At 43.3% G+C, this 71629-nt stretch overlaps 1 protein-coding gene across 1 annotated transcript; it reads left to right on the forward strand.

The window, feature by feature from the left end:
- The first annotated feature begins 1523 nt into the window (after window positions 1-1523).
- RFX7 (regulatory factor X7) lies at window positions 1524-59331 on the forward strand. Its single transcript, XM_068410600.1, has 9 exons — window positions 1524-1669; window positions 25192-25225; window positions 33450-33532; window positions 34368-34490; window positions 40647-40763; window positions 43459-43543; window positions 44230-44437; window positions 47066-47361; window positions 52115-59331. Exons 1-9 carry the CDS (start codon window positions 1524-1526, stop codon window positions 55427-55429), a joined length of 4407 nt encoding a protein of 1468 aa, XP_068266701.1. The 3' UTR covers window positions 55430-59331.
- The last annotated feature ends 12298 nt before the right edge of the window (window positions 59332-71629 follow it).

Below are 71629 nucleotides of genomic sequence, written 5' to 3' on the forward strand. Positions count from 1 at the left end.
TTAGGGGTTTAAAATTGATTACTTTTCTGTTTACTTCTGATTACAGTTTTTTCTTGTATTTTTCTCTTTTTTTTTTGGATGCCCTTCAGAAATTTCCAATTAAAGTTTAAAAAAAAGCTTTTAATAAGAGGCAAGAAGAAGAGAGCTTAGTTTTTGTGGTTCTGATGAGAGGTTTTATAAGGAGAAGAAAATCACCATCGTTGTCATAGCCATAAATGTTCTGATTTTTGAGCGGTGGAAACGTAAGTGAAGATTTATTTTTGAAAATTCTCACTTTGGTTGGTGACACAGTAATTTACAAATACTCATCTCCTAAATTTAGCAATGCCACGTCTCCATGTATGTATTTACATTATTAGTCGTCTTTAGGCCCACATTGTCTGTGATCAGCGTAGGCTAGGAAATCACTCCTTTATCTTTGCGTACCACCATCAGAAAGGGTACCTGTGCATCCATCCCCCTGCTGTGTGCCGCCCCGGCGGGCTGAGCATGAAAATTGTGAATTCATGTCAAAACACTACAAGAACTGGAGTGACTGGGAAAAGAGAGGCGACACGGGGCAGCTTGAGCCATCTTTGCTGTTCACAGAAAGCTTGGGGTAAAGGCCTGTGGGACTAATGGCACCACAGCCCCATTTATGTCCAGGGACATGAGAAGGTTGAGGGCTAGGGATGGCCTGGCCTGCTGCTGCCCCGTGTCGATGGCTGGCTTCCTCAGGGCCGTGTGAGCAGTGGGGAATCTGTGTTTTTTTAAGAAACGAGGATTTCAGGAGTGCTGCCCGGGTTGGGAGGCAGGGGAAGCTGCAGGGAGCACCCCAGAGGAGCCGGGCGGCTGTGGTGCAGCCAGCTGATGTAATGCTGCCGCAGGAGCGGGGTTCACGTGTCTCCAGTGCGCAGCTATGCGCTCGGTGCACCCGATATAAATCATGCACATCTACGTGTATTTTATATATATCGCTATCTATAAAAAACGTACACACACACGTATGTGTTATTTTCGCCGCCGGCGTGCAGCGAGGGCCGCCACCGCGGAGCCGGGCCGCTGCGGGAGAAGCCCCCCGCCCCACGGCGGGGGCCCGCAGGCCCCGGCCCGGGGCTGTCGCAGGGGCCGCCCGCCCCCGCCCCGCCCCGCCCCGCCGCCGGCGGCTGCGCCCCCGGCCCCCTCCCCAGCGACGGCGGCGCGGGGCGGCCCGTCTGCTTGGGCAGCGCCGAGCCTGCGCACTCGGCGCCCGGGCGGGCACGGCGGCCGCGGGGCGAGGAGCGGCGGCGGCGCGGGGCGGGCCGGGCCAGGTGCTGCGAGGCGGGGGAGCGCGGAGCGACCCTGCGCGGGGGCGGCGGCGGAGGCCGGGCCGCCATGCGCTGTGCCGCGGGCCGGGCTCGCCATCCTGCGGCGTAGCGGCGGGACGCGGCTCGGCTCTCCGCCCGTGATGTCCCCCGGGCAGCAGGGGAAGGCAACTCACTCGAGGGCTGCGGCAGAGGCCTAGTGCGGCCAGCGCCGCTCCGCGTCCCCGCCGCCGCGCCCCCATGGCCGAGGAGCAGCAGCCGGAGGGGCAGCCGCCGCGGCGGCTCGCCGGCACCCCCGCGCCCGGCGGGACCCTGCCGGCCCTGGTGCCGGGGCTGCAGGGCGGCGAGGCCAGCGCGCTGCAGCACAAGATCCGCAGCTCCATCTGGTAAGGGCCGGGCCCCGCTGCCGCGCCGCCCTGGTCGGCTGCGCCCCAGGCCAGCGCTGGGGTACGCGGGGGGAGCGCGGGGAGGCGCGGCCCCTTTGTGCCGGGAAGCGCGGAGCTGCGCGCGGAACCGCTTGCGCCCCCCACCCCTCCGCGGGGGCTGCGCCCCCAGACACGCACCGCGGCGGCCGTGCGGAGAACACGCGTGGTCGTGGGCAGGTGTGCCGGTCAGGCGGCCCGGAGGCTCGTGGCTGTGGCCGTGCCTGGTGCTTGTTATTTTCCAGGCGTGAGGCAGCCTCCCGCTGCCGGGGTGGGTTGGTGGTGCTGCCTGCTTGCGCTCAGCCATAATGGTAATTGCGGAGCGGCTCTGTTCGGGCGGATGGGTGCGATCTCACCTGCTGAAGGCATTTTAATTGCTCGGCTTTTTTTTTTTTTTTTTTTTTTTTTTTTTTTTTTTTAACGTTCACATGAGACCCCCAGCACAGAGTGTTGATGCAGCAGGGAATGCAGAGCGTTGCAGTAAGGGTGCATTTTTCCAGCCTCTCTGTAAACCTCTGTTCTGAGTTTCCAGTCTGGCAACTGAAATGCAGTTTTGGCTGAAACTTGTGATGATGGTTTGCAAGTTCCTGCACAGGAATCTTTTTTTTTTTTTTTTTTTCCTCTAAAAATTAAAACTAAATTCATAGTAAACCAACATTTTACTTAGGAATATATGTTTTGTGTGCGTTTGGGGGAAGGAGTTAAATTGAGTTTAGCTTGCACTGCAAATAAAATATTCTTTTTTTTCCAATATCTGCAAGAGTGTGTCACCTGCAGCATTTATATTTTGTGCATGTTTTTAAAAGCTGCTTTTGGCTGAGGTGGCTGATAAAGTGTTGTGAAAGTTGGGAGTTGTAAATATAGGTTACTCATACGTAATGTTTTCCTTTATATATACACACTATATATATATTTATATACATGTACTCATCCTAATAAAAACATACTGATCTAGCTTGCATATTACGTCATACTATAGTTAGATTTTATGGCTTGAATTGATGTAGCTGGAAAAGAAAGAGAATCTAAATACAATTTTACCTTCAGATTCTTTTATTGTATGGCATATTGAAATTGCATTTATTGTTTGGTGGTTTGTTGTTTTTCTTTTTAATTTAAACAGTAAATAATAATTCATTGTCCTTAATCCACACTTGCTACCTTTTGTTTTGGTTTTCTCTGCAATGTGACCTAGAGAAGGAATACGAACTGCAGAATTTCCTGTCTGTTTAGATCGTGGAATCTTCACACCCTCCTAATTTATTGTGGTATTTAGTGATGGCTTTTTTATATTTTCATCTCTTTCCATGAACATGCTGGTTGGAAATGAGCCTTAGAGAGCATGTTTACATTGCATTCAGATTAGGTATCATGTCCAAGTTGAAGACAAAATGGCTACTAAGTAAAACCTCTCCTTTTATCATGGGTTTTCTTTTCAAGGAAAAAGAGCGCATATGTTAGCTTTTTAAATGAAAGCTGCTTATTAGATTCAGGTAAACTTCATGAATAGCCTGAGCCCACGTTTGGTACAAAGGAATGCAGCATTTTGCCTGGTGTAAGTGGCTTGCCTGGTGCCAAGTGCCTGTGACCAGCAGAGGTTTTGCCAGCACCTTGCAGCCCTGTCTCCTGGTACTTTCACAGACACTCCTCAGCTCCGTGTGAGTGTTCCTCCTGGCTGTTTCCTGCACTGGGCTGGGACTTCCCTGCTGCTTTCAGGCAGTATCCATTCCCTGCGGGTTATACAGTTGAAAAGCAGTATTTGAAGATAAGGTGTTTTTTTATAAGAAAACCTTTTCTTTGATATCTTCATATATTTTGTCTGGGACTACTAGAAATTCTGTGTTTCTGTATTGCGATCAAGCAGTCTTCATCTGAGGCTGGAGTTTAATGTTAATTTGCATCTTCATGTAGGTGCGGTGGTTGTTTTTGAGCAGCAAGGATAAGGAGAATTGCCAGGGAAGTCGTGCACGCTGCTCTTGGCGTAAACAGTAGAAAGTCTCCTTCTGTAGTTGCAGTCTTGGATCTGCTGTTCTGTTCAGCAAGTGGTGTGTGCTGGTGATGGATAAACAGTGGGAGAGATAGTGGAAGGCTGCTTGTGAAAATGGCAGTGCTGTGTTGTTAACAGAACGAGGTGTAACGTGCAGAAGAGAGCTTCCTCTTTTCTGCCTTCTCTCCTCTTCCTCCCCTCTTCCCCTGCCCTGCCAATTGTGTGTGCTGGCATGTTGGCGTGTTCCATTTCTCCTTTGCTTCCCAAAGGGTTTAGTACATCTAGATCAGTACTCTTCTGTATTGTTGCCCCCCTGCCTCTTTTCTCCTACACGTTTGTGCATAGTGGATGGATTTTTTTAGTTGGTTGTGTTTTTTGTGGTGTGTTTTTTTTTTAAAAAAAAGGGTTTCAGTCTTCAAATTATATTGTCAGTGAAAATAGTAGTATAGCAAATTATAGCAGCTACTGAAGTACTGGACCTGAGGATCACAAAACAAGTCTGTGCTTGTTTTTCCACTGTACAGGCAAATATAAATATAGTGTGTGATGTAGGCCTCGAGCGGGACAATGAGTTATTCATTATCTCAACTCATACTTAATTTATTCTGTTTATAAAATTAAAATGTAGTTTGACAAAAGTAGCGCAAGTAATTGTGAACATGTGGAATCCCTTAAAATGAAACAATAGGTTAAGTCCTGCTGGTTAAAATTGCAGGCACAGTCAACGTATGTACTGAAGACTTAAAAATGTGCTTGCTAGCAGTCCAGTCTGGCTTGGGTTTTTTTTTTTCATATAAAGTGACCATTAGTTTGGACTGAGGACGGGACGATAAACTTGGCTGTGCTTAAAAACAAATCAAGAAGTATTTATTTGCATTACAATGTCACATACAGGTATTTAACTGCTGTTTGGTTACGATAATTAAAGTTCATCACTGTCTAACTGTATTTTTTTCATGTCTGCGCCACTTGAACACATCCAGCAAAGTGGTGTCCGTTTTTGTTTCGTGCTGCGTATGTGAGTTGCTGAGACAGTTGGATGTGTTCTTACAGTGTCGATGAAACAGGCAGAAATAATATTAGATGTCTTTTCCCATTGACGGATTAGAAGTCTAGACGGGGAGAACACGTCTTTGGGAGCCTAGCCTGGCTGATTAGTGTCAGGTTGGGCGGGTTTGTAAATTGCCCTGGTCTTCGCTGGACACTGGGCCTTAATCTGCCTGTTTTTATTTCCCTTTAGATTCATTAAAGCTTTCATATTTATTAAGTGTTTTGTCCAGACGTTAGAGCCCGAGGCAGGAAAACCTCCCTAGTCAGCTGTCTGAGCGTATAGACTAATGGGGTTTCAATTATTTTCTTCGGGTGAGGGTACTATATTACCAAATGTGTGTTATTTGTATATGGTGTTTCTGTAACCAAACATACGGTAGTGAAGACAGAGTCTACTCGATATTGCATTGAGTTGCTAAAGAATATCCTATAGCTGAAGACAGCCAGCGATGTACGTATGTAAAAGCAGCATGGCACAAGGATTGAGATGCAGAGATGACCAAGGGAAGAAGGTGCCAGCTGAGGGTCTGCTTTTGCTGGCATGAAAGAAAAAGACCAACAGTTTTAGGCAACTTAATCCCTCCGCTCACTGTATTAATCTAAAATCCAGCCTGTAGCTGAGAACATTGAAGGAACGGACAGGTTTGTTTTCTTGTTCACTGTTGCGAATAACTGGTGATGATTCTTCAGTGAGTACTTGTTTACTGTTGTAAATAGTAATCTGGTGCTTGCATCTGTGCATGGGTTGGCCCCAGCTTCTTTCACCTTGCCTGCATCTCGGCTCTTTTTGTCCTAAAGGCATCTGTTGGGATTTGAATATAATAATTCTGCTTGAGAGATTAATTTTTCTCCTCCCCCTCCCCAATATCTCGTGTGTAAACCGAGCTGAGGCCAAGGCAGCAGGGAGTAGCAAACACAAAGCATTGCTTTTGCAGCCATTTCAGTTGGACGTGGGTGTGGATTTCAAATCCATAATTTTTGTCCTCAAATCGCTCTTCTAGCTAGAAGTTGTATTGGAAAACCACATGAGCTAGGCCGGGCAGTGCCAAAATTTTATGTCCTAAGGCCCAGTTTGTCTCATGTTGAAAGGGGAGTAGGAGGTGAATTGTGCCGTTGTTAGTTTTGGGCTCTTAGTATCGTGCTAGAAAACCAGATTAGTTGATTGTAACACCAATATTTTCTAATCTTTGGAAGGCTCCGTTCTTTCTTACAACTTACATCATTCCTGCTCCCTCCTGCAATTGCATCCATCACTCCTCATTAGGCGTTGTCAGCAAGTGTGGCTTGTCACTTAGCTGTTGGCAGAGCAAATGTTCTGCAATTTGGGAAATGCCATTGAGATTTTTCGTAATAGGAATTGCTACTTATTTGTATGGTTAGGTCAGCAGAAAAAGTGATTGACAGTCTTGATATTTTTGGTAAAATGCCTGGCAATGAAGAGGGAAGCTCAAGGGGTATGTGTTTCAGGCTCTTTGCAAATGTACGTGCAGACTTCTTTTTGGTAGTTTTCTTCTGCAGTTGAAATTCCCGTAACACCCTTTATGTATTTTTTTAAAACATGGATTTCTTGAGTCACATTGGATTAATTTGTGGACCAGTCCATCTGCATTTACTTTTTAAATTTTCTGTAGCTTGGGAGAGGCAGGCAGGGAATAAGAGAGGGGGGAAAAAGCTCCAACTCTATATTTTGTTAAATGGTCTGTCAAAATTGAGTGGAGAACGTAAAATTTCCGGTAACCTATTACAGACTCTGTGGTTATTCTCTGCCCCCAGCCCAAAATGCACCAGCCACCATTCCCTCCTTCCTCCTGGTTAATTCATTGTTGGAGGTGGGAAACAAAACTTAAAATTCTTCGATAAACAATTTCTAACTATTATGAGGAAGAGCTAATAATTATCATTGACAGGCGTACAGGCTGCACTCATTTCGCTAAATTGATGTAACATCAGAAGTGTGTTTACCTCCTTTGAAAAAGTACTTTGAGCACCTCAGCTAAGAGATGCTGTGTAAAACTGCAAAAATTTCTTGTCACTAAGCTGATTTTCCCTGGCTTTATGGTTTCATGATTTACAGGTGATGGTGAGACTTGCCTGTCCTGAATGTATTTCCTGATATGGTGTATAAGCAGTCAAATACATAGGAAAAAATTGAACTGTGGGCTGTATTTTAGAGTAGTTCGTGATGATTTCAGGGAAGGTTATCCTTCCTTGGGCAAAGCATGTCATTCTCCTTCACACTCTGCTTCCCCAAATGGATAGGAACAGAAAGTGGAATTTGTTTCATTTGGCTCCATCTGTTTCTGTACAAGTTGGTCAAGGTAGTTCCTTCGTAGTCGTTGTGGAGAAAAATGCACTGCTGAGGTGAGGGCCATCTCCTAGGGAAGACGTTTCCATAAAACAATCCATCTGATCGCTTTATGTGCCTGTTTCTCTTTGACTGTAAACAAACTTTAAACTGTGTGCCAGAGTGTAACCGTCTGTGGTGCAGAATTCTTGAACTGGGTGAAATAAATCCTGCACTGTTTGTCACTTTTTCAACTCGACTTCTTTTTCCTGGAGGATGGCTGCTCCATCCCCTCTGTGGGTTGTTCTGGGGATCTTCCATTCCCTTTAACAAGGTCACTTTATCTATACTACATATTCCTGTACAAAGGAAACCCTTTTCAGGGGAAGGCCCCCTGGAAGAATTCCTTCCCACCAAAGTGGCTTAAAAAGCCACTGTTCTCTGGTGAAATGCATCCCCTTGCACTTGGGAAAGCCTCCCTCCATGCCGCTGGGAATGGACAGGTCAGCAGCACGCAGCAGTCAGTGCCAGATTGGCGTGGGAGGAGAAGCGACTTTCCAAAATGGGGCATGGCCACCACGGTGGTAGAGTTTCTAGGTCAGCAGGTGTGGAAGCCAATTTGGTCTGCAGGCATTTTTACAAGTTCAGAAAATAAACCTGAATAAAATGAATGCTGACCTTTATGTAACCTTTTGAGAATGGAGTTGAGGTTTTATTGAATATCCTGGCTCCGAGTTGGACGGAATAGCTTTGCAGAAAAAAGATCTTTGTAAATCTGCTTTTAGGAAGAGTGGATTTTTCACTCTTGCTCATGGGTTTTTTTTGTCTTTGTTTCTTGAAACAATAGGACCTAATAAAGTATATGAGGGGAAAAACAATATTCAAGTAATAAAAGATTTGGCTAAGTTTTGCTGCTGTTCATTTAAAATGCATAGGGGTGCATTCGGTTGTTGACTGCACAGCATCAAGCATATGCAATTCCTTGTTTCATAAACATTTTACTTTCTACCTCAGGAGTTCCCTTCGTTGAAGCAAGTCAGATGGTGTGACATTGTGGTTCAGAGCGGCATTTCTCATGAGTTTTGATAAGCACAGAATTGCAGGATTGCCGTCCCAGGCCTCTGTAGCTGGGTTGCTTGCCATTTGGGGCAGTTCTGTTTGATTTTCATGTGTCTGTATGCCATTGGGGAGTAGGAATCCAAATCTATACCTGAAAAACGCTTAGAAACTCCTCTTAAAATTTTCTGGGTGCCGTATAAATTAATCAGAAAAAATACTGTAACTGGGGAAAATGACAGTACTGCTGTCACGGTTTAAAGCTGGGCTAGCTATTAACCAGGTGGCAGATGCTCTCTATTAACCCTCTCCCCCCCGCCAAGGGAAAGGGAAAGGGAAAAGGGAGAGAGACTTATGGGTTGGAAAGTTAAAACAGTTTTAATAAACTATAGTAATGAAAAAGAATATAATAACAATAATAATAGAAATAATCAAATATATACAAATATATACAAAGCCAAGATTGAGAGCTTGGAAATCCTCCTCGGGCAGAGTTGCTCCCCCAGCATGGGCAGAGGGGAAAACGCAGTAGCTCCACCCAGCACGGGCAGAGGGGAAAATGCAAAAGCTTCACTGCCATCACACCTGCAGGCTTTTAACTGGAGATTTGGCAAAGCTGGTACCAATCAGTGGGAGACAGGAGGGCCCCTCCCTCCTGGGCCCCACCTCCAGGAGGCAGTGGGTTAGTGATAAACAGGAAAGTGAGAATGACATGTATGGGATGGAATACCTTGCTGGTCAATCCTGGGTCACCTGCCCCGTCCACTACTCCCTGCAGGTACAACCCCCTTCGGCTCTTTACTCGTAAGCAGTGACCTTGGGTTCTCTAAGACTATTTGGCCTGGTTTGAGCCAAACCAGGACAACTGCTCAGGTTTGGGTGATAAGATTTATACTGCAGCACTGATTAATCTTTTAATTAATAGGGGTTTGGGGTGGTTTTGTTAGGCTTTTTTGTGTTTGTGTGTAGTTTTGAGAACAGGGTTGAATGTAATGTTTTTATACAGATCCCGGAACGTATGTATGTTGCCTTCTCTTGTTACTCCACTCTGCCGCTTGCCAAACAGAAGTATTTGGAGAAGGGCCAGAGCTGCAAAATTCAGATCAGGATCCAAATTTGGATTTTTGATTCCAGCCTTCCTAATATCTAATATTACAAAGCCTCATATATAAATAAGGAACTCCTTATTTTTAAACTGCGAAAATGAGGAGAATGGAGGTAGCTTTCTAGCTTGCCTCTGGCACGGTCCAGGTAGAATGCTGGACTGTATGTCTGAAAAGTTAATCAGCAGGTGATTCAAAAGGTAAGTTGAATAGATGAAAATGCAGTGCTCTGTCACCCAGAAAGAGCCCAACCAGAAGGCCAGCACAAATCAGTACTTTAAAGCCGGTTAGAAGAATCCCCTAAATATATCTAAAAATTCTGAAAGTGCTGGGGTGTTTTGTTGTGTTCTCTCAGATATTTGGGAATTTTTCAGGTTTCTTTTGTTCTAAATGGAGTTAGCCAGTGTCTCAATTGTAATGCTTTCTTGATTTAATGGAAAAAGGATTATCTGTCATCAAGTAGGATGCTCGTTATCGGCTGCTGTGCCATCAACAGGCTTTCAGTAAGCTGCCAAGTGTTTTCTGTCGTTGAATGTTTAATCATTAAGACAGTGGAAAAAGCATTCAGAACTTCCCGAATATTTTCCCTGTTCCTTTTTTTTAATTGCTTGTGGTTGCTGCAGCGACATTGTACCAGTGAAAGGCTGGGGAGGCCGGGTGTTGCTGCAGGCGGGACCGGGGATGGGGATGGTCTCTGTGGGTGGGACCTGCATCCTGGGGGTCCTGGCGGAGGGGCCTCCCGCGGGCCGCAGACCTGCCGGGCTCTCCTCTTGGACCTGCTCGGCACCGTACCCAGTGAGCGGTCTAGCCTCTATCTGTTGCTCAGGCTATGAGAGCTGTTATCTTTTTCTAACTGTAACCGATAAACACACCGCATGGTGCAGTGCATGGCGGTTGTGGAGGTAGGGGATGTGTCTACGGACGTGGGTTTCTCGGGGCGTACCTGTGCTCCTCCAGAGTGACGGGTCCTGCTTTGCTTTTCCCTGGAGCTGGCCTGGGGATGGTATTCCTTACTGGTTGTCAGGTACTTCAAGTTTGGGAAGAAAATCTTGTTCCTGGGAAGAACTCGCTTGTTAAATGAGGCGTATTCTTATCTCCCCCTTGAGAGGAAATTTGTGGTTAAATGTCACGGTCCGTGATTTATGGCTGTCCTTTTTGATGGATGGTCTCTCAGGCATGGAGGCAATCCGTATTTCTTAGTCAAAGATTCCTAACTGCCATTATAAGGTTGTTGGGACTCCTGCCAGTGAAAAAGTTAGATTGTACTGGACGGCAGGAATTACAGTTCATTACTTTGGTTGCCTATAAAGTAGTGAATTAAATTATTTTTAAAGCTGTCAGCAATATAGACTGTTGGAACTTTTTCTTAGTACAAGGTTACCTGGAAGTGTCTGCCTCAAGCATCCCTCGGACAAACAAGAATTAGCTTGTGAACAAGGTGTGCTGGATAGTAGGATGGGCAATTTGTTCTGCTGCATTTTCCTCACCACCTTCTTGCCCTTGTTTAGAAATCATTTGAAAATACCTGGAGTAGTCTTTGTGACTTCAGTGAAAATGCTCCTGTGTGCTTTCTCCCTTCCTCTTCAGAAGCATTGCCGTATTATAATACAGACTTAAAAGACAGTTACTCAGTACCTCAAGTGGTAACTGTTTGAAGGCCTGTAAATTGAAAATTTTAAATATTTATTTTTTTTTTGTGGATGGAATTTTAAGTCCTTTTTTTAGTCTGCTTAGAAAAATAGTGACAAATGCTTCTTCCAGAACCACATGCTAGTTTTATTGCTAATTCAGTAGAGAAAAGTACTTGAGAGGCTTGAATGCTTATTAAACTGGGGGAAGAACTGGGCAAGGTGGTTCTGGTTGCTGTGTGAGTGCGGTGTCCGGAGGCAATCCGAAACTGGGACTCAAGGCTTCTGCTTTGGGGCTGGACATCCTCTGGCAGGACCGGTGTATTGTTGGTGCTGGTGGTGTGCAGGCAGTAGTTTCTCTGGAAGAGCACGCAGGCAGCAGATGCCCGTCGGTGTCCCTGCTGCACCCTGGGGAGGGAGGCTGCCTTGCAGGACGGGTCCCCTGCTGAAGCGAGCTGTGCTTGTTGGTGCTTACATCGTCCGCATGCGACTACCATCTCCCACACTATGTTCAGATCCAGGTGCTCTGTGCTTCTCTCAGTGTTTGTCAATGACAGGTAAATGATCACTCCGCGTGATCCTTGTGCTGATTACATGCAAGTTGGTAACTGCGGATAAGGCACCTGTGAGGCTGGCCAGCCGGCGCTCAGCCCTTGCATGAAAGCTGCAGCTCTTTCTGCTGTCATGGGACTGTCTGAAGCAAAGGCCAAAAATCGTTTTGAAATAACCTTGCACGAGTCAGAGACTGTGCCACAGGAACCTTTTATCCAAGCTCTGACCAAGTATGGCGTTTCTTTCATTAGGGGTACATAAAAAGTTTGCCTATTTTCTTTACAGTTTGAATTTTTTTTTTTAATGCCTGTTAGCATTATAAATGATGAGCTGCATGAGGGCCTACAGTTGCTATTAGTGGTCATGTAACCTAAATGAATTAGTTGATATTTAAAAGACAGTCAAATTACTCACTGGCAGTAATTGCAAGCTGCACACCTGGAACCACAGTGTGCTGAAGAGCTAAGCCAGCTTTTGGCTCCAGGATCCTGCCCTGCAGAATTACCTTCATTATGCTTGATTCCAGTGGTATAGTTCAATGATTAACTCATAAAAAGTTGAGAAATAAATTGGTAGCTGAGAGAAAAGTGTATTTGCCTCTTCCATTAAACAAGTGAATGAAGTGGGATTGACAGATCTAGTTTTAAAAATATGAAAAGGGATATTTTGAACAAGAAACCATCGGTTGTATTTAACAACTAGAGATAGTTTACTGAGTCAAATGAAAAAATCCCAAGTAACCAACAAATGTGCTGAAGACATAAGAAAAAGCACTTTTTTTTTCTTCTTACAGCTACTTGGAAATACTGGTTTGTGTGTGTAATTACATCAAACAAAAGTTCGTCTGAAAGCAGTTTATGGTGAAATTTCAGTTAGAAATTAATCTTGTAAATTACCATTTTCTCATGCAAAAAATGCTAAAATGCTGACCCTGGATTTGGTAACATATATAACATATATAATTAAATCCCTGATCCATGAAGATATTCAGAAAACTGTCTCTTATTGATTACTTCCAAGTAGAGGCTAGGTGTCTGATTACCCTGTAGATATATGCCTGAATGTACACTATGAGTAGTCAGTTTTTGTGGTTAATAACGGCCAAAAAAATAGTAATATTCTTGATCTCTCAGGCTCAGAATAAAAGTGAAAACAAGACAATTTTTTTGTTTTGTTTAGTACCAATAAGCTTAAGCAGTCCCCATTTAGCTTTTATTGCGCATATCCCCATGGACTGCATCTTTTTCTTGCTAGAAGCTTACTTCTCTTGGAGGGATTAAGAACGTGAGGTTCATGTACCATAATGGTTTGTACATTCAAGTAGGTGAAACTTTTAGCTGAATTGAAAAACAAAATTTAGGTTATGTGGACAGTGGTTCAGTGTGTGGTAGCCCTCTCTCTGTGAATACTTTGACATACGTGTACGTACTGGGATGTTGTCAATCAATAGCTCCAGATGTTCAGGGTGAAAGTATTTATAATGGGTGTTTGCAGTGCAGAACCTAATAATCGTTAGTTGTCACTTCACAGTGATTCTTGTCACTTCAGAAAAGTTCTTAGTTACCACTGAATACTTTAAATACCAGTAGCTTTGTGGCAAATTAGGCCCAATGTAGGATTGGGAGATACCTGGAGTACGTTGTATTCTTCTGGAAGACATGGTCCTTCCTAAATTCGTCAAACTCTGAAAGGTGAGCTGCAGTTTTGGCTTGATTATTTCAGCTGCTCAGTAAGGGAGTGGCAAAGCAGCATATAGTTCACCTTGAAAATTGAAACCAAACTGTGTTAATAATCACGAAAAGACATTTTCATTCCCTTAATGCAGACATCTGCTCTCCCACTGGCATGTTTACGCATGATGTGGTTCACAGGAATGAAAAGCCAGACCGATCAGTTCTGTAGTGCTCTTAGACACCGTCTTCTGGGAGAACCCATCAGACAAGTAAGTAAATGTGGGTAACATTAGTATGAGACTTTTATACAAGCACAGTTCAGTAAATTGTTAGATGCTGAAAGATGTTAGCTAGTTACGTGCTGCAGCCTACAGGTGAATTTCAACAGTGCGCTTGTCTCAGTGAATATTGCTGTAGTAGCTTTTTGTCTACATCCATCTTGAATATAATTCTCTGGTGCTGTGAATTTTGGAAAGTCAAAAGTTTAATGCAGCTTTTCTGCATTGATTAAATTTAAACCAGATTTAATCTGATTTAATCAAGGACAGCCTTTTCTGTTTCTGACTAGTTTACTAAGTAAGTTGTGGTGTAACTTTGCAGTTCCCTGGGATGTTTGAAATGGATGTGTTATGAATAATGAATCCATGCAGGTGTTCTGCAAATTATCTTAATAGGGTGCTAAATGCAGTGACCTGTCTGGCTGTGGCTTCAGTACTTTGTACGAGGAAAGGTCACATTCCCTCTGCTATGTTTTTAAAAGAAAAGCATGACAATATGAAAACTTTAAAAATAGATATCAAAATGCTTATGGACAGTGCTGCGCCTGCAAAGCAGGTATGTTACTTGAGAAGAAAATGGCTAAATTCTCAGCTTTTTGGGTCCCATCACCCCCAGCTGCCTGCAGAAGTAGGATGAGGTGGCAGAGCCAGGCATAGCACAGACAATTGTTGCATACATTGTCCTCTGTTTCAAGGAGGTGGAGTACTGAACCCTAAAGTTGTAGGGTATTAAGTACTGGTCAGATGCCTGCTGTTCATAATTTCCATTCATAAATTAGGTTTTAGAGGAATGAAATAATCTGATAGACTTGCATGTTCATTCATCAGGGCTGCAAAGTCAGCCTAGCAGTGAAGGAGGCAGTGGGTGGATTGAAGGTGACTGAGTGAATGATGTTCCTCTGCCCTACGCTTGTAGTTTATGCAATGCTGGCAGTGGAGTTGTCTGTTCTGGCTGCTGTGAAGCTGTGCAGGCCTGATGGATGCCTCAGCCCGAGAGCTGGTAAATGTAGTCTTGGATTGGCGAAACTGGTCCTGCAGTGCAGGCTCATGTAAGATGCCCATTTGACACAGTTGAGCTACCACCTAGGAGTGAGTGCAGTTGTGTTCAAACCCAGCTTTGTAGGTGCAAACTGAAATAGATGCATGCAGGTATGAACTTACACGGCTTTAACTTAATTAAATTTTGTGCAGCTTTAATTTTAAGCAAGTGCAGCTTACAGGTTTAGACAAGCTCTTAAGTCTGCAAGTAAACTAAAGTTCACCTGGGTTGCAGGCTAGGGCAACTCAAACTTTCCAAACTAAATCCTCAAGAATTGGAGTAGCACATGTTTGTAACTTTTCTGAAGATCCTAGTTTAGGGATTAAAACCATTTTAAAAGATGTCATTAGGATTTTTTTTTTTTACCCCCGGAGACAGAGGGTGGAAAACTGATGGGTTATACTGCTTTAGTGTTCAGTGAACTGACCTTTGAGGTAGGCAAGAGACTTCTGGCTACTTGCAGCTTTTTATTTGCAGAGACCAGACAGTTTCTGTGCCTGAAGTGAGTCGAAGCTGGTAAGCAGAGGTGAGTGAGAAAGGCCCCAGGGTGCAGGTGCAAGGCTGAAGGATGGAGGCCTGAAAGAACCTGTGGCAGCTGAACAAGAAGGAGGAATTTTTTGAGATGGGAGGTTGTATGGCTGTCACCATCAGGCAGCAGTGCCATGTTCATTCTGCGTACATTCAGCTTTTAAATTGTCACCTCTACAAGAAAATCAAGTATGGGAGTAGGGTTATGGGATGTGCCAGTGAGCAGCGCAGCACAAGTCAGGGAGAGAAGTTGCCTTTCCTGTGGCAGTGAAGTCATGCCCATCCGGTGTGAAAGAAGTGGCCCTTTTAGTCAGGAGGTGCTTGGAGAGTGCTTGTAGATACTCGGGGCATTACTCAGCACAGGGAAACCTAAGAGGCTGCAAGGATTGCATTCTCTGGGAGTTACCAAGGTCAGCACTTGGGTACAGGTTCCTCAAGTGGAAAAAAGGGTGCAGAGGAGCTGTGCGGTGGAGAGCCGTGAGAGGAAAGGGGGTGAGAAGGAGGAAGAATGCAGACATCCAGAGATTAGGAGAGAAGCGGAGGTAATAAGATTTTGCAAGCAGCATCAGGAGGAGGGCTAGATAAAAGCTGGATTTGTTTGCAGGAAGACAGACTGATGCCTCTGTGTGAGCTGTTCAATGTGGAGGGGAGAGATGGATGTCTGTGGCACGGAGGAGGGACAAAGCGTGTGTCAGGGAAGCCCTGTGGGTTAAGCTGAACCTCCCAGTGCAGTGTCTGTGAAGGGCTAACCAGCCCCACTGCAGCCCTCGAAATGCACCTCTGCTTCCTAGCGTGTGTCAGGCGCCCAGGTATCACTGAGATGGTAGAATGGTGTGAAGGCTGGGGCTGCTTTCCAGGCTGACAACAGGACACCTGCAGCTGTTGACCGTGCAGTTTGGAGAGGGGATGGCTGCACGGGGTGTCTGCGTACTGGCTTGTCTTGGTGAGACTCAAGCTGTGTGGGGGCTCAGCACTGGGCTTGGCAGTGCAGGAGGGTCTGCTCTGCTCTGCAGGCTGGCGCTTGCTCAGGGTAAAACCACAAAAGAGCTTGGGTAGGACTGGGTTATGGCACTGCGAACCAAATGATACCTCCCTGCATACCAAACGAATAGGGTAATGAAGATGTACAACCAGTAGCAAACCTGTTTGTTAACAGAATGTAACTAGGATAGCTGTGGGTCATGGAAATGTCGAAGGAAATAATGAGAAATGAAGAAGAAACATGCCTTTTATCAGCAGGCTTACATCTGCCATCCGGGCACCCGCACCAGTGTTGGGAAATGCGTATGGTAGGAAAGCGTTGCTGTAGGGCTGCTGATACTGGAAGCTTTTATATTGGATTCATCTGAGCTTTGTGTAACTATGTGCAATAAACATAGCCCTATTCAGATTTGTATGTTTATGGGTGTGTATTAAACATAAGCAGAGTGTAGAACTATTCCTGTATTCTCGTGAGTATGAGTATTGTTTCACTTTGCCATCAGCCGTCTGCAGCCACCGTTTCTCAAGGGAAGGGCAGCGGAGGACCAGGTCTGTGCCCTGTGGCACGCTGCAATGCACAGCAAGGCCCTGCCTTCCTCCTCCTCATCTTGTTGGCTCTGCAGGCATGGAAGTGAAATGATTCTGTTCACATGTGTTTTGTAGGTGTGCTTTTCTTTTGTGTTTTTTTTTTTGTTTGTTTGAGTTTTTTTTTAGGTGCTGCAGAGGAGTGTCACCCCTTTAGTTTCACTAGGCATCCTTTCTTAGAGCCATGTGGGACAAAGACTTGAGAAAAATCTCATCATGCTTTATAGCATCTCCAGTTCAGCCCCCGTAGAACTACTAGCCTTAAGTAATAATGTTGTTCTTAGGCTTCTGCTGACCAAGGCTGAAAATACGACAGCAGATCTTCTAGCTATCTATAGACTGAGTTCAGAAGCAACCAAGGATTGATTTTTTTTTTTTTTTCATAATTAGTTCTAAGACCAGAAGTTTCCATTGTGAAATACACAAAGCCATTGTGATTTGCCGTTTAGCCACAAACCTGCCTATCTGGTGAATGTATCCATTCTTTCTGCTTTTAGTGGGACGTACTTTAGATGAAGTTCCTACTTGAGGAGTCTTCCTTCATGTTGCTTTCTTGAGATCACCCTGTGCTTTTTGTGTTTAGCCTTTTGAGGCAATTGATCCTTGCAGGCTGATCTTAGAACAATGCCCTGCAGTGCCCTGTGTAGACTGTTAGTAGTAAATGTAGGATGCAGCTCCTCTGAAGTCACGTTATCTTCCCATGTAATGTACAGAGGGCATTGCATCCTTGGAATAGAGAGTCCTGCCTGACTATAACAATACTCACTGATTTTAATTGAGGGCAATGCTGAAAGAAGCAGGGTGAGAGCTGTGTAAAAGCATTTTCTTCGTCTCTTCTAAGAGTTCATTAAAGTAACTTGTGGCGAAGTACTATATTTAAATAAATGTAAAAAACCCTCAGGAACTTAAATGACTGTCTTGTTGCTGGAATAGAGCACCTGGCAGTGTGTGGTTGTTGCAGGTTCTTCCCAGTTATTTTAAGAATTGTGGAACAAGCCTTTAGCATTGAATACAGCTAAATTTCTTGAGAGAGCTAAAAGAGATGTTTATAGACTTAAATTTCAGACTTAGGTATTCTGATGTCTGCTGGCTAATTATTTCTTGGCAGCCCATTACAATGGGCTGCATTTGAGACTTGAGCATTTCATTAGCAGCCTTATCTTCCCTCTTTGTTCAGCTGTTTGTATAGTTGGCATTATTTAACACTCATAAAATCATCAGAGTGTCAGAAATGGTGAAGGGATTACATTTTTATCCTATGTGAAATATTTTCATTGCATTTATTTTAGTAACAAGTGTTGAAGTCATGCATTTGACCAATTTTAACCTGCACTAACTTAAAATGTTGTGGCATGCTGAACTACTGCTTTTTTTCCACACTGTGGTGCAGCATTGCTCCTTCTTGTGTCTGATGGAAAACCAGTCTGGCTTATTCTTTTCAGCGAGTGGAAGGAGGTAGGTTAGGTTACAGGGGAGATGAGATGGTTGCAGCTCGCCCTTGTTGCACTGTTTTGTCGGCTTGCTGTGCTTGTTGCTTTCTTATTTTGCTGAGAAGAGTGGTTTGACTTGAATTGAGGAGGAGTCTGCCTTCAAGCTGGAAGAGCCAATATTTACAAATCGGTGAATGCTTGCTTTGTTTGCTTTTTGAGGCCTGAGAGTTGGACACTTTTCTACATTTCCAGTGGACACAACTCTGTGGCTATTTTTATGCTTTAGGGAAATGACGATACTTCATGTGCTTCCAAGATGCAATTACAGTCCCCGTGGCTTTTATCTGGAGTAAGAATATATCTGCATTTGAATACTGGAAGATTTAATTTGACTTGTATTAAATATTTTGCTTCCGTTTGCTCGTGTTTGTACTGGGTTCCAGTGCCTTGTCTCCAAGGCATGACACTGAATTATCCCCAGGGGAGAGGGAGGTGCAGGCAGGGAGAGAGACCCTAGGTGGCATCAGCAGCCACCTGATTGTTGGCTCCTGAGTGCCAGAGGGTGAGAGGTGCAGATGGGAGGGGAGTCCTGCGCCCTGGGGTGCCAGCGTTGCCTTGGGACGTGCCCAGCTTGGATGTGCTTTCCTTTCTCAGTAACCTGCGCTAGCGAAAGCTCTTACTCTGTTAGCTGAGCAGTATGAATAGTCAAACATTCAAACATGCTTCAACCTTTTGCAGCTCTGCTTTCTAAATATTTAATTGAAATGCTTTTACAGCCATTTTGCTTCTTTATCAACGTGAGCCAAGCCAGACAATGTAACATGGCATATGTTAAGATGTTAACTGAGTAGCAGCACACATAGGCGGCTGTTTCATAATTTTCTCCTTAGATGATCCTTGGCTTCAGTTTAACGTTTCTTTGTTAATGTAACCTTCTGAATGGAAGGTTACGTAAAGATATATTTAGAGCTGTTAGTCTAAGAAAGAGAAGCATTAATTCAGTAAGATTAAGAATTAAGGGCTGAATCCTGCAGGCACCACTGGGACACAGCGCTTGGTGTGGTAAGGACGTGATAATAGTACCTTTCTGATAGTACCACTTACTGTAATAGGGTTGGTAATCCTTTCATTGAGTGGATCCTCACAGCATGCAGAGTAAACAGATATTTTTTTAAATGTCACCTGACATCGTCAGAGTTGTGGAAGAGATATTGAATCTTTCCGAGAGGATGTGTGGTTGATTTAATAATGACGCTCTCTCATGTGGCTTTCAGAAAGATGACTTTGCCAAAACTGTCACTGCTGGTGTTCAGTAGTGGAGTCTAACTTGCTTTCCTCGGGAGCTAACTGGGTTTTTGCAAGAGGCAGAGGCAGCAGGACACTACACAGGAAAAAGAGCTCCTGGGTGCTACCAACACCCAAATACCTTGTGTGCCTGGAAGACACAGGCCTAGCAAATGCTGCTCATGTGGTACTGCTCCCCATAGAAGCAGGCTTTCAAGACTACCCGTAGACCCTGTTGTTAAGTAGTTTGACAAACAACCCTTGGAGATTTTATGGGGGAATGACTGATGCAGTGGGAAGTGGAGACTTTTCAGAGCTGAATAATTTTTAAAAGGCCATATGGCCAAAATAATTATTCCTTGGCAGACAGCTCTAACTGCTGTCTTGGGTATCCTTCTCATACGGAAGGCTTGTTTTCAGATACCTGAGTAAAAATATTGGGGTAGCAGTGTGTCACCATACAGTGTTAGTCCTAAGTACGTGTGGGCTACGAGTGAGCAGTTGGGAGGGTTTCCTGTGGCCCTGAACAGCCCCTGCTCCTGTTCCTCTGCCGGAGCTGCGCTGGGTTGTTGATGGTCTTGTGCTGAACTCTCAAGAGAAAAAACCTACAGGTTTGCTTTTGTTTTTTCCCCTTCTCCAAAGAAAGCTTATTTTAGAACTTTATAAACCTCCTCTCTATCTTTGTTAATTGTCTGAGAGGGTAGGTTTACTATCTGAGATGGTAACTAGTTAACACTGCTGATGATAAGTAACTACACACTGGAGTTTTCCTTTCTAGTTGCAACTTTTCTTACTGTGTCCTGTATATCAGGTAATAATGTAATGTAATGCAAGAGTACCGGAAGCTGGGAGTGCTGCAGTGGGAAAGCCTTGCTGTCAGGTCGGGAGTCGTACGCTGTCTTGGTGATGTATGGCACAGCTATTACCAGTGATGGAAGGTGGTTCCTCTTCATAAATTGCATTAGGGTTTGGCAGAAATAATGTTTTCCAGAGGCTGTCCAAAATGTGCCAAGCACACAAAACACAGCTACAGAGGCTGGTTTTGGGAGGGTGTTCCAGTTTATGCAAATATTTGCTGTCGTGGGCTGAAGAGATACAGAGTATCTGTGGCAACTTCACTGATGGTATGAAAGTTGTAATGAAGAAATCACTCCGGGCTTCCCGGGTTTGGCAGCCTAGGCAAACCATTACGATATTTTGCACAATAAATTGCGGCTCCACTTGTCCCCTGAATTTTGCTGAACTGGACTTGTTGCTGTTATTGACATCTTCCTCCATTTGAGGATTGAGTCCGCTGCTAGTACCTGAATGATGAGATCCACGTCCTGCGTGACTTTTGGGGCTGGGACGTCCTCTGCCTGAGCAGAACTGCAGTGTCCTGGAGGTGCTGCAGTCCCACTCCTGCTGGGGACACAACCGGCAGCCCCTTCTCCAGGGTCCTTCTCTGCACAGCGTGTCCCAGGACAGGAGATGTGCTGCAGCGGGTGGGTGTTCATACAGTGTGTTCACTGTGCACGTGCTCCCCCAGTATTTGTTACGCTGCTAGCTTTCGTAGGGAGTGAATGATCTGCAGTTGGAGAGCTGTAAGGGTTAGGTTCAGTGGCTGTGCAGGCTTTGAGAAGGCTTAGAGTTAACTAGGCAGTAGCTAATAAGTTCGAGGGCTTTCTTTTACCCCTCCCAGCCACCTTCCTCTTTCTGGTCTAAGAGGCCCAAGGCTTCTCATATCCCTTGTGGTTATATGGCTTCTACTGTTTGCAGCATTAAGGAAATAGCGTGCTCAGAGCAACTGAATTCTGCCACCTCTTGCAATACGATAGTCCCATTTTGCTCAGTGTAGTTTGGCTACTTATTCCTGAAAGTGAAGTATTGCTTAGTTAGAGGAAGGTTGGCAGCATCTGGTTTTATGCCAATTTGAAAAAAATTACATCTCCTTGCCTTCTTCCCTGGCTTTTTCCCCTCCACCTCTCCCTCAGTGCAAAGTAAACCCAGCTGCACACCTGCAGAGAGAACACACTCCTCATTCTGCCTATGCCAAGTCAGGGCTGTTAAAAGGGGCTGTTTTGAGTAGAAATACATAAATAGGTCAGGGAAAGCGGACATGCATACTTTGGCATAAGATAGAAGAGCAGTTTGTAGGAAATGCTTTAGTCTGAGTTTCCCCCCTCCCTGCCCTCCCAAGATACTTTCAGGAGTTGTCAACGTGGGCTTCAGCATTTAGGAGCTTAAATTACTGCAGCCTTTGAAATTACCTGCAAGAATCTCTCAAAGGTCTTGGGCCTAAGGGTTAAGTCAAAAGCTGAGGCTGTTAAAGATGGGCTGGGAGGCTTTCCAGTAAGGCTTTTCCACTGCAGACCCAAAGCAGCCCAATGTGCATTCCCTGGAGGACGTAGGACTAGGGGTCTCTGGTGAAACACAGCAGCTTTGCAGGGAGCCACCCTGCTACACTTCTCCTAAACCACAGGCTAAGAAACCCCCTTTTCTGTGCTGTTTTACTGATTAGTAGAAGCTGGGCTCTTGTTTTTGAGTGGCTGATAGTAGTTCTTCAAAGGTGAGCAGGTTGATCCAGCCTGGTGGTGTTTGAGTCAGTGTTGACATTTTTGAGGATCATTGCTGTAGACATCAAGAGGGACTACATCCCTCTTGAGTCACTCAGTGTGCCTTAACTTTCAAACAGTCTGCACAGTGGTATCCACCAAGCAAAAGTTTCATCGTTCGTTCTGATAATGTCATTGGTGTTTTGTGGGGGTTTTCTTTTGGCAAAATTTTGATATATAGTTTTATGCTCCCAGGTTCTTGTGGTGGGTCAGTATCTGGTGCAAGCTGGTAAATTCAAGGCATCTGTAAAAGCAGTCACCTTTGTTATCACTCATAACTACCCCCAGAATCAGAAAAGGCACCTTCTTGTCCTTGATGAAACTGCTTGAAGTAGCCTGAGTTATGTTTTCGATCAAGGAAGTGAACTAGTTTAACTTCAGGGAGACTGTCAGTATGAAGAGCTATGAAAGAGAGAGTAATGTCAGCTGTGCTTCTCGGTGGGGATGAGCCCCCAAGAGCAGGTCTTCAGGAGGACCAACACTGGCTGTTGGCTTACAGTGTGGTTTCTAAGTTTAGTTTTCCAATGGGCTCAGGTTCTTAACAGATTCAAATGGTTATTTTCATTAGCGAGACCATCTATTACTCCCGCTGCTCTCCTGCAGCTGTTCCTAGACGTATAGCAAAGCATGTGGGCAGCAGCCTCCAAACGTTAGAAATGGATGTGTGTAGGGCCTGGTTCAGCCTTGCTCTTGGGATTGCTGGTTGCAGTTACTGTAATTGCAGTAGTAATTAGATAAGGGATGCATTTGACAGAGACAGAAGCAGACTTACTTATTTGTAAATGAAATCCAACTTTCAGAACACATCTGTTAGTGAAGGAAGAACTGGGGTGAAATAAACAGAAGTGGCAAATACCTTGTAACTGGGATTGCTGTTCTTTGCCACCTTTGTCACTTGACCTTTTATCTCCTGATTTGATGGAGGTGTGTCCTGCAGTGTCACTAGATGGAGCTTTTCTGCGCAGTGCTGAGGACCGTGAGAAGGTCACTGTCGCAGCACCTTCTCAGTCAGAGGACTGGTTCCTCAGGGTTGCCATTGTTTGACTTTGGCATGGATCAACTGCACTGGGAGGTAAATAAGAAGTGTTTATGTCATTAGGTGCAGACTTTGTAGAATCAGGCGATATTAACTTGTGCTCTGGTTAGGATGAAAGAAGCCTCAGTTTTCCACTAACAAATTTTAATTATGTCCTCCCAGTATACTAGGAAGCATGGAGCTGGAGATGAAAAAAATTATGGTTAAAGTAGATGTCATGCCTAACCCTGCTGAAGCCATAGGACCTTTGCCTTTTAAAATGTCACAACATCTGCTTGCAGATTGGAGGACATGAACTTGACTATTCTTTCTGTGCCACCAGGTGACAAAAAGGAAACAGAGAAACTGTATTTGTTGGCCTTATTATTGCTCTTCTGCTGTGGCTTCCTGACACTGTTGATCGGTGCTGTAGGAGCAGAGGTCACAACTGAAAGAGCCTGAACTAAATTTGAGAGTTTACATTTACTGACTCAGACTGGTATTTGGAGATAAAAGGACAGCTCTGGGGATCTCCTGCCCAGCTGCCTCCTGGCAGCTTGCCTCTTTTTCTTTGCAAGAAGAAAATATTAATGCAGTTGACATGCTTATGCACAGTTTGGCAGAACCTTGCAGGATGGGAAGCGGTGCTGGCTGAAGCATGTTCTCCTGAAAAGCCTAGCACACAATGTCGTCTGTAAGTCTGTAGAGTAGGCTGTGTTTGGACTAAGTTTGATCTGCCTATACCCTGCATCACCTTATCCTCTATGCTCCTTTTCTGCATTAAGCTATCATGTGAAGCCGTAGAAAAGGTTTAGGTACAAAAGTGGGCACGTATGTCTGAGCCCTGTTGCATGCTGCCACGAGCACTGCTTTGTAGGAGAGGCTGTGGATCTGCAGCAGCACAGGGATTGTGAGACCCTGCTAGGGGCAGGAGGCGGTGGGGCGAGGTGGAGTTGATGGTGTTTTTTGAAGAACGAGATGACATTTGGTTTCTCTTCTTCAGTTGCTACAGTAGTTGTGAGCGTCTTCCCCAAGGCAAGGAAAAGCTCCCATTTTACTGTCCTTAGCATTCCCTGTTCTCACAAATCCCCAACAGCTCTGCTTTACTCCCTCCTTGGTGTTCCCAAGCGTCCACCCATCTGATTGTGTTCTACACAAAGTCAGCTGAAGTGGATGTTTGCTAAGGTATCTACTTCAGTGGATTTTTCATATATTCTTACCTGTTGAAATTTTTTTATTGTATTCTGTCACTATAATAATGTATGCAGTTCTTGTATGGGAAGGGGCATCAGTATCAACGGCTCCTGCAGAACAAATTTTTAGACCATCTAGTTTCAAAATGAGGTGTTGTAACAAGCAGGACAACCGAGCTCCTGCCTCTTTGAGCATCTCATACAACAGGAGATGCTGGTTCGGTAGGTTTGGTTCCTATCACCACCAGACACTAGAGCTGTTTGTATTGCTTGTTTCTTACTTATGATTTTAGTATATCCATCAGATGTATGTGGTAGAACCTGTACAAAAGGAAAAAAACTGGAAATGAGGTGTTGTGTTAACAGGAGATTGAATTACATTTTATTCCACTAGGAAAGGAATCGCTCCCTGAACTCCTAAAGTGGTTGTTCAGTGCTTGTTCAGTAGGTTTCCAGCAGTAAAGCCTATTGGTTTTTGCATGTTAAAGCTCCTGCTCCTCTTCAGAGCAATGATAAAATGCCTTCGACTAATACAATCAGATCAAGCATGTGAAATACAGCACCCTTAAGAAACACAAAAGCTGCTTATGGGTGTGTTTATATGAAGTATAATAAATTCCATACAGTTTGTAGTCCTTGGCGCATGCACTGAGGTCATTTATGGCATACTTTAATTCGGTCCCCACCCAACGTCTTCTTAATAAGCCAACTGGGAGGTAGTGAGATTAACATGAAAAACTCCTAAGTTGCCAGTGGGATACCAATTGTCTGCTTTGTAGCAGCTCTTTGGAATGCTAGAAATAAATGCCTTGAAGTGGTGGGATTTACTGAAGCGTGGGGAGAGGGAGGTGTTAGTTGTGTTTACAGATGAACAAGTAAAATGCATCTGAATTGTGGAAGAGCTTACAATAAAAACAGTGACATTCATCCTTGCTGCTTTGCAACTTGGGATAATAGCTCCCAGTTGCAATGATATTTTATTTTAAAAAATACAGTTCTTTTATATAAGAGCAAAACAACAAGAATTCTAACAATCAGTTAAGTTTGGGGTGACTTTCTATAAAAAAAATAGTCGGATGAGTATTCTTTCATAGACTAGCAGGATATTTCACAGCAGGAGATTAAGCCTGTAGTACAGTGATAGAAGTTCTAATATGTAATATTTTTGTCATTGCTATTTAGATTAATTCAAGATTTCTGTTCTCTCTTTCTTCCCTCACGTCTAGCAAAACTGTACAATCTAAAGTGGACTGCATTTTGGTAAGTACAACTCCAGACTGCTTTTTCATATTTAATAAACTGCAAGACCAAAATAGATGGCTCTGGAGACTGACAGCTATTACAAAGCCTTTCCTTAGCAGTGCTCTAAGGTGCTACCACCAAATGTGATAAATTTAGTTCCCATTGACAAAAAAAAAGCCACGTGATGTGGGTTTGGTGTTTGTTTTCTGTGGAAGTATTGACCTCTCGTTGCCAGCACCAAGTGGCCGTGATTGCCACTTGTAGAACTGTCAGTGTAGATACAGCACAGAAAGGTGACTTACTGCTTTTATAAGCATGATTTGGTTAAATGCAAGAATATGTATTGCACAGATCAGAGTATGCAGGAAGCTAATTGTGCCTTCAAGTTACATTTGCTCTTTAGGCCTCTAATGACAATGATTATTGCTTTTGTTCTTGTTTCCTTGAAACAGTTAATTCATGTCTGGTACTACATTTTAAGGAAGAAACTAGATTGAACTGCATGTTTGCACAAAACCTGTCAGACTAATGTCCTGGTCTGTGAAAATGTTGCAGGTGTCATAATTATCAGATTTTTGGTTGGTTTGTTTGTTTTAATCTTGCTAACCTCAAAAGTTGCACACCGTCTCAGGTACCTTCCCAGAAATGTGCAACACTACAGATCCTGTTAGCTTCACTGTAGTACTTAGGACAGAGAGATAATATTTTTTTGAAGAAGGAAAGCCCTTGAAATGCATAAATGTAATCTTCCTTTGTGCATTAAAATAATAGGATCTAGACAGTAATAAGAGATCATTCCTGGGAAGCAAATATCTAACTCAGAAAGAGGTTTTATTTGTTTTTAATAGTAAGCAGGTTGCGAGTTTCTTTAAATCAGAGTCTGAGTTCATAAATCTTAAGACTGGAAAGGACTACTTATTCTGATTTTCTACCTTCGGCATTTCATCCAGAAGTACCAGCGGGTACAATAAAAAAATGACATAGACAACCATCTGGATACTATCAAATAGAATCTGTTCAGCTGTATGACTGAGCTGAATAAGAATACTCCTTAAAGTCACATTAGCAAGGCTAATTCAGGTGGCACTGAATTCTCTTTTCTTAAAGTGTGGTCTTCATTTATTGTGGTTAGAGGTTTAAAGTAAGCTGTATTGTTGTATTGCAGACAAACTTTGGACCCAGTTTTGCCTATGCTTAAAAATTCTTGGATATATCCAACTAAAATAGCAATACGAAATGTCATTTTTGTCCACTTTATTCCTCATTGACATTTGTGGACACAAAGCAGGTGTCTTAAGATCTTATTTTTTTTGTACATGAGTCTTCAGTGGCAAAAGGGCAAATTGCACTTGTAAAACTCTTTTAACACCAGACTTTTCTGTGGTGAAAAATGGGAGGTGGGGTAGGTGTTCCTAAGTAGCATCGGAAACTGAGTAAATAAGTAGGTGGTTAACTGGTCATCTGCTTCTTGGAAATCCTTTTTAAGAAAATAGAATTGCACTAGGACTATTCTTGCATTAAATTCTGCAGATTTGTGGACCTAGGGTACTGAGGTAAGGTTTATCAGTTTGTATGAGCCCATTCATTTGTGTAGGTCTCATCCATTGGACAAGCTATTTTTCTGAATGGTGCTCTTGGACTTGGAACAGAGCAGCAGTGTCCTGATGGTCTAATTTTCTGTTCCAGATGCCTCCTTGTCTGTCCTGCTGGTGAGTTCAGAGGAGTCCTGTCATCTAGGTTAGCAAAGGTAGATCTAATGCTGTTCAGGTAGTTTAAAAAAGAAAAATCCAAGATCAGAAGAGTTTCAGGAAATAAAAATCAAGCTGAATTCTGGCAAAATGGTTTCTGCATTTTAAATGCTTTTGGAAAGCTGTGAGCTGCAAGATGATTTATTGAACTAAAAGGCCGTGGCCATATAGCTCTAAATAACTTGTTTGGAGCTTCCTTGCATGCCTGTCCAGTTTTGTCCTGCAGAAGGCAGATGAGCAGGTTGCCTCTTTGGTGGAATGTGTATGGGTTTGTCAGAGTGGTCCTGTGACTGGGGTACCAGCTGCCTGCAGAGAGTCCAACTCCAAGCTTATGGGCAGGTCAGAATATTTCTTTTAAGTGCACATTCTTACATGTTTGGTTCAGGTAGAAACCTTTTCAGGGCCTTTGAATCAGTCTCATGAAGCATAAAGGGACAATGTCTGTCCCTTGTCTCCCTTCTTACTGTAAGGAGGAGATTTGGGTCTAGCTTTCAGTTATATTGGGAGGTGCTGATGATACCTTAAAGCATTCAAACTTGATCAGTTTGCTAGCAATATTAAAAGAAAAAACACCAGTAGAGAAAAACCAGACTACGCTCGTTTCCATTTGTGTTTGCTAGCACCAGTCACGGCCACAGTGCGCAGAGCCGCACACAAATGTTCTTTACAATGTAGACTGCCTAGTTCAGCACAGGATAGCAAGAAGGAGAGAAATAGGAAGAAGAAACAGAGGTGATGGCAATAGTCTTTGTTGTGGAGGTAGCTAGCAGCAGAGGACTATGGAAAACAGCTGGTATAAGGGCACTGGGACTGCAGTTACTCATACAAAGGTATCTGACTTATACTTGTTATACTGCACTACTTACATTCTGACATACTGTCAGTTTCTGGAAGATCATAAGAAAATCATTGTATGCTGTGCAATCCAAAAAAGATAATTAGCAAGAATTGTGGTGTAAACAGCTATTAAAAATTCATTATAACATCTTTTTAACTGTAGTAAACATGTCTAGCAGTAGATACTCTTATGACTTCGTTCGTTAGATTTGTTGCCACATACTAAGTGAACTCTTGAACCTGATTTTTAAAACGGTATGCTCCATATAATCGCTCAGGAAGAAGATTAAAGTTTCTTTCCTTAGTCCTATGAGAAGAGGTCAGTGCTGGTAAGAGTGCTGGATCAGTGGCCATGAAAACCAAAGCTGCTGGTGGCTGGAGCGGTTAGTGTGGGCAGCAGCAGTGTGTGAGATCTGTTGAAGCAATGTGCCTTGGTCCTGCTGTGCAGAAGGTGGTAGCTTATCACTTGTTCTGGCCCTACGGGAGACAGGCAGAAGCTCTATCAGGTTTTGGCAGCTGTGCTTGGACACTGTCAGTACAAAGCTGCCATGTGTTTTTAGGGCTTGTTTGGAATATTTAGCACCTGAAATATGTTTCTACTTCTGTTCAGATAAAGCATATCAAGTGTATTTATTAGCAGCTTTTTAGAATAATAGGTTCTGTTTCAGGTATTAGCTGTTTTCTGTCTTGATCCTATTTCCAACAAGCGATCTGACCCTGAGCAAATTATTTAACCTTTGCTTCTTGTTTCTCTATTCACAAAGTGGGGAGATGATTGCTTGCCTACTTTGCTATTCTTAGTCTGGTTGTTAAATAATAGATGGTTGTTCTGCTGAAGTATGACAAGTTTTAGAACCAGACTGCCAGTAGGTGCAAGTTACATTGCCATTGGTCTAGCCTCTTTTGCTTCGATTAGAGTATGGTTATCTATAAATACTCAAAAATGTGGAAAGAAATATTAAGATCAGTCCATGCTCTCTAAAATAGTAGTCTTGTGAGAAGCTTGCAGCAGTGACCCTGGCCTTCAGCTCCCTTTCACCAGAGCTCGAGCACAGAAATAACCTGTAATTCTGCCTTCATTGTGGAAATATGAAATAGTTCAAATTTGAATGGCATTTTTCACTGTGTTCATTAGAGAAGTTGTAACTCTGCTGATTGTTCCTTAGTATATTCTTCCTCTGTCTTATTTAAAGTTTGGAGTGACTAAATATTTTCTTATTTAAAACAATTCAGAAAAAGCCCATTCCCTGGAGTTTTCCCATGGTGTAATCCCTTTTGACAACTTTAGGATAAAACTTCACTAATGTTTGTGACCTGACAGTAGATCAACAGTCAGAGAAAACCAGATAGAGTGAAGCAGTCCACCAAGGTCAGGAAACCTTAAACGATACTCTGTGATTCTGGAAACTTACGTTCAAATCTCTAGGTTCTCTGGTTCAAGCAGGAGCACGAATAAACTTATGTTTCCTATAACACAGATTAAGACCATAACCACATTCTGTGTTGAACTGGTCTTTGTCTCTTTGCACTGCGGAAAGTTTCAGTGTCTAGTTACTGTTTCTCAGAATGGAACCAGATGTCAAAACCTGCTATTTTCATTTAAAAAAACTCTCCACAACATTTTGGCCATCCTGGTTTGTTTCACAGCTGCTTATTTGCTCAATCAAAATGCCTGTTAGAATGAAAAAGAAAGTTGCTTCTGATCCTAAGAGATCCTAGAGATCTTTGTTCTGTGTCTTTCTTAGGCAGCAGAAGGACAGATTCATTTGGAGCAGATCTATGTGGCCACTGATAACGCAAATATAAATGGATCTCTGGTTTAATTTGTTTGCTACGTATTTTGTGCATTTCTTTGGTGAACTATGTATATTTGGTAACTGTGAGAACAAAAATGTCAGAGATTCTGCTCCTTTATATGTTACTGAAAGTCTTTGTTTAGCTGTGACTTGAGGTTTCTAATTCATTGTCCTTAGTTTTTCTGTCTCAGAATATAAGATCACTCGGGTATTTTGAGTACTTGATATGCTTTTTGGCTAGATTGAAGCCAAGTTGTGAAAATAAGTATGAACACTTGCTCCCCGTCTTCACTGAATCTTCCTTTATTTAATCTGGTTCCAATTACAGGAGATAAATATAACATGTGAAAACTGAGAGTAACAGAGGTGGTGCTTTGTGATGACTTTACACCTCAGTCCTGCTAGCAGTTTAGCATGCTTATGCATTTTTCTAATGCACCTTCAAGAAGTATGGTTTATAAATAGCCTTTGGAGAATTAGACAGTCTTCATCTGATCTGATAGAACCAGTCAATCAGCATCAGGAAGCCTCAAGCAAAATTTTTACTTAAATCCTTTTAAGTAGCAGAAAAGGATTCCCCAGACGTTTTACATTCTATATGGGACGTTTTACATTCTATATGGGTTTTGACACTACTGCAGCATAAGTTTTAAGGGGCTACACAAAGGGGGATTTATCCAAGATGATGCCAGCATCACAGTCTTCATTTTGATGCTGTAACTCTTTTCCACTCTATTGACGTATTGTTTCCCCACTATTGACACGTTTGAGGGGTGGTGTGGGAGAAAATTTACAGTATATTTTGTGTTCTTGTTTCTTCTTATTCATTTCCACATGCATCCAACTTACCACAAAGAAAAACTGAGGATGAATGAATCTTTTTCTTCTTGGTCAGTAGTCAGTTGGCCAGCTGAAATGTTCTTCCACTTTCCCAAATTCTTTTCTGATTGCATTAAGAAATTTGAAAGTTTTGGTACTTTGAATGGTTGCAGTAACAGTTATTACTGAATTCACCAGACCTTTAGCACTGAGAACTGGTGGATGTCAGCTGAGGTTGAAGAAGAGATTGTATTTACTGAGGTTGTAAACCAAGTTTTGAGAGTTTTAGAAACATTTAGAGAAAAACAGCCTAAACAAAACATAATGTTTAACAAATTTTTAAACTAAACAAAACATGTTGATTCCTGAATCTACTTGCAGTGACTGTTACACTCCATCCCCTTGCTGCCACTTCTTCGATTTTAAAATGGTTTTCTCTAAATAGATTTAGTCGCATCTAATAAGCTTAGGTTTATCTAATTATCACTGAGGTAGGATTACCTCCGTGAACTGCCTGTGACTCCTGGCTGCCTGTTAACTCTCCTGTTCTCAGGAAGTTCTGCCTCCCTGGGGCTTCCCCACAGCCATTGCTGGAAGCTGGAGGAGTTGTGCAGAAAGTGCTGCCTGGGGCCAGGCGTGGAGAGGAGTGGGTTTTGAGTGAAAACAGTGAGGTAACATCACTATCCAACTGCTTCTGCTGAGGATGTGAGAGAGCCATAATCCTCAGCTGCCTCAGCTGTAGGGATGCAGTTTTGCTGAGGAGAGAGTCGCTAGCTCACTTGTGTCCTTTGGAAAAGGCTCTGCTAACATAATCCCAGTCAGACTTTTTCTCTACACATATATTGTTGGGGTTTTCTGTTGTTGTTTTTTTTTAATTAGGAGGTTTGACGGATGGGGCTTGTGTAGCATGGCTCAGGCAGGGCACTTCCACACAGCCCCTTCCTTCTGCCAGGACACAGCAGAAGTTGCTTCAACTGCAGTGGGCACTGAGACTACTTCAGTGTCTTTTGATGAAAGGTTTAATATTTCTGCTAAACCCTTGCCCTTTATGTCGTGCTCTGGCACATTAGGTTTGGAAGTAAGAGGTTGTCTTCCACCTCAGTGTCAGAGTCATTGGGGGGTTTTTTGTTTTGTTTTGCCTGGGATGCTTTCACCACATGGATTAGCGCTTACCATGCAAGGTAATCTCACCCAGCCTGTGTCCTTTAGTGTGCTGCTTTGGCATTTGCCATTTAAAACAAAAAGCAGCGAAGTTCCTTGAAGAAGAGGAGGTCTAATAAGCAAGTGCAAATTTTCTTGCAGTTGTTAAATTTCTGCCTTTTCACAAATAAATTATTAATTTTCTGTAAATTCTTTCTTTGAAGAATGTTGATCTTTTCAATAATGGGTTTGTTAAAGGAAAACCCACCAGTCCAAATGCTGTGATTTATGCAGGAAAGGAAGAACAGAGTTTGACAAAATGCACCCATTAAGAAATACCTCTCTGGATATTTGGTGATCTGAGCACCACTGCTGCGTAAGCTGCTGTAGAGCTACGCAGAAATCAGTGTCAGCAAATTTCAGGAGTTTGTCAGAGGAAAAAAACCCCAAATGTTATGGTTTGCTACAGCTTATAAAAGCAACGAATCCCGTGTCTGTTACCTGGCTGCTGCTGGAAGTGTTTCTCTTGGCTCTGAGAGTGTCTGTCGCATCGCTGGTGGCCCAGTTCTGTAGAGTGGTTTTGTGGTGGGTTTAGATGGCGGGGATTACTGAGCCCCCACCGCGCTCTCCCAGCACCCTGCCCTGGATGGCACATCTCCTTGCTCAGAGTCTGGGGTCAGGGAGGGGACCCGTGCGTCGCATGCAAAGCCAGTGGAGGGAACGTGGGACCTCACCTCACCTCTCCTCTCCCTAGTACTGCTGTTAATTTTGTGCCAGCTGAAGTGAGGTGGATCTGGACATAACTGGGGCAGGTAGGGAGCCCCAGTTTGAAGTGAAATTTAGGTTTTTGGTTTCCCTGCTCTCTATTCTGCTCATTGCTGAAGTAAACGGCCAGGTCTCACTACACGTCGATCCTGCTCTCTTCTTTTCTCTTCCTTTTGGAAAACCTTACATTGGCAGTAAGGCACCAGTAAAGAGAATTAACTGTAATCCAGAAGCTGTGTTCTGACTTCAAGAGGGATCATGGGAGTCTTTTGACTCTGTACAAGTGGTGCACCACCTCATGCATTGCTTCTGCAGCATATTCCTGAAGGAGAACCCATTTGCTCCTTGCTGCATGGCTTTACTCCCGCTGCTGCTGAGCAGGCCTAAGCACACTACCACAACTGATTTTCCTAGTATTTCTAAGTCCGTATAGCAGGTTTCAGATGACCAAAAGCTAGTTCGTATGTAGCCATCACTGTTTACATACACCAGGTAAAACTCCCCCTTGTGTCTGATCCTCAGCTGGTATTCTCTGGAGGAGGAGTTCAGCATCACTGCAATTCATGTTAACTGAAGGGCTTGTCGTCAGTACCTGTTTAATAACTCTCATTTCCAAAGGAAATAAAAAACCCCACATACGTATATAGATACATTTAAAAATGTCTTCACTGAAGTCTGTCACGCTTAACTATTAATATATAATGGATCACAGGATGAGGTCTGACATCCTGCGTTGTTAGAGCATAGCTGTTTTTTGATGCTGCGTTCTCAGAGGTGCTTCATGTGTGCTCTGAGAAGAAAAAGTTTTCATGTTACGTGTCTGGTTACAGAAGTGATCTGTTATTGACATTTTTCCAGATTCTGCTTTTGTTGCTTGTGAGTTTTGTAATGGTGACCAGTGCTTTCTAGTGTGTGATGGTGTGCAAATAAAATAGAAAATCACGTTTCTAGTCCCAGAGTGCTCACAGTCACATTATTTCACATGACTAAATATTGTCTTGTTTAAAATTATATTATTTAGGAATAAACTGTTGGATGACAGATTTTAGCTGTCAAGCTCAACTCTTATTGTTTGCTTTTTCTCCCCCTGCCTCCACCCACCCTTCGTTTTTTAACCAAAACACCTTTGTTATCTAGCAAGAAGTTGAGAAGTTTACAGATCTAGAGAAACTCTACCTCTACCTTCAGCTGCCTTCGGGTCCCAACAATGGAGACAAAAGGTATGTGTGTGAGTGTGTAAACATGAGCAGCTAGTACTGAAAACTTACTTTACCTCCTGTGACACTTAGCTGCTGAGGAACCATTCACACGATGTGTTTGGTAGCAGAAGCAGCCTTTATTAAACATTAAGGACTCTTCTTTCCTGAAGATTGGTGTTTTTTTTTTTTTAACTTTGGAATCTTTAGAGCATGAATAGCTTATAAATATAAACTTCCTAAAATGCAAGAGTTGTCAGAGAAAGTGTTTTGCAGCCTAAGTGTGATCGTTCCTTCACTTTTAATGTAGGAAGTGATAATGTAGCAACACAAATGTGATGGTGGGGGAAAGAAGAAACTAATGGTATTTCTAATAACATTTGTTTGACTGAAGGAAGGTCTAGGAAATCAACCTGCAGATCACGATGTCACCAAATTAGTATATGTTCCCAGTAGGATGGTTGTAGGCAGGCAGGTGCCTACAGGAAGCACTCTGAGCATCTGCTGGGAAAGTTGGCTGTTTCCAAAGGGCAGCTGGCAAACTGAGTGGGCAAAAGCTTAGAGGTGGTTAGTAAGGAACAATAAATTTAATACGGGAAGTAGGTGAACTCTCACCCATTGCTGTCTACTCACGGCTGTGTTATCAGTCAAGAACTGGAGTGTGGAGTCTCTTTGTTAAATTGTGGATGAAAGATGGAGATAACTGCTGCCTATGCCTCAAGGTATAGCTAAACGTGTGAGGGACTGGCCCTCGTTGTCTCTGGTGTCTCTCCGCCTGAGTAGGCGGACAATTAAGTCTTGTAACTGAGGAGGAGCTATGGAGCGAAATCTTCATCGGCACTGCTTCTTCTTTCACTAGCGATCAGATCTCCACGTCGTCCAGCCGTGCCCAGCAGATGCACGCCTTCTCATGGATACGGAACACCTTGGAAGAGCACCCTGAGACATCCCTTCCCAAGCAGGAGGTTTATGATGAATACAGGTGAGTGCTCCCAAACTGGATCCGTACATATGAGTGTAGATAGTTCTGTGACACTGGCTCTACAGGTACTCCACTGATGTACGTGTACAAGTGCATATAGCAGAACAAGGCCTTATATACTAACGTACCTGAGAACCGACTAGCTACAGTGGGGAAAACTGCATTCGTTATTTCTGCCACTGAAGATAAGACTGTGATGTTTAAATTGTGCGTTACGCATGCTGAAGGAAAGGTACAAGTATTTCTTAACAAGTAAATACCTGTATGAATATTGTTTTTGTTTTGTCGACAGAGTGGCACGGGTAAAAAGCACAAGTTACTATCTTACAGTACATTTTGGTCTGCTTGTATATACATACGTGTATGGCTGCCTTAACAAGGATGAGAGGTTGAATGGTTCCTCCTGGAAATGCAGCTATTTTGCACATGAGATCTAGCCCATTGCACCTTTCTTTCCAGAATAATGCATAAATATTAGACCTTTGTGCAGCAAACCTGATTTCTGCAGAGGCACAATATATCTGAATATGTATGAAACCAGTAACCAAGGCCACTATGAGTCTGTGTTGTCAAGTCTTAAAGCCACCATGTAACAAGGAAGCGATTAGAAGCAAGGGAGAGGGAGCTGTCTGGTGGAAGTTGGATTTGAATTCATTTACAGAACATTCCCCACAGGGGGAGTGGGGGGGAAATCATCCTCAGCCCAGTTGCCTGAAGATGAATAACAGATTTATGATCTAGTATGAATATTTCCATAATCTGAATGATTACAGTAATTTGCAGTGAGCTGAATCTCTTCACCTCCTAAGTGCCTACAGGATTCTGCCCTTAGTAATTGTTATTGCAGGGTTGCCTTCTGCGAATACCTCCTTTTAATTAACTCTCTCTGGTCAAGTTTTTTACTCTGACTGAGCTGAAACATGGTGACATTTGCTTGCCTGGGGTTGATAAACATGCACACACCTATTTCTGAAATCTCGCCATCAACTGGAGCGGTGACGCAGTCTAGAAATATAGCCAATGGCACAGACGTGCTGGGGTGGCCAATCCCCGAGCAGCAGCCGCTCATGCAGACACAGCAACAGCGGCAGCTGCTGTGCGGGAGAGAGATGGAAGTGTTATTCTTAAATGTATTTCTTATTAAATAATTTATGGCCTGCTTCAGCAACAAATCTGCTTGGCTTCCATGCTGTGCCAAGCTGCAGATGCCCGGAAAAATCATCATCTACAGATTGTGGAGTGTGAAATCTGGATGGCTTTTGTATGTAGCTGTATCAAGTATTTGTGTATTGTATTTTTTTTCCTAACAAAATAAGGGTGGTAAGCAAATATTCAGGAAAATATCAAATATTTGGAATCTGTTCTGCTTTGAAAGCATCCGTTCTGTTTTTAAAACATGCAGTTTCTTTGAATATTTCCATGAGTTATTCTTGCACACCAAAGGAGAAGTAGTCTTGGAGTGGGAGGTGGGGAACAGGCATATAAATAGATAAGAGAGTTAGTTTTGATAAGTCATTTTTCTTTACCTAAGGGTGCTAAGACCTCTAAAAATTCCCTTCTGTCATATTAACAAGTTACCTTTTCTCTCCTCTATGTGCAAAGATAGATGTTGCATGAGCTCACAGTGGGCAAGCTTGTGCACTTGCACGTATAAATCAAAGTTACAAGGCTTTGGAAGAGTGCCGCATCATACCAGCATCTCCATTCCTGCTCTAAATTTTGGTCAAAATAAGTCTTGCTAAACAACTGGACTTCTGCATCACCTTTCATGTGTTTTTTGCTCTATGAAGAGGGAAAGGCAGAAGCTTGCACTCCACACAAGTCCACCATTGGCAAGTGTTGATAGTGTTTCCAGCTCCTCCATGTTTCAGTAGCCTCTTGCTGAGCTTACTCAACACAGTGACTCATCTTTCTGTTTTTTTACTCTTCTATTTAATGGTGAATTCACGCCTCTAACTGGACGAAAGTGAATGGATTCATCTCCCTTTTCAAAGGGCTAAAATAAGTGAAAAGTGCATCATAATATAAGGCAGTAGCACTTGCGAAGGTTGAGAGCTTGCAGCTGAATTTCAGAAAGGAGGTAGATGAGAGCTAGTTCACCTGTCTTGTTGGTGCCGTGATGCCACTTGCACTGACAGAGTACGTTGGGCTGTAAGAAGCTGTGTTTGTTGGGCACGCACGGTTCTTCTGACAGCTTCCTCTGGGAGTTATGGGGGAATACAGTCTGGAAAATACTATGGGAACTCATGGGGAGCTGCCTAGCGTGTTACCTAGCCCGCAGAGAATGGGTGCTGCTTCCCATCAAATCCTTTCAATGTTTTCTTGCAAGTCAGTTTTACTTGGGTGTCTTCTCCCTATTGGTGGACAACCTTCTGGAGGCAGGCAGGTGTAGATTTAGTTGAGTTTAGAGAATTAGGATTTCGAGTCTCAGTCCTGCAGTACTGATGCAGACAAAATTCCTATTTGCCCACAAAATGATTTGTTGAGCCTTCAGTAAACACTTGGGTCCTCTTGCATCACTGCAGTAGAAGCAAGATAAAGAAAGTAATTCATATTCAAGTTTGGTGCCCTGATGATACACTTGATACACTTAATATGGATTAGGAGGTCTTTGAGTCATCCTGTATCTCTTTCCTTTAGTCTGTAAATCATCAATCTTTGCTTTACTGGCTGCTGGACCACTTGATGCCACCTGACACATAGATTACGTGCACTAAGCGTTAAGAGTGTTAACCGACAAGTTAGAAGAAGAATATTCAGAAGCTAGCACAGAGGAGGGCAGTAGGTACAAGAATACCATGTCTGTTAAACAAATAAAAGACACAAGATACATACTGATCTTGTTTGATAGCACTTAACCAGTGCTTTTATATAAAACTCCCTGATAGGAACAGGATGGGACCTGTTGTGTTGTAAAGCCCAGTCTTCTGTCATAAGCAGCTACCTATATATTCCTTTTAAAAGCCGGTTGAACTCCATCTAAAGCAGTTGTTTCCCATATCTGCTGCTGCTCTTGGGAGCCTCACCTGCAATTTCGTTTCTCTAATGGTTTTCAGACATCTGGTTTCCATCCTGCCTGGTTTTTGGGACTCATTTCTGTGCCAGTGTTGTTTACCAGCTTAATGAGAGCCTACCTCTTCCAAAGGTTCTTCGCTTTAACCCATTTTTAGAGACCGGTTGTTTTGCTGGATTGGATAAGCCAAGAGCCTTGCTTCATTTTGTGCAGTAGGTTCTTTATCGTTTGCTATTCATAACGATTTTTCTGCCCAGGAAGCTATTTAAGCTGTGCTGCATAGCATGACTGTCTTCACTGGCTTTTTGGTTAATCTTTTTTTGTGGTTTATTTAGGTGCACTCTCAATGTATTTTGTGTCTTGAGTACATTTAATTTTAAGATCTTACCAAGAAAAAAACAAAGGCCTTCTCTCCATACCATGTAGGGGAGCTCTGTACAAAGGAACGGAAGCAACCGCATGTCCATTGTCATTCCTGTCTCTGCATAGACTTTCCCTCCCCCCATCTGTTTCCCACCCACCCTTCAAATAAACAAAACAGCTCCGGGGCTCAGCGATGTGCCCAAGAGTGCAATTAGCGGAGAGAAGAGCTTCAGGGAAGAGACTCCTTGTATGTGTTGTCAAGTCAATGAGAGACCGCAGATGGACATGGAGGGTCCTCGTCCGAGCCAGGAGGAGGAGGGGCCGTATGGGGTGATCTGTCTGAAAACTGAAATTACATTATAATCATAATAGCTCAGAAATCACAAGCTTGCAGGAGCTGCCAGTATGAATACGAGGGGACCATGTAACTGTATGTTTTGCTGCTAGCAAGCAATTGTCTTGAAACAGATGTGCTAGACTTGAGGAGTGGAATTTTTTTTTCCTTATTTATTTATTTTCTTCTAGGGAGGGAATAATTTTAACTTTAAAGTTGAATGATTGGTAGGTCCCTAATCCTGTTGTTTTGTTGGGTTATTTTTTTTCTTTTGTTTTGCTGACATTGTTGAGTTTCAGTCAAAGATACTGCTGACTGTGGCAGAGAAATTCATAGAGCCCTCCTTTGCATGCTAGTTGAGACTTAGTCTTGTAATCAGCATCTGTAAGTGACAAAGACTCACGTTTTACGAATTTTTAGAGTAAAGTTAAAATCTGTTGGAGCCTGGCAAGGTGCAAGGGGAAAAAAAGGTGCACAGAGACCTATCTATTACATGTAAAGCCATGTCTGATTCCTTAGCAGGTACAGTGAGGCAGGAGAAGTAGTCCTTTGTATTAACTTCAAAGGGATGTATCCAGAATCCAGATTCTATCACTGGCATGCGTTGAAATGAAATAAGTTGGTATATAAATTGGATACAAAACTTCTTGGTGTCCTATACAGAAACTAGACTAATGTTGTAGGCAACATCTGGTTTGGACAGAGTGGCCCGGTAGCTGGGGGAAGTAGGTGCACACAAACTTTGCAGGGAAGTGTCAGAACCAAATCGCATAAATCTTGCTCTTTATCATCATCAGAATCACTACATTTGTGGTGGTGCTTTCCAAGTGGAGGATACCTATATACAGCCAAAGTAAAAGCAGCAGATACCTACTCTGTAGTAACTAGTATTTTTACAGAGAAAATAAATGCAGTGGAAGTATCTCAAGAAATATATACTGCTTTCTATAGAGCTACAGGTTTCAGAGAAGATATTTTGACTGGCCTAATTGGATGCAAATGCCATTGGTAATTGTTACCGTTTTTACTAGGTGATGCTGGGAATGAAACATTGTTTCAGGAGTGCTGCTTTTTCTTTCCTTCTTCCTTTATGAGCAGAGATTTGTTTGCAAGCAGAGATTTGTTTGCATGTATGTACCTGATTAGAGTGGCAGGCAACATGGTGTATCAAGTTATTGGTTTTTCTGCCCTCCTGCTGATGCCCACACAGGATCGAATACAGTCACCTCTTCTTTTCAGAGGCAGGTTGGTTTTGTGTATTGTTGGTAGGACTTCTTATGGGAAAGGAGGTCATTGCTATGTGGTGCTGACTCTGTGACTGTAGGAAATCTGAATGTGAATGCTTTAACGATATGTTTTGGGCCTTAGTGCGTTAGCATCTGTGAAATGCCACAAGGCTCTTGAACAAAAGGCATTCATATCTGTGTGCAGCCTTAATCACTTGCTGTGTAGGTAAACCTTCCAGAGGAGTTCCTGGTTTCTCCTCTGCTTTCACCTGTTTGTGATTTTCCAGAACATTCATGTTTTGCAGCAAAATCAGTGATTCTTGTTCTCTGCCTCAAGGAGATATTTTTTAAATATCTCAGATGTTGAAACATCTGAATAGGTGTTGAAACAAAATTCCTTCTGCTGTTTTTGAGAACTGAAGACAGATAACAGTGCCCATTTTACTAGAATAAGTAAACTTAGCAAAATAATTACCCCTTGCTGCTTTATTCCTCTGTTATCATTACGTTGTATACTCAGTTGCACGAAGATCTACATTTGCAGAGGCAGATGAAATCTCTGTTAATTTAGGACTGTTAATGAATATAAGGATGTCTGTAATTAAGCAGCTCTCATAGTTCAGTAGGGATACAGTGGTAAGAGGACTAGGTCCTCAGTACATGTTTGTGTTATACCTGTAAAGGTGAAGCTGGTTCCTCGGGAAGGTATGTTTTATTAAATTCGGTCCTCTTAAGCTCTCTTACATTGAGGTTGTGTAGGCAGAATCTTTCCCTGGACGCTGACAGGTCTCTTACCTACTGCTTTTCAAATATTCCTGCAGGACTTCAGGCCTTACCACACTCAAGCTATACTTCTGGCTAGAACAATGTCTCTGCTTTTATTATGTCCTAAAATAAGTGAATCGAAACAGACACTTTAAACTAAGTTGTGGAGTAAATCTTAACTGTGCTCTATATAATGCCACTATTTGTTATGTCTCCACATGACTTTGCCTTGTTCTCTACCGAGTTCAAAGACAAGACTATGGTATTAATAGCTCTGTTTATACATTTTTAATGCATTCAATTCGTTGTGGATAGCTTCATTAATGTTAAATGTGATTCTAAATATGGATGGGTCAAAGTGTTTTCTTTTGAAAACCTTTGATGGAGTCTAGCACGCAGGCTGGCCTCTTGTATTAACTTTGATTCTGCTCACACTTTCTTTCTCTTTGTTGCAGGAGCTATTGTGACAATCTTGGCTACCACCCATTAAGTGCTGCTGACTTTGGAAAGATCATGAAAAATGTCTTTCCAAATATGAAGGCCCGTCGTCTAGGCACAAGAGGCAAATCAAAATATCCTTTGGTAGAATGCTTCTCAGTAACTACTTCTGCACTTGCCTAAAGAACATCTGTTGTTATGGCTTAACTACCAGCTAAGTATAGAAGTATTGTTAAATAAAAAATGCAGGCACTTTCCCAACGTTCTTTAAAAATTATTAATTGCGGTAGTGTTAGGTTGCAAGATACAACTTCAGAAACAACTTTAAATTTAGGTTCTGACACTTAGTTGTCACAGCAGTGAGGAATCAAAGAAGCTTTATAGTCTAGTGCAAAGGTAGATATTGGAATAAAGGAACTTGACTTATATATATGCAGTAACTAATATTTTATTGGTAGTACAGCTCAGAATTATCAGAACATTTCTTGCTCTTATATTGTACTTGTACACACCAGTAATTTAGAAGTTAGTTGTAAAGCCAAAGATCCTTCTTAAGCAGTGCTACAGGTATTTCATAAAACTGCCTCTCCTTGACTGTTAGTAATGCTTGAAAGAGAAGAGGGAACTGGGAAGTCGTCACAAAAGCTGACTTCAGACTTGGAAGGCACGACCCAAGGCTTGTCCTGCTGTAGGCGGGGAGATGGCTTCCTTCACAGCATGGTGCAAACCTCCTGAGATAGGAAAGACATTTCAGAGCAAGAACTTCTAGGATGGGGAGCACTGTCTCTCTACCTTGACTGCAGAGTCTTGTTCTCTGTGTCCAAAGTTGGAATCTGCTTCCTTCCCTCCTTCCCTGTGTAGAGAAATAGTCCATCCCAGAGGTTGTGCAAAAACATGACCCCATTTAATTGTAACTTAATACAAACCTTGAAGTACTTAAAAAACTGATGTTGTCATAGTGCAATTAGACATAATTGTTATAGGCAGAACTATACACAGTTAGGTCTTGGGACAGATTAGGGTATCAATTAATAGGCAGCCACTGTGAAGAATTTGGGGCAAATGCTGTGCAAAAGAGTCTGCTTATACCACTGGTGGTTCTGCTGCTTCAGTGTAGGGGCAAGAAGCTCTGCTAGGAGAGAAATGCAATAAAAAGTCTAAAGGCTTACAAGGATGTGAATTTTTCTCAAGCTTTTCTGAGACTGAGCTGTAGTTTGTCTAGTCTTTAGCACACTGAAGTGTTCATTTAAAAAACAAAAACTATTAGTGATTTTCAAAGTAGTTTTTTCATCAGCAAGAATTTTGTCTTTTCCAAGTTGAGAATTACACTTTCCCTTGAGAATCCCTAGAAACAATCGTGAAGTAATGTAATACCTGCTGCCTGCTGCATCCACCAGGGTCGACTCTTGCTCCATTCTGATGTGCTGGGTAGGCTAAGCCACTGCAGTAAACGAGGGAGGGAGAGCATTAAAAGGCCAGAAGGCATCAAGGTGCTTGTAGGCTCTAATTAAAAACTACTCAAAAGAACTATCAGTAGTGATTTGGACTCACTGTAATACTGGCCTTTGCCAAGGTCTCACTTGAAGCGTACACTTACAGAGAAAATTAAATGCTAGCAGGCAGCCCAGAATTATTTGTCTTCCATAGAGGAAAAAAAACCTTCAATGTAGTGGTAAATGGAAAAGTTATGTTTCAGTTAAATTGTTTCATAAAATACAATGTTGGATTGTCTAGCAATGGAGTCCAAAACTTAGTAGTGATGTTTTGGATAAAGCTATAGAAGTTTTAAGGAAGAAATCATACGTAATTGTAGCTTGACCCAGGGGATCTCTTTCAGTTCTGTTTCCTAAGTTTCTAATTCAGGATGATTAAAATGTGACCTTATCGCATGCTTACCTTAATAGTTAGCCTCCTTACATTTATTTTACTGTAATTATGCTCCAGTGCAAGCAACTGCAGATTCTGTGGTCTAGGAGAGAGAAATACAGACATATTTACAGAATGTGAAAAATTAATGATCCTGAAAAGGATTTGTGTGTAACAGAGAAGAGACACTGTATGTGAACTCCCAGAGTAATGCTGTGGAGAGGAAAAAGGCTGATTTGATTTTTATACCTATAAACAAGTGAGTAAGAGTAATGGAGGGAGTATTGTTTTGTGTACTGATTTGATGAGATCAATGGAAGAACAAATCTGGGTATTTGTGTCCATATTTTCACAGAAGAAGAATTATCATGGGTGGGGAGAGGGCCACAAAAATTGTGTGGAATCTTAGGAAGAAATGTCCTCATCAGTCACTTTATCTTGTCATGGGGAACTTCCTCAGGTTGTGGAAGTCCCTTAGGAGAAGGCAATGTCAGGAAATATAGCAAAAAGAAAGGGGCAGGGCGGGAACTCATAATAAAGTAAAACGTAATTTGGGAACACATTTTTTTAATTGTGATTAACTTTTGGAAATGCGTTCTCCATGTCATTTTAGGCCTGGTTTAGGAAGGAAGTTTAGTCCAAATTTATGTTGATGATTTAAATATTGAGTAGTGAATTGAAACTACTTGGCATGGTTTAGTGGTCCTTCTAAGACCCTATGAAATGAAGTTCATCATGCCCAGCATCTCTTGCTCTGCTGCATAGATGGATAAGCCCAAGAACACAGCCATTTATAGGCTCTTGATTCTGGCTGGCTATGAGACTATGTTAATGACAGTAATTCTTTGATCTGTTGTTGAGTTTGCTTATAGAGCTTATGAGAGGGTATCAGAGGAATTGCTGCCCTTCCCTCCTATCCCCAACTAACAAGCAGAGATGGTTTAGACCTTAATTCTTGTTCACATATTGCTACAGTGGACTGAGGAAGAAGGCTTTTGTGCATATGCCAACACTGCCCAACCTTGACTTTCATAAAACTGGAGATGGGGTATGATAAATACTTGCTTATTTATATGTATTTGTGCAAATTAACATTTATTATGTTGTTTTTCTGTCAGAAGTTTTCAAAACAAATTTAAGAGCTGTGTAGTTTTTAAGATTTTTCTTTACAATACTTACATTCTGAGTCAGCTTGATGTTTTTCTGTAAAGTTCAGAATGAATTGCAGTGCTGTTTAAAAAAAAAAAAAAAAAATTTAGGAGGTGAAGCAGACTTTCACAGTGTTGCCACCCACAAGCTGTATCTTTTTAACTCTGAATCTGTTTTGGTTTTACTGTATATTTTTTTTTTAAAAAAGTCAATGCTAGGGAAGAGGAACCCCAGTGAAAGAAGCAGTTCCTGGGTAACAGTGGCTGCTGAGTTGACAAGACTCTGGATGCAGGGAGCGTCAATTGTTGGTGGTCCAGATACTAGGATTCTCTCTGCGATTTTCTTCCAGAAATGTCAGCTCCGTATGATGCCTTTGGAAACAACCAGTAGATTAATGTTAAGGCATTTCATTTTGAATGATATTGATGTTGTGATCTCATTCTCATAGTTTCATGAAAAGCTGTGAACATACTTATTCAACTTTTTGTATGTTTCTGATCATAATTTGCTCTGTAGTCTTGTTTTCATGCCTTAATGACCCTTAATAATTAAAGTAACCTTTCCTTGTTTGTTTGTTTGTTTTAGCTGGATGGGGCAGAGCCGTCTGGGCAGCTGCAAAGTGCTGATGAGGAAGTTGTCTCTGCGGCCTGCCGGCTTGTTTGTGAATGGGCCCAGAAAGTGCTGAGCCAGCCTTTTGATACAGTCTTGGAATTGGCTCGTTTCCTTGTAAAAAGTCACTATATTGGTACCAAGTCAATGGCAGCTTTAACAGTAATGGCAGGGGCACCAGCAGGTAATAAGATAACTTAATGTTGAATCAATGAAATAGGGGATCTTTTTCTAAAGAGTAATAACGTCTTGGTTTGAGGAAGCACTTCTCTTCAGGGCAAACTCTAAACACTGACTCTGAGCGTTGAGCATGCCTTTATGTGATTTTAGTCCACATTGCTGCAAATTACTTTTCTTGCAGGTAGTCCATCTAAAGAGATCTGAAAATAAGCAGTGGTCTCAGGTTTAGTTTGTGATTCTCCCATTCCTCTGATGAGGACCCTGGTCTTTTAAAGCACTTCAGGGCATGGTTAACTTTAAGCATGTGAGTAATTGTGCTGAATTTATGTACTTTGCTAGATCAGGAGTTTGGTGCCAGTACAGTGGTGGTTTGTAGACAGACTGCTGGTGTAGCTGTGTTTCTGTCTGATAACTTGTCCTAATTTGGAAACAATTGTCTGTCTTAATTTCCTCTCAAGAGCAGATTTTCTTACAGGTATTTCTGATATGTCAGATGCAAATTTTCCTGAGATGTTTGATCAGTGTCAGGTCGTACAATCACGTCAGCTGCTGTTGTTATTGATCACATTAGAAATAAGGGCTTGAGGGGGGCATTGAGAGGGACAGGAGACCCTTCTCCAGGGACAGTTGTGTGACTGAGATTCCAGCACTCAATTTCAAATCTTCATTAAGGATCAAGGTAAAAAGAAGAATTATTTTGTATTTTGCTACATCAGGTGAATTCCAATTCTATTCAGTCTCTGGGAAAGCTTACATGCTATGTGATTGTTTGTACACTTTTGTGTTCTTTGTTTCCCTGTTCATTCTCAAAATCAGTCACTTAATCATTTAAAGTGGGTTTTTTTTTGTAGCAGTGGATGAAGTAAATTACAAAAATGAAGGATGAGGAGGGAAGTGCAGGTGCACAACATGCCCCCTAGACTTTCCTCTGGGAAGTTTTGCCCATGCCTGTCAAGCAAAATTTGTTTGGACTAAGGCAAATCACTTGACTTAAGACAGGTGATTTCAAATGGAAACCGGTGGTCAGGGCTGTAAAGTGGGATGATCCCCTTCGGGATCATGTTCTTTCTGCTCTCAGCTCTCTTTTCTTTATTGCAACTTGGAACTGATGGGTGGCAGTGGCAGGGTTCGCTGACTGTATGCTCCTTTTTTTTGCCTGTTGTTGCTTGGCTTCATTGGTTCTACTTGCCATGCTGCTAGAAGGAGTACTGGGTGCATGTACAGCTCTTCAACTCATGTAGCTTCTCCCCTTAATTCCTTCAAGAAAAGATGGTTTCCTTTAAGGAATTAAGGGCAGTTATTTCCAATGCGTGCCTCAGGGGCTTGGATAGTCATTCCAGGAGAGGTTCTTTGTAGAATGGCAAATAAAATATTTGCATTCAACTTTATCGCAAGGAACTACATGTCTCTGTGCATTAACTGAGGAAAAAGCAAACTTCTACCCTCAAAGAACAATTTGTTGAATTTTTTTCTCATAAATGTTACTTGCCTTCGGTATTCAGCCGACATAGCTGACTTGTTTTCCAGCAATTGCAATATAATTGGGCATTTCACTGCTCTGTGAAGATGGAGTTGTGAAAGTGGAAACACATTGCAGTGTTCAAGCTCTCATGGTGTATGCAGACTGTTGCTGAGAGGGTGGGCTCCCAGACCACAGTTCCTAAGCATGTACTGGGTATCTAAAACCAAATGCTTGCCCTAGAATGGAGTTGATTCATTTATAATAGTTATTTTAAAAACTGTGAAACCTACAAAATGTGAATTGATGTTAAAGCATTTTTAGAGGGGCAGTTCAACAGGGTTAATTGGTCACTGTGAGAGCATACTAATCCTCTTGACTGTTAATAAACAGAAGATCATAAATGTGATGTGATTTTGTAAGTGAAATCAGTACCAGCTGCACAGATGAGACTAACTCCCTGTTGTTTTCCCTGGAAGCGCCACTTGCCTGCTTGCGATCAGCAAAGGCATTGTCTCCAGAAAAAATGTTCTCTCATTCTAATTTCCATAGTTTTTTTCACCTTTTCTGTCTTTTTTTAAAATTTTTTTTCCCTGGACACTTCTCTTCTTGCCCTTCTTTCACCATATCCCTCATCATTATGATATTATATCCATTGTGTTTAATGCCTTGGCCATTAGATAATACCATCTTCTCAGAGCTGCTCCTCTGTGACACAGACCCACAGCTTTCTGGAAAGATTTTTCATTTTTAAAGCTGCCTTAGACGTACGTAACAAAACAAAAACACAGTAGATGATGAAGTTTAAAGGTTCACCTAAAACATATCCGCTGCCCTCTACTGTCAGTTAAATGAAATGCATTGTTTTTCCAATTTTGCTGACACAAAAGTTGCAATTTGGGATTACTGGAAACAAGATACCAGTACATGGTAACAGTTTAGCAGCTAATGCCCAGCTTGTCTAACAGATAGAGGTTTTGCCACAAACGTGGAAATAAACTGAAACACTGAATAATTTGAGCATGAAGTGAATGGGAGCACCTTGTGGAGGAGGTGTTCCCAGAATGGTTGCAGAGATGCCTGCCACATGTTCTGTGTGGTTAGATACAGAAGTGGCCCTACAGCAGACAGGCTATGTATGGTTATAATTCATTCTTCTTCTTTTGTATTCAGGAATAAAAGGGATCCCCCAGCCCTCAGCTTTTATACCTACTGCTGAAAGTAATTCCTTTCAACCGCAAGTGAAAACTCTGCCATCTCCTGTTGATGCCAAGCAGCAGCTGCAGCGTAAGATCCAGAAGAAGCAGCAAGAACAGAAACTGCAGTCTCCTTTGCCAGGAGAGTCTCCAGCAAAGAAAACAGAAGGCACCGCAACCAACGGTGTGACCAGTATATCTAATGGAAGTCCTGCAATTCTGTCTCCTCCCCCTATTGGCATTGTTGTGGCAGCTGTCCCCAGCCCAATACCGGTAATGTTCTCCAGCAATTCTCTAGAGAAACCACCTTTTGCAAGGGTGGTAAATTGCCAGTAACTAAGCAGTGGTGTCAGTGGGACAGAAAAACAGTTCATGTTCAACGGCTTGTGTCCCTTGACACTTTTCTGTCCCAATGACACTTTTCTGTCTCAATGACTGTGTTATGCCATGAGTTACGGGACTGATACAGAGGCAGCAGAATTCTGATCACATAGCATAGGCTGAGTTAGTCTTTGAAGTCGTTGACAGTGGAATGCCAGCTAGCAATAATTAAGGTCATATGTGGGAATAATTGCCCTTGAGATGAAGTTTAACCAGATGACAGAGCTGCCACCAGTTGTGTGGGTCGCTGAGTCCCTAATATGGAATCTGACTTGAGTTTCATTGGTCCAGCGCATTTAGTGACAGCAGCAATTTTATTTTTGCATGAATGTCTGTAGCATGGAACATATTTGTCTTTTAGCCATGCAAAACTGGGCAAGGGGGGAAGGTTATTTGTTTTTAAGATGTTAGCTGAGTTGTCGATTTCAATAGGTAAGCCAGTTTTTCTGCCTGATGGTGGGTTTGTCTTGCTTTTGAAACCTGAACAATGAGCAGTGTTTTGAACACATCCTCTCCTCTTTAACCTTTGTGTGTCTTTGTTCCATGTGGTGAAGAGTTGTATGGGAATGACCCTTTCATTAGCAGAAAAGCAGACTAGTGTGTAGACCAGTGCCTCATGCCTTAAAAATTGAGGCCACATATATCTGTCTACCAATCCTTAGGCAAGACAAATAGAAATTGTCTTGTATATAGCTAAATAGCTGTTTTCACAGAATCACACAGAATCACAGAATCAATCAGGTTGGAAGAGACGTCTGGGATCATCGAGTCCAACCATTGCCCTGACACCACCGTGTCAACTAGACCATGGCACTAAGTGCCATGTCCAGTCTTTTTTTAAACACATCCAGAGGTGGTGACTCCACCACCTCCCTGGGCAGCCCATTCCAAAGGCTAATGACCCTTTCTGAGAAGAAATGCTTCCTAATGTCTAACCTGAACTTCCCCTGGCGAAGCTTGAGGCTGTGTCCTCATGTCCTATCGCTAGTTGCCTGGGAGAAGAGGCTGACTCCCACTCCGCTACAACCTCCCTTCAGGTAGTTGCAGACTGCAATAAGGTCACCTCTGAGCCTCCTCTTCTCCAGGCTAAACAACCCCAGCTCCCTCAGCTGTTCCTCATAGGTCATACCCTCCAGAGCCTTCACCAGCTTGGTCGCCCTCCTCTGGACTCGCTCCAACACCTCAACGTCTTTCTTGAAGTGCGGGGCCCAGAACTGGGCACAGTACTCAAGGTGCGGCCTCACCAGTGCCGAGTACAAAGGGACGATCACTTCCCTAGACCGGCTGGCTACACTGTTCCTAATAGAGGCCAGGATGCCATTGGCCTTCTTGGCCACCTGGGCACACTGCTGGCTCACGTTTAGCTGGCTGTCGATCAGCATCCCCAGGTCTCTTTCCGCCGGGCCGCTTTCTAACCACTCTTCCCCCATCCTGTAGAGCTGCATGGGATTGTTGGGGCCAAAGTGTAAGACCCGGCACTTGTTCCTGTTGAACGTCATGCCGTTGGTCTCGGCCCATCTATCTAACCTGTCCAGATCCCTCTGAAGGGCCTTCCTACCCTCCAGGAGATCGACACTCCCACCCAGCTTGGTGTCATCTGCAAATTTGCTGAGGGTGCACTCAATCCCTACGTCTAGATCATCTATAAAGATATTGAACAGCACCGGCCCCAAAACTGAGCCCTGGGGAACACCGCTAGTGACCAGCTGCCCCATTCACCACCACTCTCTGGGCTCGGCCATCCAGCCAGTTTTTAACCCATCGAAGAGTCCACCCATCTAAGCCCCGGGCAGCCAGTTTGTCCAGGAGGATGCTGTTGGAGACAGTGTCGAATGCCTTACTGAAGTCTAGATAGACTACATCCACAGCCCTGCCCTCATCTACTGAGCAGGTCACTTTGTCATAGAAGGAGATCAGGTTGGTCAAGCAGGACCTGCCTTTCATGAATCCATGTTGGCTGGCCCCGATGCCCTGATTGTCCTGCATGTGCCGTGTAATGGCACTCAGGATGATCTGTTCCGTCACCTTGCCTGGCACCGAGGTCAGGCTGACAGGCCTATAGTTCCCTGGATCGTCCTTCCGACCCTTCTTGTAGATGGGCGTTACGTTTGCTAATTTCCAGTCAGCTGGAACTTCTCCAGTTAACCAGGACTGCCAGTAGATAATTGAGAGTGGTTTGACAAGTTCATCTGCCAGTTCCTTCATTACTCTGGGGTGAATCCCATCCGGGCCCATAGCCTTGTGGGTGTCCAACTGGCACAGCAGGTCACTAACCGTCTCCTCCTGGATTATGGGGGCTTCATACAGCCCCCATCCCTAACTTCAGGCTCTGGGGGCTGAGTCTCCTGAGGACAACCGGTCCTGACACTAAAGACCGAGGCAAAGAAGGCATTGAGCACCTCTGCTTTTTCGTCATCCCCTGACGCTACACTGCCCTCCTCATTCAGCAGGTGGTGGAGGCTCTCCTTGATCCTTCTTTTGCTGTTAATGTATTTGTAGAAACTTTTTTTGTTATCTTTGACTGCAGCAGCCAAATCAAGCTCCAGTTGAGCTTTGGCCCTTCTAATCTTCTTCCTACATGACGTAGCAACATCCCTATAGACCTCCCAAGTTACCCAACCCTTCTTCCAGAGCAAATAGTTTCTCTTTTTTTTCCTTAAGTTCTAGCCTAAGTTCTCTGTTTAACCAGGCCGGTCTTTTTCCCCGACAGCTTGTCTTCCTTCACAGAGGGACAGCCTGCTCCTGAATATTTAGCAATTCCTTTTTAAAGCACATCCAGCCTTCCTGGACTCCTTTGCCCTTCAGGACCGACTCCCGAGGGACTCTGTCCACCAACCTCCTAAACAGGCTAAAGTCTGCCTGCCGGAAGTCTAAGGCGGAAGTTCTGCTCTTGCCCCTCCTTACTTCCCCCACTGTCGAAAACTCTAACATTTCATGGTTGCTATTCCCAAGACGGCCACCGACCCTCACATCTCCCACTAGTCCTTCTTTGTTCACGAACAACAGGTCAAGTAGGGCCCCTCCTCTAGGGGGTTCATTTACCACTTGCATGAGGAAGTTGTCCTCCACACATTCTAGGAACCTCCTAGATTGCTTCCTCTCTCCCATGTTGTATTTCCAGCAGACATCCGGCAAGTTGAAGTCGCCCATGAGTACAAGGGCCGGCGACTGGGCGGCTTCTGATAGGCGCTTGTAAAACGCCTTGTCCACCTGCTCATCATGGTTGGGTGGTCTATAACAAACTCCCACCGTAATGTCCGCCCTGCCGACCTTCCCCCTGGTCTTCACCCATAGACATTCAACCTTGTCATCCTCACCATCTTCCTCAATTTCAACACAGTCCAAGCACTCCCTAACATACAGCGCTACCCCACCGCCTCTCCTGCTTTGCCTGTCTCTCTTAAAGAGCTTATAGCCATCCATAGCAGCACTCCAGTCATGAGAGTCATCCCACCACGTTTCTGTGATGGCAACCACATCATAACCTTCCTGCTGTACAGTGGCTTCTAGCTCTTCCTGTTTGTTGCCCATACTGCGTGCATTGGTGTAAATGCACTTCAGCTGGGCTAACGGTCTTGCCCCTGATGCAGGCCTGTCACCCCTAGGTTCATTTCTAGTTGCCCTGATCTTATCCCCCTCCTACATCGAACCTAGTTTAAAGACCTCTTGATCAGCCCTGCCAGCTTCTGGGCCATAACCCTTTTCCCCTTCGACTCAGGTGTTCCCCATCTGGCATAAGCAGGCCCGGTGCCATGAAAGCTGCCCCATGGTCAAAGAACCCGAAATCCCACTTACGGCACCAGTCTCTTAGCCACGTATTAATCATCTGTTGTGTTTTCGTTGTCTTTTCCCTATTTTCTCCTAACACCGAAGGAACTGAGAATACAACCTGTGCGCCTACCCCCTTCACCAAATGCTCCAGGGCCCTGAAGTCCCTTTTGATTGCCCTGGGACTTCTCCCTTCAATCTCATCCCTACCCACCTGGAATACTAATAGTGGGTAGTAGTCAGAGGGCCTCACCAGTTCAGGAAGCCTCCTGGCTACATCCCTTACCCGAGCCCCAGGGAGGCAGCAGACTTCCCTGTGAGTTGGGTCTGGCCTGCATATGGGGCCCTCCGTTCCCCTTAGCAGGGAGTCACCTACAACAATTACTTTTCTTTTCTCCTTTTCGGAGCTGGTTGCAACCCTCCTAGTTGGTTGGAGACCATTCCTGGACTCTCCTCTTGCCCCGATGGGAGGGAGACTGCACCTTCCTGCCCGCCTACCCTGCTCGCCCTGCCTGCGTGAACTGCCCCGCCCCTGTTTGCGCACTCTGGGCCCTTCAAATCTCCTGCGGTGCTTCCGACTGCGCCCCCTCCTCGCCTGATTCGTTGCCGGGAACTTCTGGGTCCAGACGGGACTCGGGGCTGCTGCTCGGGTGGCCCTGAGTACGGAACCCCCCCGGTACAGCCTGATCTCACCCTCGCCCTGGACTCACCTGTCGCTGTTGCCACTGCCGCTGTTTTGCTCCAAACTGACCTTCAGTAGCTTTGGTGTATTGAGCTGTGTTGTCCTTCACCTTTTAAGGGCTTGGGGATGAGGTGATCTGTGGGCTTTGAGAACTTCCTTGCTTTTCGTCACCACACCTTTTCTTTTTCTCTCCAGGTGCCAAGAACCAGGCAGTTGGTGACGTCTCCAAGTCCTATGGGATCGTCTGATAGCAAGGTCCTGCCACTCAATGTTCAGGTGGTCACTCAGCACATGCAATCAGTCAAGCAGTCACCAAAGACTCCCCAGAACGTTCCCGCCAGCCCAGTTGGTGACCGCTCTGCCCGGCATCGCTACCCGCAGATCTTACCGAAGCCAGCAAATACCAGTGCTCTCACCATCCGCTCTCCCACGACGGTGCTCTTTACCAGTAGCCCAATCAAGACTGTTGTGCCAGCTCCACATGTGAATTCCTTAAACGTGGTAAAAATGACAGCAATATCTCTTGCCCCAAGCAGCAGTAGTGTGCCCGTCAAACAGGCGCCTTCCATTGGCAGTAGTGCAGGAGCAGCAGAAGAAGGGAGGACTGGTCCACAGATCAAGAATGGATCTGTTGTTTCACTTCAGTCTCCAGGATCCAAGCCTAGCAGTGTTGTAGCTGCACCTGCAGTCAAGATCAAAATGGAACCAGAAGCATTGCTGGATGAGAACTCAGTACAGGGCCAAGAGAGCTCTGACATGTCTAAATCCATAAAGGTAACCCCTGACCTACCTCCTGCTCAACTAATTAATTTTGAGGTTGCAACCTTGAAGGATTCAGCTGATGAGGTTGTGGAGGCAAAGCCAGTTAAGGGCTGTGATCAGGGAGCTGAAGAAGCAGGGACCAAATATAAAACACAGTCTAATGAGATCACACTAGTTTCTTCAGCAGGCAATAATCAAAGCACTCTAAAGCTCTCAATTGCCAGTCAAAACTTGTCCAGCACCAGCATCGGTTCACCTCCTACTGGTGAGTCTATGATTAAAGACAAAACATGCACTAAAAGTCCAAGAAAGCGACAACCTTCTACACTTCAGGATTCCCAAGTACCACCTGTAAAGAAACCATTGGTGGAGCAGCTTCCAGCTGGTAGTGCTGTGGAGGGTCAAAAAGCAAACAGTGTTAAAAGGTCTCCGAAGGTTGGATCGTTGGCTAACAGTGACAATACAGCAACACTTGTTCAAGTTCCCAGCACGGTACCTGTGAAGCTACCTGTACCTTCTGCAGCTGCAGCAAACTTAGCAACAGACCTTTCTTTGAGCACCAATTTAAATACCAGTGATTCTACTTTAGGACAGCAGCTTGTATCAGCATCATCTCCAGATACAAAAGTAAAATTGGAAGGAAACATGTTTATCATAGAAAATAATTCAAAATCTGATGGCAGCTTTAACCCAAATACATGGCACCATATCACCAAAACCTCTGACTTTGCATCTGTGAGTTGTGAACAGCAGCAAGATATCAGTGTTATGGCTATTGCAGGGCACTCTGGCTCTAGTGACTTACAGGAATCGGCGTGGGAGCCAGTGCACTGCGAAGGCATACAGCAGGATGCATACAGCCAGCAGTTACAGAGCCAGATCCAGGACTCCTCCTTGGGTCAAATACAAGCACAGTCTTCGAATCAGTTACCTCTGCAGTCTGAGCTGAAAGAGTTTGAACATACAGTCCCTCAGTCAAACGAAAACTTCTTTTCATTTGATGATGACCTTACCCAGGACAGCATTGTGGAGGAGCTGGTGCTCATGGAGGAGCAAATGTCCATGAATAATTCTCATCCTTATGGTGGTTGTCTAGGAATGGCACTTCAGAGTCAGACTGCAGCTCAAGGAGCTCCCGTGTCATCTCATCCAAGCAGCGCACACTTCTACCATTCGATCCATAACAACAGCACTCCAATTCACACTCCCACTCCCACCCCCACCCCGACTCCCACCCCCACCCCAACTCCAACACCCACCTCTGAAATGATCACAGGATCTCAGAACATGTCCCGAGAGAGCCCTTGTTCGAGGCTGGCTCAGACAACTCCCGTTGACAGCGCTCTAGGAAGCAGCCGGCATACGCCCGTCGGCACACCGCATTCGAACTGCAGCAGCAGTGTCCCTCCAAGTCCTGTGGAATGCCGAAACCCTTTTGCGTTTACTCCCATCAGCTCCAGTATGGCTTACCATGATGCCAGCATTATATCAAGTAGCCCTGTGAAACCAATGCAGCGGCCTATGGCTACCCATCCTGACAAAACCAAGCTTGAGTGGATGAATAACGGCTACAGTGGTGTTAGCAATTCATCGGTTGCAAACCACGGCATCCTTACAAGCTATCAGGAGCTGGTGGAAGACCGCTTCAGGAAACCTCATGCTTTTGCCGTTCCTGGCCAGTCATACCAGTCTCAGCCACGTCACCATGATACTCACTTTGGTCGCGTCACTCCTGTTTCACCTGTGCAGCACCAGGCAGCCCCTGTCAGTAGCACCACCAAGCAAGAGGGCTTTGCTGTTCCTGCTCCTTTGGACAACAAAGGAACCGGTTCCTCTCTCAACAACAGTCTGAGATGCCGGAGCGTGAGCCCTGCTGTCCATCGCCAGCGTAATCTCAGTGGAAGCACTGTTTACCCTGTCTCAAATATACCACGCTCTAACCTGACACCTTTTGGAAGTCCAGTGACTCCTGAAGTTCACAATGTATTTGCTAATATCCCTGCAGACACCAGTGCCAATAACATAGCGCAAAGAAGCCAGTCAGTCCCGTTGACTGTGATGATGCAGACGGCCTTCCCGTCTCTTCAAAAACAAACAAACACTAAAACAATAACCAACGTGTTATTAAACAAACTTGATTCTGATAGTGATGATGCAGTGAGAGGTTTGGGAATGAACAACATGCCCTCAAATTACACAGCCAGGATGAATCTCACTCAGATTTTAGAGACATCCGCCGCTTTTCCTAGTGCCAACCCACAAAATATGATCAATTCCAGCACTTCAGTTTATGAATTCCAGACACCAAATTACCTCACAAAAAACAGCAGCACCGATCAGATCAGTTTTTCTTCTGGAGATAACCAAGCACAATCAGACATCGGAGAGCAGCAATTAGATTTTAGCAGCACTGTAAAAGACCTTTTAGAGGAGGACAGTCTGCCAACAAACCAGCAGCTGGTGAATCAGGTGGCATCAGATCTCAGTAACGTTGCATCTGTCTTTTCCAGCGATATCAGGTTGTCTTCCGAGCTCTCAGGCAGCATTAACGATCTGAACACTTTAGACACAAATCTACTGTTTGATCCAGGTCGTCAGCAGGGACAAGACGATGATGCTACACTGGAGGAATTAAAAAATGACCCCTTATTTCAACAAATCTGCAATGAATCCATTAACTCAATGACCGCATCGAGTTTTGAGTGGATGGAGAGTAAGGATCATCCTGCTGTTGAAATGTTGGGTTAATCTTGTTTTATAGTATGTATGTAGCACACTGTATCTAAAAGACAGACGTATTGTATTTGTCTTAATGGAAGTGCCTCCTGCAGCAGAAACACTTGCTATGTATTGTGGCATTTTTTAAAAAGTTTGCTGTACCCTTTGCTCATTTTTCAGCAGGGAAAAGGCAGTCTTACCGATTTTAAACCGATCTCTGAAGGTGATGGGCTATCAAAGAGCCAGTATTAAAATTTGAATTTTATAGTGTTTCCCATTCAACTTTTCTTATTGTAGCAAATAAAGAAGTGGTTAATAGCCAGCCAGCAGTGACAGCTCCAGTTGAGGCTTTGGGAGGGTTTTAAGTCAAGCTCGTTAGTAGGCTTTCCATACTTGGTATTGCTTGTTACTTCTTACTGGATGATCCTTACTGACCTTTGTTGTTCAGGTCTGAAACGCAGGGTTCCTGCAGATAGGCAGGTGGTGGGGAATGGGTACGGTGGACCAGGTGACACACAGGTGCCTGATCGTTGTGTAGCTGTCTCGAGCACTGCTCAGTGGTGAACTGTGGGAAATCTCTGTAGCACTGGTGCCATTGATATCTCTAGTAAAACGCAGAGATAGGAAGAACTAACAGGAATGATCAAGGAAAAAGAAAGATGCACTAACATTTTTATTTAAGAGAAATAAATCTATGTAGTTATTTTAGCCATTAATATTCATGACATACTTGATATTTTAGTTCTCACTTTAATGTTTTATATTAGGTAAAATTCGTGTAAAAAGATTTTGAGCACTTGAGATTTAATCTAGGCATAACACCCTGTTTTAAAGTGATAGGTACTGTTTAATTATTTGTCAGTGCTAGAGAAGGAACGTGATATTTTCCCTCTCTTTTTTAAATAAAAGAGCTGCTGGAGCTCATTAAAATACTATTTTTAAAGAGTCATTTTTTAAGTTTGCTCTTTCCTAACATAGTGGAGGTTGTAGGAAGATGTCCTTTTCTCTGTGTTTCAGTAGGTTGAGCCTTTCTTACTTGCTCTCTTTTTTTCAAACAAAAGATGGTTAAAATATTAGAAAATGTGGTTGATCTAAAAATATTTCATATAGAGCCATAATACTGCCAGGCACTTTACAGATACACAGTAAGACATGATCTTTTTTTTGGTAAAACTTCTTTTAAGTTTCAGAAGCCTGAATTCCACTTTCATAAGTGATTTAACAGGACTGGTGAATCTGATTTTTTTAGAAGTCCTTAGCTGCCCCTCTGGAAAATGAGATTTAGACAAGTGCCTCGCTAGTTCACTTGAACCAAAAAAGACCTTTTGTTTTATCAGCATGGTGTGGATCTCTCTAATGGTCAAAAGAGAGAGGTACTTAACTGGCCATGGCCCTGATGCTAGAAAGAGGTCTTGCAGAGGCAAGCTTTTACAAAAGAAGTGGGGCACTGAGGATGCTACAATACCATCCCTTACGCTTAGTATGGGATTGATTATTTCTCCTGTGAACTAACACTTACAAAACAGAGAAAACAGAGCAGAAAACATTTCCCTCTCTTGCATTACTTCTCTGAATGAGCAGTCATGAATTTATGAAGGGGAGGCACAGTAAGCCCCCTAGATTTACTTAAGGAGAAGATGCTCAGATTTTTCAGGTGATCAGTGTTCTTTTGTTTAAGTGTCTTGATGGTCTTCTGTTTCTTCAGCTTTTGCTAATGACTTGAGATCCCAGTACTGGTCAATTTTTTTTGGCGGTGCTGATTCAACTTGTGCTGCTGCATTGGCACTTGAGGTGCTGGTGTACCACAGCTGCTCTTGTTCTTGCCTCAGTTCATCACCAGTCTGTGGCCTCTTCTGCAGGGACAAACAGTTGTGCCAAGCTGTAGCACCTTATGGGGGCCTGATTTCACTGTGCTCGCATCAGAAGTTTTGCCGCTTTGTTAGGAACAGACTTGGAGAGTTCACATCCCTCCTTGAAGCACATGGATTGTGCGATGGTGTGGTTTGCTTTGCTTAAGACCAAGTGACCCTTTTAAGTTTCGCTAAGGAAACAGAGAGGAGACTGAAAACTGCATGGTATGCTTCTGCTTGTTATCTTGCCAGGTGTCTGTCAGTAAGGCTTGACCCATTTTTCTTGTAGACTAAAGTTGCCGAAGGCAGGGCTTGAGTTGTGTACTTGCCCACGGCCTTTCACCAGAGATGTGCTGAACATCCTCTTACCTTGTTGACTTCACTGGGCCTTGAGAGAAGACACTCGGCACCTCTTTTTTTCTTTTTGCACCCGACCCTGTGCGAAGTGCCAGCACTACTGTGAATAGGTGAGACCTACCTTCCGATGGAGAGTGATGGGGGAGGACGCGAGCGCCAGCGCTGTGGGTACAAGCTGCACACATGCTGCAGCAGCCCATGTATTTGCATGACGTGCTGGCCTGACCTCCAGGTCGCTAACACCAAGACCGACGTGGGCTTGGGGAAATAAGTTTTTGCCTAATTCTACTAGTTTTTTGAGAACATTTCTTGGAAAAGCAAGAATAGATTTAAAGCTGATGCATTCTAAATTATGCAGCCGTCACCAAAGGTTTTTAAAAGTGTGTTTAAAATTATTTTTAAATACAAGCATTACATTGGGCCTAATGTGACTTAATTAGCAGAAATATTCTATAATCAGTGGATTTAAATACATTTCAAGTGAAATCCAAGGCACAGGCACAGCTTTGTACATTGGTATGTACCATTTTAGAGGTGTTTGTGTGTTGGTGTTATAATTAATAATGTTAGGTCCCTGTACTTAGTGCTAGTTAGTTCTCTATACATTGAGACAGCACTACTGCACACCAAAGTATGCAATACCCAAAGGAAAATTCTGTGATTCTTAACAATTGGAAGCCTGTCTGTGTCAGATACTCCAAAATGAAGAATTTGAGACAGTTCTGACCCCTTGTTTACATTATTGGCTTCCTACTAACATGAGAAATAAATTATTTTGATACCAGTTTTTGCTAAAGTATACAAACTAGTGTGTTTGTACCCTGTGTATAGTATTGCAGCAAACACTTTAAATTTGGTTGGTTGGTTAGTCCAGCAAACTTTCTGGGTTTCATATATTGCACTAAAATTCTGTTGAACCTGTGGCAGGCACATTCCTTAGGATAAATGCAACAAATACGGCCCACAGATTAAAAAAAAAAAAAAGGCAAAACAAAAAAAACCTTTTTAATGTGTTTCATTATTAAAAGGCAAAATGTCATTAAAAGTGACAGGTGAAATTGTCTTATGTAGCAATGTGCATTGATCTCAATGAGATATTTCTATTTCTTATTCTCTTACATGAGAATATTACAGCAGGAAAAATTAAGTTTAGTTTGCTTCACCATGTTAATACATGATCACAAAACGTGCATGAGTGTTAATGACTTAATCTTGTACAGTACTAGATATATTCCTGTAACCACTTTTATTTTTTTTATTCTTTTGCTGTATTGAAACTGGTTCATTGTTAACCAGGTGAGCATAGTTATTCACAAATTATTTACTTTTTTATGTTAACTAATTCAGCTTAGTTATTGTTGAATATGTTCTTCTCTTGGATTATTTTTTATTGTTCTGATGTTGAAAAACATTTTTGCATCATTTTATGATAAGAATTCATGAAGTAAATAATTTGCAAATAATTGCAATAAAGCACTGACTTCTGAACTGAAAAGAAGGAAAGCGTTTCTTGTGCAGTGCATCTGAGGTTCATGTAATAGCCTTGTACTATACTGTGCTTTATTTACTGCACCATAAGGAAAGAAAAATCCCCGTTCCACGTTTTCATTTAGTGCAGGAAATCCAGTTTCTCCCCTCTTCCCCAGTGTTTTGTTGTCTGTTGTACTGCTGAAACTACAGTAGTTGACTATTGCAGTAGCATTTCAGTTATTTTTTTTATTGAAAGTGCTCAAAATTGTTTTTTAAATGTTTTCAAAAACAATAAAAACATTTTATATTAAAATTACTTCTGGAGTTTTTTTCTTTATACGGAAAACATGCGTTAAGGTTGACCTAAAATACAGAGCTTTCTAGTTTGTGTGAAGACAGATCACAGGTGCCCCACTGTACCGACTTGCTGCAGTTGCTGAGCCCCATCATACACTTAAAGCTGAGCATGAAGGTGAATCTTCCTAGCTGGGATGCCTTGATCAGTCTGCTCTTGGAGTAATCCCTTGAGAGAAGTTGGTGGTAATAGGCTTCTGACCACTTTATATCCATTTCTGTAGGTATCCCTTTTAAGTGGAAAGTACTTGCGTGGTGATACTATTACATTTGGGGGATAAAAACAGCTGCAGCTTACTGTTGAACCTGACGGTTCAAATTTGCCATCAAACATTAAAATAATATTTTGGCCAACGCTGTACTTCAGAATGTGGTGGTGACAGTCATGCTGGTTAGATTTGGGGGGGATGGACTATGTGTCCTCCAGAGCTTCCTGTCAACCTCACTTTGTCAGCATGTGCATCAAGGCTGGGGGGTTAAGTAAACCTAACTGGATCTGCCTGTGTAGCATGGCTGCTGTCACTCAGGTATAAGTTTAAGCATAATATTTGATGATCATCAAATTCATTTGACAGCAAACTTTTAATTATCTAGGCCTCCTCTGATGTGTAAATCACAGATAACCAATACCGGAATCTTGCTGCCCTCCTCCCCTCTGGCAAATGGTGTGAGTTAAGCTTGGATAAGGAGAGGAAATAAAAGAAAAATGTATAGTGAGGATTACAAATTGTGGAATAACTCTGGAAAGTAATTACAAACTTAAGAAATGAGCAGTGACCTGACTGTATGTAAGACATTTCTGAATAATGCTTATAAGGGACTGCAATAAAACTTGCAAACGTTGTGGTTCATGTAAAACTTCTAATCTGCATAGTGTTTCTAATAGTTACCCGTAATCATCCAGACCAGACAGTTACACATCAAGCAGTTAGTGATTCATGTAACAGTTAACAAGTAACTTGAATATGCCCAGGCCTGTGCTGCGCTGTTCCTGGGTTGTGCTGTGCTTATCCTCTGGCTGCAGGGTAAACATGACTGGGTAACCATAACAGGAGCCTGCAGGCAGCTCCCACTTGGTGCCGGCGGTTAGGCCACCTGCATGTCCTTGCCTTTATCTAAAAGTTCCGCAAGACCTTCTCATGTGAGCATCGTTTCTGCTTGACAGTAGAAATGATGAACGGAGTTGTTTTCTTGTAAGAAAATCCCATAATAGCTCAAATGACTGAAATGGGGTGACCCTTCCACAGGCAGGATCTGCGTGTGGATCTGAGGCCCGTTCAGTGCTGCCTAGCTCCGGGATCTGAAGGGATGTAAGGTGCTCTCTACTGTCCTCTTTCTTTATAGTGCTAGCTCTAGCAAATGGCATTTTAAGCAACACTTCACAGAATCTGAGCACCTTTTTTTACTGCTATCATAACAAACCAGCATCTCCTAGTGCATAATTAACAATACCTAATGAAATTGCAAATCTTTTAGTCTCTTCTCCTTTTCCTGCTCAACTTGTTAGAAAAAAAGGTAAAATATAAACTAAGCAAGGCCACATCAGTTAAGTCAAAAGTGAACTGAGGACATGGAGAAATTTGCTTGGAAAACATACTGCTAAAAAGACGTCAGTTTCGTTCTGCAGATTGCAGTGTTTAAATACCCAAAATAGAAGACCACCTTGATATAATGCAGAATATATAACCAAGTGATTTCAGTTCCTGATAGATTATAACATTTCTGTTATGTGCTTTGAAGAAGCAGGAGATATCCTACTAGTGATGTAAATACTCAAGATGTGTTGCCTTGGAACTTTTGCATGTCTATTTTTCAGTGGCTTTGTCGTGGCTCCTCCTGAGTCTCTTCTTCCTGGGCCTGCCTACCCATTTTCTGTATCTGGTAATGCCTCAGCTCTGCAATCATTACAAAGGTGCGTTTTTGTCCCTGTGGTTCATCTTTCCTTTGTTGTCAGCTTCCTTTTAATAAACTGAGTATGGATAATATATGGATTATGGTAAGTCAGGTATCACTGGAACTTTGCCTATCCACACTACCTAATTAGATGATGCTCATTAGACTAAAATTTTCAGTGGATCTCAAGCTGCTATTTCAAATAACGTTCAAATAACGTTAGCAGTATGCTACTGATCTGGAGCATACAGTGTTGCATGTGTGGGGTTTTTTTGACACTAAAATTGTACTTGAAAAATTGGCCCAAGGATGGAAATGAGTCTCAGGAGCTTGTGGGAAGATTCCATTTTAACCTGCCTATGCATACAAGTAGCCACTTTTGGTAGAAATATTTTCAGAGTAATATAGAAATAATGCCAAATAATCTAAACTTGTTTTTAAAGCCTTCATGTATCTCAAAGCTAGGAGAAAGGAGATGCATAGGGAACTGACAACACACTCAATTTATTCAGGAGTTTATAGCCTTATGTCCAGTTATTAGCTTGGTACTAGTGGATCTTTGTGAAGACTAAATTGAACAGGGCGCTACCTGGCTGCTGCTGGGTCTGAGTCCATCTGTAGCCTCAGGTTTTCTAAGTGCCATGTGGAGGAGGGTGGCTAGTAGGAATCGAGAGAAGTGACCTTAGAGAGGTCTTACCTTAGAGAGCTGTTGGGCTCCCTCTTCTCAAATATCCTCTTTTGGTTTTTAGTATGGATGGGAAAACACAGCTGTATAACAGTATTACATTATAAACTAACTGATTAGGACTCACTCAGCTCCTTTCTCTATCAAAAATATCCTTTCGTGTTCAATTTGCCTGCTCCATATCAGTACTTCAACAGGACGCTTGTTCCAAGGGCTGTGATAATCCGTTCCCAGAGAGATCAAACCCAATTCCTCTTTGCTCTGAGACAAAAAGAGGCATTTTGAAATGTCCTGATTAAAAAGCTGTGTATTAGCGATGGTTATTTCTGGCTGGAACAAAATGCTATTTGATTCCATTTCAAACTGCTTTGAAAATCAGAACAATCATCTCTCCTGCTACGTATGTGTAGATGAGAGGGGAGACAAGGCACCCATATGCAAGAGGCCTTGCTCAGAGGTTCTTCTGCCAATAGCATAACTAAAATCTACTCTGACAAGGATTACTGGTGGAAAGCAAAACCAATGCTAGGGCCTAAAATGGCTGTCTCTGCAAGAGCAAAAGAGGAAACCTCAGTGCTTACTAATAAAGAATTGCTGAAGACCTCTTATGCTGCATGTAACTTTAGAATTATTTTGCTGCTTTAGGAATTATCTAAAGTTGCATTTTTTTATAAATAACATTTACAAAGGGTAGCTATGTACTACAGGCTGACAGTTGCATTTCCCTTTGTTTGGTACAGTCTTCTCACTAATAGGTATCCTTTTACAGCATGCACAAAGCCCTACATCCTTGTCAGACATCCTGGGTTTTAGGAGTACTTTCTTGTGGGATTACTTTCTATGCCAGCCAGACCTGAAGATGTGTGGACACCTCTTGGGTGGTGTGCTATTACGTCTAGTTTTGACCTTATCGGTAATTAATGCCCAGTGGCAACACTTTCAAGTTCATTGGAAGCCAATCAGCAGACTGAGGACAACACATTGAAAATCTGTGTACTCAAAAGTAATTGAACACTAAAAAAACCTCAGAAGTAACTAAAACCAACTTAAAACAGCAGTTACGTACTATTCCCATTTTCCTAATGGAATAAAGGAGAAACATTACGTAAAGGAGCATCTTGTGTGAAAATGAGAGAGGAGTAAAGATGGGAGTGCATGAGTGCTGCTCAATCACACACACAGTCAGAACAGTCACTTCCTCTGGTCTCAGCGATGTTTTAGGCATTGGCAAAGAGCATGTAGCACATACTACTTCATACATATATGGAGAATGATAACCTCAAGGTATTTGAAGAAGAAAAGCACAACTACATCATTCCCAGAAAGATCTTACTTCTGTAATATTGCAATGGGTTGAACTGTTAGCAGAAATATCCACAATGACTCTGTTAACCGTGGGATCACTGGTGGTGAATTAAGCTGGGAACAGCGTGACAGCAGTTGACTGGAGCTCAGCACCTCCGGATTTCTGTTCTGGCAGCTCTCTTCCCCCTCAGGCTGAAAATAGGGAGAGAAAGATGACATCTGAGTGGTGGTGATTCAGACAAGTGTTTACCACTTCATTCAAATGCATATGCACAAAATGAGTGTGACTTTCCACCTCCACCGCAGTTGCTCTTCTTACTATGCAGGTTTGCTTGTCAAGCCAGAGAGATTTCCAAAAGAAATTGCTTGTAAACTGTTATATTAGTCACAGAAATTAAGAAAAACATTTCTTACATCTTTCCCTTCTCACAGCCTCTCCCCGTGAGAGCTGGAGATCTCAGCAGCTTTCCTGGGGGACAGGGGTCTCTGTGGGGGGGATGGAGGGAGCTGGCCCAGGGCAGGTGTTAGTGCCTTGAGCACACAGACCCACGCTTCGAGTGCAGTGTTAAAATTTGTCTGCAGGCTGCCCTGAAAAGGAGTTACTTCAGTGGAGGGTTTGTGGTTCACGCCTGGTCTGTCCCTGGGTGATGGTCATGCCTTGCTGTCATCCCGCAGGGACAAGTATGGCTGCAGGGTGTGAGACAGCTGGAGGCAGTAGCTTGGCAGCAGGCAATGCGGAAAGCAACACGTGTCCAAAGAGAAGATATGTTGCTTTCAAGAGAAAGAAGAAAAGTTGAGGAAAATGGAACCAGTGACTTTGGAGAACAGAGAATGAAAAGGAGCAGTAAGGGGCTGGTGAAAACCTGAGCGTGAGTTAACAGCAGTCTAGTTGCAATGCAATGCAGAGACAACAGTCAGTCTGGGGTGACTTGTACCAAACTGAAATTCTTGCTTACAAAATTTAAGCTTTCATCTTTGTATCAGTTTTGCATCTTGTTATCATGGTGTTTGAAATATAGTATTAAGCGCCAGGATCTAGCACGTACTTGCATGTAACTGTAGAGCTAAGAAGAGTATTGAGTCTTGGGCTCTTAACTGTACCTATGGCATTAGTCTCATTAGTGAGTCATTGCCATGGTAGTAGAGAAATTGAGATTACTTTGCTATCAATAGGTATTTACTTCTCTTAGTCATAGCAATGACTCACTAGCAATATATTTTTTTTTCTGTTAATTCCCTTTTGTATGTAGTTTTCCATTTACCTGCCACTGTGACGGTGTGAGTTGTTCATCATAACATTTTTGTATCGTATGACTCAGTAGAACAAAAGACAATAGGACAAAAATCTGTATGTCATTTGCATCTGGATTTTTTGTTTAATTGCAGTTAAAATGACTTCTGATTCCTTTGGTTTAAAGGAAGAGCAGTGAAGATAATTTATGCAATTTGATTTAAAATCCTCTGTAGCAAAAGTGTATCCTATATTTAATAAGATAAAGCATACGTTGATGTTACTTGATCTCCTAGCTTTTGTAACTTAACCATGACTATAGTTAATACATATTCTTAAGCTAAAGATTATTTTATTATGATAACCCTTTGGAATTCTGAAACAAATCTTCTTTTCCCACATTATTTCCTCTTTTAAGAACAAACAGTGCTTTCTTTTTTTTCAAAGCAGTTCCATATTAGAGTGTATGGATTCTTTTCAGCTTATAAAAACATATATGGCGAAGAAAGATGCAAATCAAATATTTTAAGTGTTTATAAAATTCAGACCACAAATATCAGGCTGTCCGCCATCATCTAAGAGATGGAAAATATTTTCAAAGACTGTAATTTTTTGATCTTTTGTGGGACTGAAGGTTAATTTAGATGGCAATAGATGTCAAACTTCTTTGTTACCAGATGAGAACTCACTATTGGGATGGAGTAATGAGATAAAATATTAATATGTTTGTAAAGGTTTTGATATACAGTTGAAGTGTTCCATTGCACTCAGATGATACAAATGTAGGTTATTCTCTGCAAGTGAAAATCAATTATTTGCAGAAAGAGGAAGAGCTCTCAGAAGAACTCTCTTCCACTATTAGTCTGTAATTGCGTAAGACCATAAAATATTAAATGCTGGAGATATGTATCTTATATAAGAACTGAATGTTTGTTAACAAACAGATTGTGGTTTATTTTCCCCTGTTTTTAAGTAAAAGAATACTTTAAAATTCTTCTATTTTGAGTGAACTGCTAGATGTCTTGCTAGAATATTGAAGGTAACTCTTGATCCCACTGAAAATGCACATAGACGATATGGATGCCTCTGGGTTACAAAAGCAGAAACACAAGCCTTGTTGATAGCAGGTAATCTACTTATGGATTTGGGATTTGACTGTGTTGTAACTCCTGTTCTGCACAATCAGTGGTCTTTCCACACAAAAAAAATGAGTCAGTGAGATCTTATTGGGGGCTGTGTTACACTCTGCTACTTAAAAAATGCAATATAACAAACTGAGTATGCTAATGCCCTGTTGTAAATTTCATAAGGGCACTATTTCAAATTTCAAAGTTATTGAAATGTCTTGTTACTCAGAATTTAATGTTTACTTTTTGATGTCTTACAAAAAAGCCCAATAACTAACGTGCTACTAAAATATTCACAAACAAAACCTTTGTTAAACAGGACTTCAGGATACTTAAGAGTTCTTCTCATAGCCTTCTAGTGTACAGAAAAGCTGAGACTGAGACTGTGGAAAAACAGATGAGCAGAGTTCAGGCAAGTGACAGTAATGTTGTAGTAGATTTATAGGGAGAAATAAACCAATATCTTTTATTAGACTAATCAATACAATTTTGAAGAAAAAAACATAAGCTTTTGGGAGTCTGATGCTTTCTATCTGACATGGTTTGTAAACTGTAACAGAGTGCACTGCAAAACCAGGTATTCATGCTCGACAGCCAAAAACCCACATGCTTTTTCTAGCAAGCTGTAAGAACAGTTTACTAATCAACATTAGGCTCAATCACAGAAACAAGTGCTTCACAAAGTAACTGGACCTGGAAATCGTGCCTGCTGTAACTGAGGCAGGTTTTCTTTGCTTGGCTGTCACCCAGGAACCTCCCACTTAAATTTGGACAAGCCTTGAAACTCGTGCTGGGAGAGTGCTGTAGGCAAGGCTCAGCGAAGGGAACTGGAGAGAAATATTGGGTGCCCAGAGGCTCAATCCAGAAACACAAGGGAGCTGTTTCTTTTGAATTACCCAAAAGTGTATTTGGGTCTTTTTTCCAAACTTTATAGTTGGTCTAATAAAAGACATTTTCCTCCATGCAAATCTACATGTTCATATTCATAGATGATTATGACTATGAAGAGACTTGCCCAAAGGCACTTTGTCTGTTTCTTAGACACTCACCCACTTTTTCATAGGTAATACCTTACATGTATTTTGGAACATGCACAAACTGATGTTGCTGTTGAGATTGCCTTTCCTCAGAGCTAGCCCTGGGAGGAGAGTGCAAGTGTGTGTTGTAATGGGGACAGGTTTGCCTGAGCCCTGCCCTGGAGGTGTTTGTTACCTGGGTGTTTTGTGGTCTGCTTGAGCCACAGTCCAAAGAGCTGAGCCTGGGTCTGTGTTTGTTTTGGAAAGCGTAGAGTTTCTCATCAGACTATGAGAGAAGTAGGTCACCCAGGTGGTGAGGGGCCGGGTTGGATGAGCTGAAAGATGACGAAAGATACTGTTTCCCTGCCAGTTCCCTACAGGTGCTGCTACATTTGTTCGTTGTTAGTGACACATGTGATTTTCCACATGTTCACCCAAAGATGAAGGTACATTCTCTGCACTGGCAGGCTGTGCAGTGCCTGGAGGAGCTTGGCTCAGGCTTTTAGAAAGGCTTATGGCTACAAAGCTCAGATTAAACCACCCTACTTTATTTATAGGTTTTTTAGCACAGCTCTTCCTGTTGTCCTCTGCCGGCTGGGCAGGCTGGTGGGCAGGGAGGGGACTCCTTAGTGATTCCTGGGCAGCTGTTGAAGGCAGCGTGAATTCAAGCCATTTACAAAACCATCATGAAACCAGGTCCTTCCAGCAGGAGTATGGGTGACGGGTGGGAAGCACCATTGAACGGTGATTTGGGAATGACCTCAAGCCTTCAGCAGAAATGTTGTCGTCCTCCCTACGAACGTGTTGCTACAGCGCTTGTAAGTTTAAACGAGAGGGGGCAGCTTTTTCTTTTGAGAAAAGGGAAAGTCTTTACGACACTGTTGCTTTCATTTCAGACAAGGCTTTTACAGTTTATCTTTTTCCCTTCTCTGGCATTGTCCCTGCTTGGTGTTAGGTCAGGTCAGCTCCTTACACAGCGGGGACTTCCTTCCTCCTCCCAGTACCCTGGAAGGCAGCACTACCTTGTCCGGGCGGGCAAGGTCCTCTCTGCACATTGGAAATGACTATTTTTTTATCTCAGTTTTCCCCAAATTTTTGCAATTCCAGAAGGTTCCCTGCATGAGAAGGGTTTAGGCAAGAGCTCCCACAGCTTGCGCCTGGCCCTCAGGGATGCGGAAAATACCCCGACGATGTAAACCACAGGGAAAATTTTTACAAGGACGATTTTACGCACCCCATGACGTAGCGAAGGGGTGCCCCCCGAGCATGGCGGCGGGAGGCGCGGTGCTGTCCCTGTCCCCTCCCGGGGCGGGCGGCAGGCCGGCCTGAGGCGCAGGGCGCCCTGAGGGGCGGTGGAGCCGAGGTAGGCGGACCCGCCCCGCCGCCTGGGGCCGCGCGCGCGCTCGGGCTGCCCGCGCGGCGCGTGTCTCCGGGCGGGGCGCGGAGCGAGAGCCAATCGGGAGCCGCTGCTACCTCCCGGTTGGGCGGTGGCTTGGGCTTCTGCGCCAATCACGCGAGGCGAGGGGGGCCGGAGAGAGGCGGGGGGCGCGCGCCCGCGCTAGCGGTGGGTTGTGGGCGGGGCTGTGGGCGGGGCGGTGGCGGGCCGCGCGGCGGGGCGACGGCGGCGGGTAAACACGGCGGCGGGGCTGAGGGGAGCGCGCGCCGCGCGGCCATGGCGGCGTCTCCTGCTGAGGTGTTCGGGCTGCCGGGCGAGGAGGTGAGGCCTGTGACCGCCCCCCTGCTCTTCCCGCTTCCTTTCTCCGCGGAGGGCGGGCGGTGGCTTCCCCGCGGCGCCGGGCCGGGCGGGTCTCCCCTCAGGGCGGGGGTTTCCTGCGGGCCCGCCGCGGTCTGGTGTGGCGGCGGGGCGGGGGAGCGTGGCTGAGCGGCGCGGCGCGGTGAGGTGAGGTGGGGGCGCCGGCGGGCCCGCCCGGGAGCGGGGCAGCGCGGGGCCGGCGCCCCCGTGCCGGCTCCCCTCCGCACCCCGGCCGCCCGCGGGGAGCGCGGTAAGGTGGCGGCTGCCGTGTCTCCTAGCACCGGCATGCCTGTCTCCAGGCTGCTTTTGGCAAGCTGTGCGAGCCTCCCCCTGCAGACGGAGAAATTCGCGTGCGTTGGGCAACTTCCTCGTGAGGGAGCTGGGTGGGTGAAGAGGGATTTCTGCTCCCCCCGCTCCCTTCCCCAGTCCTGAAGAATAAAGTCTTTGTTTCAGGCTTTGTCACAGGCAGTATTTGAACTACTGGAGCCGTGCGTGCAAAAGGTAGTGTGGGGCCTGAGCGATGGTGCTTTTCTCTGCATTGCTATTAGCGAGAGTATGAAATCTGTGCGTTTCAGTGTTTTTTGTAATAAACTTGTGGGTAACTGAAAGTGACTTCTGCAGCGACTTCTGTCCTGAGGTCGTGGTTCCTGAGCACGTGGATCTTTGGAAGGTGGCCGGTACTGAGGTATCTGTTACTGTGCTTAAGTGGTAGACAGGTGGGGTGGGCTTTTGCATCGTAACTGTGGCTTGTGCATAGGACAGAATATTAATGGAATAGCTAACTTTATCAAAAAGAAAGAAGGCAACTTTTTTTTTTAATTGCAGGTACAGGAAAATTAAAAGCTGTATCCATCAGAAAGCTGTTTAGTGACCTGTGTGAAATGTCAGTAATGTTGTCTTTGAGCCAACAGGATATTTTACCAAGACTCTCTTTGATCAGCTCTTTTTGTGTCTAGGCAGTGATGATCTCTGTGTCAGTGCACACTTGTTGCATCCTTAGCAGGAATTCACTTTATTAAAACTATGAAATACTATTCCTAGTCTGTTAGCACGGCTCCCTTTCTCAAGTTCTGCTTTACTTCTGGAGAAGTAACTATAAAGCTCTCAATTTTTTTTTCCCCCCCCTCATCTTAATATTTGTATTGCGTAGGAGTTCTAATAGAAAATTGGCACAGCATGCTGCAAAGGTTGCATAGCAATGCACAGCATGCTGCAAGGGTTGCATAGCACTTCCCATTGCAAGATCCTATTTTCAGTTGGTTGTAACTTTTTGAGGCTATCTAGTTGGACTAAAACATTCCATGCCTTAGGCTGTCTATTTTAACTGTATTAAACTTTGGTCAGTCTAGTTGTTTCATAGCCTTCCTTGCTATGGGGAAAATATTTTGAAATCTGGTCAAAATTGAACAATTCTGATCTTCTTCCCTCCATCCTTTTGAACACAAACATGTTTCTTTGGAACAGCTGAGGGAAAGGGAAGAAAGTTTGAGTATGAAACAAATCTATCAGATCCAACTTCTTCAGTAATTCGAAAGCTTAGACAAACTTTTTCAAGTTACAAGTGTGAAAAATGCTGTTTGTTTATAATCAGAGACTTTGATATTCAGTTGGTGCTTATTGATTCACATGTAAAGAACTTGCTCAGTTTTTTTTATAGTTTTCATGTGTGATTGTGCATGCAGAAATGACAAAACGAATTATCTTAGGGTTATAGGAGAACTGCTGCCAGCTGCTTTTGCCTAGGGTACTGGAATGGAAACTCCAGTTCTGCCTCTCTAGATTGTCTTTTTTTGTCTCCCCCGAGTTTATATCTGGAAGATTGCATACACAGAATCACAACAAAACCACAAAGTCAGAAACCCAAATCATATAGAAAGTAGCATCAAGGAGTTGTCTGTAAAAGCCTCCCCCACCCTCATTTTGCAGGCTTCTCATAGTTTGTCTGCACACTGATGCTTCCCCAGGGCTGCTCTGTGACCCATTCTGCAAGATGGGTGTGCTTGGGGTGTGAATCAGAATTGTCTGGTAAAAGAAAGTGGTGTTATCTGCAAAACCTCTTTATTTGTTGCAGCTGTTGCATATGATTATATGGTAAATACAATAATTGTAAATAAATGGTAAATAAAATAATGAAGGAAGTGAGGAGATGTTGGTCTAATTGTTGAGGCAGTTGGATGCAGTATTAGAGTGTGGATTTTGTGGATTCCCCCCCAAATTATGCATTTATTCCAGATTTCTTGGTTAATGGTGTATTAGTCACTTGGACTTGATAAAGGATTGCTAATATGATGTTACTGACACAAACAAAATGATGGAGAAGCTGGGATGAAAAGGAAGCTGTAGCTGAGGTTATTGTGAATACAGTGGGTTATTGTATGTGCTGTATTTAGGTATCTGAACTTCAGTGCCTGAATCTAGCAGGTGCAGTTGTCCTTAATTTCTCTGGTTCAAATTTTCTTCTATAAAATGGAAATAGTATCCTTCTGTCACTCATAGGACTTCTTATGTTTTAGTTGGACACTGAAATAATGAGCACTAGAGAAGTCAGTGGGGAAAACTCATAATTCTGTATTCATAGCAGGGTGTTAGCAGTGTATGGAAAATGAGGTCTGGGGAAAAATGAAGACAGGAGAAAATAAAAAATAGTAGTTTGTGAGCAATACCAATTTTGTTTACTTAGTAAGGTGTCTGTATCTTACAAAGAAATGGTTTATGATAGTATCAAAAGTTCTAATGGCATGAATATACAATAACAGGCTAAAATGAATATAATCTAGGAACAATATTAGGCTAAAACTGAATGTTGATCACATTTCTGAATTCTTTTTTTACTGTGGATTATTTTATATTGCAGGATTATATACAGAAAAAAGGCAAATTAAGATATACACCTTGCTACAGCTGATTTCAATGTAGAAGAATAAAGAGCTCTAATAATATTTTTAAAAATTACTTTTTATCCTCTCATTAACTTTTTTTAAAGAGGAAAGAAATGCATTAAAGTATACTTCCCACCTCCAGGTCAGACTTCCTCTCACAATGCTCTTTACCCCAGGCTGCTTGAAAAAATCAGTTGAGAGCATTAACAGCTGCAGACTTTGTCTTGACCTGTGAAGTGGGTAACTGTGCCTGTCCTTGCATACTTGGGATACGTCCGCCTTTGAATATAGTTGTAAATTTTGGTTCAGA

The sequence above is a fragment of the Nyctibius grandis genome, chromosome 11 (assembly GCF_013368605.1).
Source record: "Nyctibius grandis isolate bNycGra1 chromosome 11, bNycGra1.pri, whole genome shotgun sequence".
NCBI classification, from domain to species: Eukaryota; Metazoa; Chordata; class Aves; order Nyctibiiformes; family Nyctibiidae; genus Nyctibius; species Nyctibius grandis.

Coding starts and splice junctions, on each gene's coding strand:
- RFX7 (XM_068410600.1), top strand. CDS start 1,524: ATGGCCGAGGAGCAGCAGCCGGAGGGGCAGCCGCCGCGGCGGCTCGCC. Junction 1,670..25,191: donor AAGATCCGCAGCTCCATCTG/GTAAGGGCCGGG, acceptor CCTCACGTCTAG/CAAAACTGTACAATCTAAAG. Junction 44,438..47,065: donor AATGGCAGGGGCACCAGCAG/GTAATAAGATAA, acceptor TTTTGTATTCAG/GAATAAAAGGGATCCCCCAG.